General features: G+C 43.2%; 2 protein-coding genes across 5 annotated transcripts; one reads left to right on the top strand and one right to left on the bottom strand.

The window, feature by feature from the left end:
* Positions 1-28118: 28118 nt before the first annotated feature.
* st8sia3 (ST8 alpha-N-acetyl-neuraminide alpha-2,8-sialyltransferase 3) lies at positions 28119-63953 on the bottom strand. 4 transcript variants are annotated; one of them, XR_014570922.1, is made up of 7 exons: positions 63272-63953; positions 49892-49993; positions 47942-48064; positions 43912-44247; positions 42832-43053; positions 30616-32956; positions 28119-30580 (listed from the first exon to the last, which is right to left on the bottom strand). XR_014570922.1 is itself a non-coding variant. In XM_083793188.1 (6 exons), the coding sequence occupies exons 1-6, from the start codon at positions 63574-63576 to the stop codon at positions 32671-32673; spliced, it is 1302 nt and encodes a 433-aa protein (XP_083649314.1). In that variant the 5' UTR covers positions 63577-63953; the 3' UTR covers positions 28119-32670. The 4 variants fall into 4 exon arrangements, 3 of the variants coding, with proteins under 3 accessions (XP_083649314.1, XP_083649313.1, XP_083649315.1); XM_083793188.1 differs by lacking the exon at positions 49892-49993 and adding an exon at positions 50407-50436 and having other exon boundaries at positions 28119-32956; XM_083793187.1 differs by having other exon boundaries at positions 28119-32956.
* On the top strand, positions 36915-41819 carry LOC310879612 (thimet oligopeptidase-like; the record flags this gene model as incomplete). The annotated part of the gene is made up of 2 exons (XM_083794383.1): positions 36915-36940; positions 40037-41819. 2 exons carry the CDS (start codon positions 36915-36917, stop codon positions 41817-41819), a joined length of 1809 nt encoding a protein of 602 aa, XP_083650509.1.
* Positions 63954-72089: the final 8136 nt, after the last annotated feature.

The raw sequence follows: 72089 nt of genomic DNA, 5'->3' as shown, positions 1-72089 counted from the left end.
ACTTCAAAATTACCAGGAGACTTTGCCTGAGAGTGTCTGACTGATGGTGCAGTGGTCTAATCATCAGGCTTTCAGTACAGACATTCCATGTTCAAGTCCTGTTCCTCCTACAGCTCAATGCTGCAGTAATTTGAACTTTTCAAGGCTTGAATAAAAAATAAAAACTCAAAAGCACCAGGAGACATCTGCTGAATGCCCCAAGGTGCCTTGTGGGGCGGCAGTGGCTCAGGGGTAGAGTGCCTGGATGGTAACCGTAAGGTTGCCAGTTCAAACCCGGGCTCCCCCAGAGTTACTGTCAAAGTGTCCTTGAGCAAGACACTGAACCCCTAATTGCTCCCGATGTGCTAGTTGGTGCCTTGCATGGTTTCCGCTGCCATCGGTGTATGAATGGGTGAATGTAATGCACAATCTCTGTAAAGCACCTTGGATAAAGGCGCGTAGCGCCTTTATCCAAGGTGCTTTACAGAGATTGTGCATGCACCATTCACCATTTATGTTAAATTGGACATTTTCATGGTAAAAGGTTAGCTGGACAGGGTTCTTTCAGACATAAGCCCCTACCATTACATCTCAGGAAACAGGGGGAGAGAGCACCGTCTCCCGATGGTCCTCCAGCACCTTGATGTCATGACATGGGACTTGAACCTGCCAACTGTCTGTAGCAGAGGCAACGGGTCAAGCGCTCCACACCATTGAGCCAAGGCACCTTTGGGCAATCAGTAGATGTCTCCTGGTGCTTTTGAGTTTTTATTTTGTATTCAAGCCTTGAAAAGTTCAAATTACTGCAGCATTGAGCTGTAGGAGGAACAGGACTTGAACATGGAATGTCTGTACTGAAAGCCTGATGATTAGACCACTGCACCATCAGTCAGACACTCTCAGGCAAAGTCTCCTGGTAATTTTGAAGTGATCTTTTGTGCGTTAGCCTTCAGTAAAGTTTAAATAACACAGACTCATATTAATCAGATGTTTCTTAGCGCTGTTGTTGAGGTCTTCTTTTGTATGATAGTGTAACAGCCGGGAATCGAACCCTGGTCTCCCACGTGGAAAGCCAACATCTTAACCACTACGACAATTAGAGTTTTGAGGTAGGCAGGCTGAGGCTGTGAGCCACTGCTAGAATAGCAGTAAATGAAGCTCAATAACTAGCATTACACTTTAGGAAGTGTGGGATTTGAACAACTCTCTGTGCTGAATAGCCCCTACTACACCATCACTCAGTAACATCTGCCTCTTTGTACTGTTGAAGCGATCATTTGTATGTTAGCCTTCAGATAGTAAAGTTGAAAGAATCAAGAGTTGAACATAGACTCACGTTCATCAGAGTGTAACACCCAGTAATCGAACACAGGTCCCCTGCACTGAAGGCCAACATCTTAACCACTAAACCAAAGCAACTGCCTATGGCTGAGCCATAGGCAGTTGCTTTTTTCATTTTTTCATTTTTTTCAAATCCTCAAAAATGATGAAAAACGGCGTGCTATAGTATGCCGTACGATATGGGCTATAGCCCATTGTCCAAAATGATAAAAAACGAGGATACATTTTTTTTATCAAAAATTAAAAAAACGATGGGCTATAACCCATCGTTTTTTTCATTTTTTCACTTTTTTTCAAATCCTCAAAAATGATGAAAAACGCCGTGCTATAGTATGCTGTACGATGTGGGCTATAGCCCATGGTCCAAAATGATGAAAAACGAGGATAAAAAAATTAATTCAAAAATTCAAAAAACGATGGGCTATAACCCATCGTTTTTTTCATTTTTTCATTTTTTTCAAATCCTCAAAAATGATGAAAAACGGCGTGCTATCGTATGATCGTATGGGCTATAGCCCATGGTCCAAAATGATGACGTTCTCTCTACCGCAACATACTTAAAAGTATAGCGGTGTATGAGAATGGGTGTTGCGGAGGATGAGAAACATTAACATTGTGCTATAGGAGCAATGGGACTTGAACATAGAATGTCCGTACAGAGAGACTGATCATTAGACCATTGCACCATCAGTCAGACACACAGAGAACATCTCCTGGTAATTGTGTGTGTTAGCCCTCAGTTGGTAAAGTTGAAACACTCCAGCATTATAAAGCTATAGGAGAACAGGGATTTGAACATTTAGAGATGTATTAACTGAAGGCTCACAGCCTCAGCCTGATAACCTCAAAAGTCTCATATCTCCCCTGAGCCATAGGCAGTTGCTTTGGCTTAGTGGTTAAGATGTTGGCCTTCAGTGCAGGGGACCTGTGTTCGATTCCTGGGTGTTACACTCTGATGAACGTGAGTCTTTTTTCAACTTTACTATCTGAAGGCTAACATACAAAAGATCGCTTCAACAGTACAAAGAGGCAGATGTTACTGAGTGATGTTGTAGTAGGGGCTATTCAGCACAGAGAGTTCATGTTCAAATCCCACTCTTCCTAAAGTTTAATGCTAGTTATTGAGCTTCATTTACTGCTATTCTAGCAGTGGCTCACAGCCTCAGCCTGACTACCTCAAAACTCTAATTGTCGTAGTGGTTAAGATGTTGGCTTTCCACGTGGGAGACCAGGGTTCGATTCCCGGCTATTACACTATCATACAAAAGAAGACCTCAACAACAGCGCTAAGAAACATCTGATTAATATGAGTCTGTGTTATTTAAACTTTACTGAAGGCTAACGCACAAAAGATCACTTCAAAATTACCAGGAGACTTTGCCTGAGAGTGTCTGACTGATGGTGCAGTGGTCTAATCATCAGGCTTTCAGTACAGACATTCCATGTTCAAGTCCTGTTCCTCCTACAGCTCAATGCTGCAGTAATTTGAACTTTTCAAGGCTTGAATAAAAAATAAAAACTCAAAAGCACCAGGAGACATCTGCTGAATGCCCCAAGGTGCCTTGTGGGGCGGCAGTGGCTCAGGGGTAGAGTGCCTGGATGGTAACCGTAAGGTTGCCAGTTCAAACCCGGGCTCCCCCAGAGTTACTGTCAAAGTGTCCTTGAGCAAGACACTGAACCCCTAATTGCTCCCGATGTGCTAGTTGGTGCCTTGCATGGTTTCCGCTGCCATCGGTGTATGAATGGGTGAATGTAATGCACAATCTCTGTAAAGCACCTTGGATAAAGGCGCGTAGCGCCTTTATCCAAGGTGCTTTACAGAGATTGTGCATGCACCATTTACCATTTATGTTAAATTGGACATTTTCATGGTAAAAGGTTAGCTGGACAGGGTTCTTTCAGACATAAGCCCCAACCATTACATCTCAGGAAACAGGGGGAGAGAGCACCGTCTCCCGATGGTCCTCCAGCACCTTGATGTCATGACATGGGACTTGAACCTGCCAACTGTCTGTAGCAGAGGCAACGGGTCAAGCGCTCCACACCATTGAGCCAAGGCACCTTTGGGCAATCAGTAGATGTCTCCTGGTGCTTTTGAGTTTTTATTTTGTATTCAAGCCTTGAAAATTCAAATTACTGCAGCATTGAGCTGTAGGAGGAACAGGACTTGAACATGGAATGTCTGTACTGAAAGCCTGATGATTAGACCACTGCACCATCAGTCAGACACTCTCAGGCAAAGTCTCCTGGTAATTTTGAAGTGATCTTTTGTGCGTTAGCCTTCAGTAAAGTTTAAATAACACAGACTCATATTAATCAGATGTTTCTTAGCGCTGTTGTTGAGGTCTTCTTTTGTATGATAGTGTAACAGCCGGGAATCGAACCCTGGTCTCCCACGTGGAAAGCCAACATCTTAACCACTACGACAATTAGAGTTTTGAGGTAGGCAGGCTGAGGCTGTGAGCCACTGCTAGAATAGCAGTAAATGAAGCTCAATAACTAGCATTACACTTTAGGAAGTGTGGGATTTGAACAACTCTCTGTGCTGAATAGCCCCTACTACACCATCACTCAGTAACATCTGCCTCTTTGTACTGTTGAAGCGATCATTTGTATGTTAGCCTTCAGATAGTAAAGTTGAAAGAATCAAGAGTTGAACATAGACTCACGTTCATCAGAGTGTAACACCCAGTAATCGAACACAGGTCCCCTGCACTGAAGGCCAACATCTTAACCACTAAACCAAAGCAACTGCCTATGGCTGAGCCATAGGCAGTGCTATAGTATGCCGTACGATATGGGCTATAGCCCATTGTCCAAAATGATAAAAAACGAGGATACATTTTTTTTATCAAAAATAAAAAAAAACGATGGGCTATAACCCATCGTTTTTTTCATTTTTTCACTTTTTTTCAAATCCTCAAAAATGATGAAAAACGCCGTGCTATAGTATGCTGTACGATGTGGGCTATAGCCCATGGTCCAAAATGATGAAAAACGAGGATAAAAAAATTAATTCAAAAATTCAAAAAACGATGGGCTATAACCCATCGTTTTTTTCATTTTTTCATTTTTTTCAAATCCTCAAAAATGATGAAAAACGGCGTGCTATCGTATGATCGTATGGGCTATAGCCCATGGTCCAAAATGATGACGTTCTCTCTACCGCAACATACTTAAAAGTATAGCGGTGTATGAGAATGGGTGTTGCGGAGGATGAGAAACATTAACATTGTGCTATAGGAGCAATGGGACTTGAACATAGAATGTCCGTACAGAGAGACTGATCATTAGACCATTGCACCATCAGTCAGACACACAGTGAACATCTCCTGGTAATTGTGTGTGTTAGCCCTCAGTTGGTAAAGTTGAAACACTCCAGCATTATAAAGCTATAGGAGAACAGGGATTTGAACATTTAGAGATGTATTAACTGAAGGCTCACAGCCTCAGCCTGATAACCTCAAAAGTCTCATATCTCCCCTGAGCCATAGGCAGTTGCTTTGGCTTAGTGGTTAAGATGTTGGCCTTCAGTGCAGGGGACCTGTGTTCGATTCCTGGGTGTTACACTCTGATGAACGTGAGTCTTTTTTCAACTTTACTATCTGAAGGCTAACATACAAAAGATCGCTTCAACAGTACAAAGAGGCAGATGTTACTGAGTGATGTTGTAGTAGGGGCTATTCAGCACAGAGAGTTCATGTTCAAATCCCACTCTTCCTAAAGTTTAATGCTAGTTATTGAGCTTCATTTACTGCTATTCTAGCAGTGGCTCACAGCCTCAGCCTGACTACCTCAAAACTCTAATTGTCGTAGTGGTTAAGATGTTGGCTTTCCACGTGGGAGACCAGGGTTCGATTCCCGGCTATTACACTATCATACAAAAGAAGACCTCAACAACAGCGCTAAGAAACATCTGATTAATATGAGTCTGTGTTATTTAAACTTTACTGAAGGCTAACGCACAAAAGATCACTTCAAAATTACCAGGAGACTTTGCCTGAGAGTGTCTGACTGATGGTGCAGTGGTCTAATCATCAGGCTTTCAGTACAGACATTCCATGTTCAAGTCCTGTTCCTCCTACAGCTCAATGCTGCAGTAATTTGAACTTTTCAAGGCTTGAATAAAAAATAAAAACTCAAAAGCACCAGGAGACATCTGCTGAATGCCCCAAGGTGCCTTGTGGGGCGGCAGTGGCTCAGGGGTAGAGTGCCTGGATGGTAACCGTAAGGTTGCCAGTTCAAACCCGGGCTCCCCCAGAGTTACTGTCAAAGTGTCCTTGAGCAAGACACTGAACCCCTAATTGCTCCCGATGTGCTAGTTGGTGCCTTGCATGGTTTCCGCTGCCATCGGTGTATGAATGGGTGAATGTAATGCACAATCTCTGTAAAGCACCTTGGATAAAGGCGCGTAGCGCCTTTATCCAAGGTGCTTTACAGAGATTGTGCATGCACCATGCACCATGCACCATTTACCATTTATGTTAAATTGGACATTTTCATGGTAAAAGGTTAGCTGGACAGGGTTCTTTCAGACATAAGCCCCAACCATTACATCTCAGGAAACAGGGGGAGAGAGCACCGTCTCCCGATGGTCCTCCAGCACCTTGATGTCATGACATGGGACTTGAACCTGCCAACTGTCTGTAGCAGAGGCAACGGGTCAAGCGCTCCACACCATTGAGCCAAGGCACCTTTGGGCAATCAGTAGATGTCTCCTGGTGCTTTTGAGTTTTTATTTTGTATTCAAGCCTTGAAAATTCAAATTACTGCAGCATTGAGCTGTAGGAGGAACAGGACTTGAACATGGAATGTCTGTACTGAAAGCCTGATGATTAGACCACTGCACCATCAGTCAGACACTCTCAGGCAAAGTCTCCTGGTAATTTTGAAGTGATCTTTTGTGCGTTAGCCTTCAGTAAAGTTTAAATAACACAGACTCATATTAATCAGATGTTTCTTAGCGCTGTTGTTGAGGTCTTCTTTTGTATGATAGTGTAACAGCCGGGAATCGAACCCTGGTCTCCCACGTGGAAAGCCAACATCTTAACCACTACGACAATTAGAGTTTTGAGGTAGGCAGGCTGAGGCTGTGAGCCACTGCTAGAATAGCAGTAAATGAAGCTCAATAACTAGCATTACACTTTAGGAAGTGTGGGATTTGAACAACTCTCTGTGCTGAATAGCCCCTACTACACCATCACTCAGTAACATCTGCCTCTTTGTACTGTTGAAGCGATCATTTGTATGTTAGCCTTCAGATAGTAAAGTTGAAAGAATCAAGAGTTGAACATAGACTCACGTTCATCAGAGTGTAACACCCAGTAATCGAACACAGGTCCCCTGCACTGAAGGCCAACATCTTAACCACTAAACCAAAGCAACTGCCTATGGCTGAGCCATAGGCAGTGCTATAGTATGCCGTACGATATGGGCTATAGCCCATTGTCCAAAATGATAAAAAACGAGGATACATTTTTTTTATCAAAAATTAAAAAAAACGATGGGCTATAACCCATCGTTTTTTTCATTTTTTCACTTTTTTTCAAATCCTCAAAAATGATGAAAAACGCCGTGCTATAGTATGCTGTACGATGTGGGCTATAGCCCATGGTCCAAAATGATGAAAAACGAGGATAAAAAAATTAATTCAAAAATTCAAAAAACGATGGGCTATAACCCATCGTTTTTTTCATTTTTTCATTTTTTTCAAATCCTCAAAAATGATGAAAAACGGCGTGCTATCGTATGATCGTATGGGCTATAGCCCATGGTCCAAAATGATGACGTTCTCTCTACCGCAACATACTTAAAAGTATAGCGGTGTATGAGAATGGGTGTTGCGGAGGATGAGAAACATTAACATTGTGCTATAGGAGCAATGGGACTTGAACATAGAATGTCCGTACAGAGAGACTGATCATTAGACCATTGCACCATCAGTCAGACACACAGTGAACATCTCCTGGTAATTGTGTGTGTTAGCCCTCAGTTGGTAAAGTTGAAACACTCCAGCATTATAAAGCTATAGGAGAACAGGGATTTGAACATTTAGAGATGTATTAACTGAAGGCTCACAGCCTCAGCCTGATAACCTCAAAAGTCTCATATCTCCCCTGAGCCATAGGCAGTTGCTTTGGCTTAGTGGTTAAGATGTTGGCCTTCAGTGCAGGGGACCTGTGTTCGATTCCTGGGTGTTACACTCTGATGAACGTGAGTCTTTTTTCAACTTTACTATCTGAAGGCTAACATACAAAAGATCGCTTCAACAGTACAAAGAGGCAGATGTTACTGAGTGATGTTGTAGTAGGGGCTATTCAGCACAGAGAGTTCATGTTCAAATCCCACTCTTCCTAAAGTTTAATGCTAGTTATTGAGCTTCATTTACTGCTATTCTAGCAGTGGCTCACAGCCTCAGCCTGACTACCTCAAAACTCTAATTGTCGTAGTGGTTAAGATGTTGGCTTTCCACGTGGGAGACCAGGGTTCGATTCCCGGCTATTACACTATCATACAAAAGAAGACCTCAACAACAGCGCTAAGAAACATCTGATTAATATGAGTCTGTGTTATTTAAACTTTACTGAAGGCTAACGCACAAAAGATCACTTCAAAATTACCAGGAGACTTTGCCTGAGAGTGTCTGACTGATGGTGCAGTGGTCTAATCATCAGGCTTTCAGTACAGACATTCCATGTTCAAGTCCTGTTCCTCCTACAGCTCAATGCTGCAGTAATTTGAACTTTTCAAGGCTTGAATAAAAAATAAAAACTCAAAAGCACCAGGAGACATCTGCTGAATGCCCCAAGGTGCCTTGTGGGGCGGCAGTGGCTCAGGGGTAGAGTGCCTGGATGGTAACCGTAAGGTTGCCAGTTCAAACCCGGGCTCCCCCAGAGTTACTGTCAAAGTGTCCTTGAGCAAGACACTGAACCCCTAATTGCTCCCGATGTGCTAGTTGGTGCCTTGCATGGTTTCCGCTGCCATCGGTGTATGAATGGGTGAATGTAATGCACAATCTCTGTAAAGCACCTTGGATAAAGGCGCGTAGCGCCTTTATCCAAGGTGCTTTACAGAGATTGTGCATGCACCATTCACCATTTATGTTAAATTGGACATTTTCATGGTAAAAGGTTAGCTGGACAGGGTTCTTTCAGACATAAGCCCCTACCATTACATCTCAGGAAACAGGGGGAGAGAGCACCGTCTCCCGATGGTCCTCCAGCACCTTGATGTCATGACATGGGACTTGAACCTGCCAACTGTCTGTAGCAGAGGCAACGGGTCAAGCGCTCCACACCATTGAGCCAAGGCACCTTTGGGCAATCAGTAGATGTCTCCTGGTGCTTTTGAGTTTTTATTTTGTATTCAAGCCTTGAAAAGTTCAAATTACTGCAGCATTGAGCTGTAGGAGGAACAGGACTTGAACATGGAATGTCTGTACTGAAAGCCTGATGATTAGACCACTGCACCATCAGTCAGACACTCTCAGGCAAAGTCTCCTGGTAATTTTGAAGTGATCTTTTGTGCGTTAGCCTTCAGTAAAGTTTAAATAACACAGACTCATATTAATCAGATGTTTCTTAGCGCTGTTGTTGAGGTCTTCTTTTGTATGATAGTGTAACAGCCGGGAATCGAACCCTGGTCTCCCACGTGGAAAGCCAACATCTTAACCACTACGACAATTAGAGTTTTGAGGTAGGCAGGCTGAGGCTGTGAGCCACTGCTAGAATAGCAGTAAATGAAGCTCAATAACTAGCATTACACTTTAGGAAGTGTGGGATTTGAACAACTCTCTGTGCTGAATAGCCCCTACTACACCATCACTCAGTAACATCTGCCTCTTTGTACTGTTGAAGCGATCATTTGTATGTTAGCCTTCAGATAGTAAAGTTGAAAGAATCAAGAGTTGAACATAGACTCACGTTCATCAGAGTGTAACACCCAGTAATCGAACACAGGTCCCCTGCACTGAAGGCCAACATCTTAACCACTAAACCAAAGCAACTGCCTATGGCTGAGCCATAGGCAGTTGCTTTTTTAATTTTTTCATTTTTTTCAAATCCTCAAAAATGATGAAAAACGGCGTGCTATAGTATGCCGTACGATATGGGCTATAGCCCATTGTCCAAAATGATAAAAAACGAGGATACATTTTTTTTATCAAAAATTAAAAAAACGATGGGCTATAACCCATCGTTTTTTTCATTTTTTCACTTTTTTTCAAATCCTCAAAAATGATGAAAAACGCCGTGCTATAGTATGCTGTACGATGTGGGCTATAGCCCATGGTCCAAAATGATGAAAAACGAGGATAAAAAAATTAATTCAAAAATTCAAAAAACGATGGGCTATAACCCATCGTTTTTTTCATTTTTTCATTTTTTTCAAATCCTCAAAAATGATGAAAAACGGCGTGCTATCGTATGATCGTATGGGCTATAGCCCATGGTCCAAAATGATGACGTTCTCTCTACCGCAACATACTTAAAAGTATAGCGGTGTATGAGAATGGGTGTTGCGGAGGATGAGAAACATTAACATTGTGCTATAGGAGCAATGGGACTTGAACATAGAATGTCCGTACAGAGAGACTGATCATTAGACCATTGCACCATCAGTCAGACACACAGAGAACATCTCCTGGTAATTGTGTGTGTTAGCCCTCAGTTGGTAAAGTTGAAACACTCCAGCATTATAAAGCTATAGGAGAACAGGGATTTGAACATTTAGAGATGTATTAACTGAAGGCTCACAGCCTCAGCCTGATAACCTCAAAAGTCTCATATCTCCCCTGAGCCATAGGCAGTTGCTTTGGCTTAGTGGTTAAGATGTTGGCCTTCAGTGCAGGGGACCTGTGTTCGATTCCTGGGTGTTACACTCTGATGAACGTGAGTCTTTTTTCAACTTTACTATCTGAAGGCTAACATACAAAAGATCGCTTCAACAGTACAAAGAGGCAGATGTTACTGAGTGATGTTGTAGTAGGGGCTATTCAGCACAGAGAGTTCATGTTCAAATCCCACTCTTCCTAAAGTTTAATGCTAGTTATTGAGCTTCATTTACTGCTATTCTAGCAGTGGCTCACAGCCTCAGCCTGACTACCTCAAAACTCTAATTGTCGTAGTGGTTAAGATGTTGGCTTTCCACGTGGGAGACCAGGGTTCGATTCCCGGCTATTACACTATCATACAAAAGAAGACCTCAACAACAGCGCTAAGAAACATCTGATTAATATGAGTCTGTGTTATTTAAACTTTACTGAAGGCTAACGCACAAAAGATCACTTCAAAATTACCAGGAGACTTTGCCTGAGAGTGTCTGACTGATGGTGCAGTGGTCTAATCATCAGGCTTTCAGTACAGACATTCCATGTTCAAGTCCTGTTCCTCCTACAGCTCAATGCTGCAGTAATTTGAACTTTTCAAGGCTTGAATAAAAAATAAAAACTCAAAAGCACCAGGAGACATCTGCTGAATGCCCCAAGGTGCCTTGTGGGGCGGCAGTGGCTCAGGGGTAGAGTGCCTGGATGGTAACCGTAAGGTTGCCAGTTCAAACCCGGGCTCCCCCAGAGTTACTGTCAAAGTGTCCTTGAGCAAGACACTGAACCCCTAATTGCTCCCGATGTGCTAGTTGGTGCCTTGCATGGTTTCCGCTGCCATCGGTGTATGAATGGGTGAATGTAATGCACAATCTCTGTAAAGCACCTTGGATAAAGGCGCGTAGCGCCTTTATCCAAGGTGCTTTACAGAGATTGTGCATGCACCATTTACCATTTATGTTAAATTGGACATTTTCATGGTAAAAGGTTAGCTGGACAGGGTTCTTTCAGACATAAGCCCCAACCATTACATCTCAGGAAACAGGGGGAGAGAGCACCGTCTCCCGATGGTCCTCCAGCACCTTGATGTCATGACATGGGACTTGAACCTGCCAACTGTCTGTAGCAGAGGCAACGGGTCAAGCGCTCCACACCATTGAGCCAAGGCACCTTTGGGCAATCAGTAGATGTCTCCTGGTGCTTTTGAGTTTTTATTTTGTATTCAAGCCTTGAAAATTCAAATTACTGCAGCATTGAGCTGTAGGAGGAACAGGACTTGAACATGGAATGTCTGTACTGAAAGCCTGATGATTAGACCACTGCACCATCAGTCAGACACTCTCAGGCAAAGTCTCCTGGTAATTTTGAAGTGATCTTTTGTGCGTTAGCCTTCAGTAAAGTTTAAATAACACAGACTCATATTAATCAGATGTTTCTTAGCGCTGTTGTTGAGGTCTTCTTTTGTATGATAGTGTAACAGCCGGGAATCGAACCCTGGTCTCCCACGTGGAAAGCCAACATCTTAACCACTACGACAATTAGAGTTTTGAGGTAGGCAGGCTGAGGCTGTGAGCCACTGCTAGAATAGCAGTAAATGAAGCTCAATAACTAGCATTACACTTTAGGAAGTGTGGGATTTGAACAACTCTCTGTGCTGAATAGCCCCTACTACACCATCACTCAGTAACATCTGCCTCTTTGTACTGTTGAAGCGATCATTTGTATGTTAGCCTTCAGATAGTAAAGTTGAAAGAATCAAGAGTTGAACATAGACTCACGTTCATCAGAGTGTAACACCCAGTAATCGAACACAGGTCCCCTGCACTGAAGGCCAACATCTTAACCACTAAACCAAAGCAACTGCCTATGGCTGAGCCATAGGCAGTGCTATAGTATGCCGTACGATATGGGCTATAGCCCATTGTCCAAAATGATAAAAAACGAGGATACATTTTTTTTATCAAAAATTAAAAAAAACGATGGGCTATAACCCATCGTTTTTTTCATTTTTTCACTTTTTTTCAAATCCTCAAAAATGATGAAAAACGCCGTGCTATAGTATGCTGTACGATGTGGGCTATAGCCCATGGTCCAAAATGATGAAAAACGAGGATAAAAAAATTAATTCAAAAATTCAAAAAACGATGGGCTATAACCCATCGTTTTTTTCATTTTTTCATTTTTTTCAAATCCTCAAAAATGATGAAAAACGGCGTGCTATCGTATGATCGTATGGGCTATAGCCCATGGTCCAAAATGATGACGTTCTCTCTACCGCAACATACTTAAAAGTATAGCGGTGTATGAGAATGGGTGTTGCGAAACATTAACATTGTGCTATAGGAGCAATGGGACTTGAACATAGAATGTCCGTACAGAGAGACTGATCATTAGACCATTGCACCATCAGTCAGACACACAGTGAACATCTCCTGGTAATTGTGTGTGTTAGCCCTCAGTTGGTAAAGTTGAAACACTCCAGCATTATAAAGCTATAGGAGAACAGGGATTTGAACATTTAGAGATGTATTAACTGAAGGCTCACAGCCTCAGCCTGATAACCTCAAAAGTCTCATATCTCCCCTGAGCCATAGGCAGTTGCTTTGGCTTAGTGGTTAAGATGTTGGCCTTCAGTGCAGGGGACCTGTGTTCGATTCCTGGGTGTTACACTCTGATGAACGTGAGTCTTTTTTCAACTTTACTATCTGAAGGCTAACATACAAAAGATCGCTTCAACAGTACAAAGAGGCAGATGTTACTGAGTGATGTTGTAGTAGGGGCTATTCAGCACAGAGAGTTCATGTTCAAATCCCACTCTTCCTAAAGTTTAATGCTAGTTATTGAGCTTCATTTACTGCTATTCTAGCAGTGGCTCACAGCCTCAGCCTGACTACCTCAAAACTCTAATTGTCGTAGTGGTTAAGATGTTGGCTTTCCACGTGGGAGACCAGGGTTCGATTCCCGGCTATTACACTATCATACAAAAGAAGACCTCAACAACAGCGCTAAGAAACATCTGATTAATATGAGTCTGTGTTATTTAAACTTTACTGAAGGCTAACGCACAAAAGATCACTTCAAAATTACCAGGAGACTTTGCCTGAGAGTGTCTGACTGATGGTGCAGTGGTCTAATCATCAGGCTTTCAGTACAGACATTCCATGTTCAAGTCCTGTTCCTCCTACAGCTCAATGCTGCAGTAATTTGAACTTTTCAAGGCTTGAATAAAAAATAAAAACTCAAAAGCACCAGGAGACATCTGCTGAATGCCCCAAGGTGCCTTGTGGGGCGGCAGTGGCTCAGGGGTAGAGTGCCTGGATGGTAACCGTAAGGTTGCCAGTTCAAACCCGGGCTCCCCCAGAGTTACTGTCAAAGTGTCCTTGAGCAAGACACTGAACCCCTAATTGCTCCCGATGTGCTAGTTGGTGCCTTGCATGGTTTCCGCTGCCATCGGTGTATGAATGGGTGAATGTAATGCACAATCTCTGTAAAGCACCTTGGATAAAGGCGCGTAGCGCCTTTATCCAAGGTGCTTTACAGAGATTGTGCATGCACCATTCACCATTTATGTTAAATTGGACATTTTCATGGTAAAAGGTTAGCTGGACAGGGTTCTTTCAGACATAAGCCCCTACCATTACATCTCAGGAAACAGGGGGAGAGAGCACCGTCTCCCGATGGTCCTCCAGCACCTTGATGTCATGACATGGGACTTGAACCTGCCAACTGTCTGTAGCAGAGGCAACGGGTCAAGCGCTCCACACCATTGAGCCAAGGCACCTTTGGGCAATCAGTAGATGTCTCCTGGTGCTTTTGAGTTTTTATTTTGTATTCAAGCCTTGAAAAGTTCAAATTACTGCAGCATTGAGCTGTAGGAGGAACAGGACTTGAACATGGAATGTCTGTACTGAAAGCCTGATGATTAGACCACTGCACCATCAGTCAGACACTCTCAGGCAAAGTCTCCTGGTAATTTTGAAGTGATCTTTTGTGCGTTAGCCTTCAGTAAAGTTTAAATAACACAGACTCATATTAATCAGATGTTTCTTAGCGCTGTTGTTGAGGTCTTCTTTTGTATGATAGTGTAACAGCCGGGAATCGAACCCTGGTCTCCCACGTGGAAAGCCAACATCTTAACCACTACGACAATTAGAGTTTTGAGGTAGGCAGGCTGAGGCTGTGAGCCACTGCTAGAATAGCAGTAAATGAAGCTCAATAACTAGCATTACACTTTAGGAAGTGTGGGATTTGAACAACTCTCTGTGCTGAATAGCCCCTACTACACCATCACTCAGTAACATCTGCCTCTTTGTACTGTTGAAGCGATCATTTGTATGTTAGCCTTCAGATAGTAAAGTTGAAAGAATCAAGAGTTGAACATAGACTCACGTTCATCAGAGTGTAACACCCAGTAATCGAACACAGGTCCCCTGCACTGAAGGCCAACATCTTAACCACTAAACCAAAGCAACTGCCTATGGCTGAGCCATAGGCAGTTGCTTTTTTCATTTTTTCATTTTTTTCAAATCCTCAAAAATGATGAAAAACGGCGTGCTATAGTATGCCGTACGATATGGGCTATAGCCCATTGTCCAAAATGATAAAAAACGAGGATACATTTTTTTTATCAAAAATTAAAAAAACGATGGGCTATAACCCATCGTTTTTTTCATTTTTTCACTTTTTTTCAAATCCTCAAAAATGATGAAAAACGCCGTGCTATAGTATGCTGTACGATGTGGGCTATAGCCCATGGTCCAAAATGATGAAAAACGAGGATAAAAAAATTAATTCAAAAATTCAAAAAACGATGGGCTATAACCCATCGTTTTTTTCATTTTTTCATTTTTTTCAAATCCTCAAAAATGATGAAAAACGGCGTGCTATCGTATGATCGTATGGGCTATAGCCCATGGTCCAAAATGATGACGTTCTCTCTACCGCAACATACTTAAAAGTATAGCGGTGTATGAGAATGGGTGTTGCGGAGGATGAGAAACATTAACATTGTGCTATAGGAGCAATGGGACTTGAACATAGAATGTCCGTACAGAGAGACTGATCATTAGACCATTGCACCATCAGTCAGACACACAGTGAACATCTCCTGGTAATTGTGTGTGTTAGCCCTCAGTTGGTAAAGTTGAAACACTCCAGCATTATAAAGCTATAGGAGAACAGGGATTTGAACATTTAGAGATGTATTAACTGAAGGCTCACAGCCTCAGCCTGATAACCTCAAAAGTCTCATATCTCCCCTGAGCCATAGGCAGTTGCTTTGGCTTAGTGGTTAAGATGTTGGCCTTCAGTGCAGGGGACCTGTGTTCGATTCCTGGGTGTTACACTCTGATGAACGTGAGTCTTTTTTCAACTTTACTATCTGAAGGCTAACATACAAAAGATCGCTTCAACAGTACAAAGAGGCAGATGTTACTGAGTGATGTTGTAGTAGGGGCTATTCAGCACAGAGAGTTCATGTTCAAATCCCACTCTTCCTAAAGTTTAATGCTAGTTATTGAGCTTCATTTACTGCTATTCTAGCAGTGGCTCACAGCCTCAGCCTGACTACCTCAAAACTCTAATTGTCGTAGTGGTTAAGATGTTGGCTTTCCACGTGGGAGACCAGGGTTCGATTCCCGGCTATTACACTATCATACAAAAGAAGACCTCAACAACAGCGCTAAGAAACATCTGATTAATATGAGTCTGTGTTATTTAAACTTTACTGAAGGCTAACGCACAAAAGATCACTTCAAAATTACCAGGAGACTTTGCCTGAGAGTGTCTGACTGATGGTGCAGTGGTCTAATCATCAGGCTTTCAGTACAGACATTCCATGTTCAAGTCCTGTTCCTCCTACAGCTCAATGCTGCAGTAATTTGAACTTTTCAAGGCTTGAATAAAAAATAAAAACTCAAAAGCACCAGGAGACATCTGCTGAATGCCCCAAGGTGCCTTGTGGGGCGGCAGTGGCTCAGGGGTAGAGTGCCTGGATGGTAACCGTAAGGTTGCCAGTTCAAACCCGGGCTCCCCCAGAGTTACTGTCAAAGTGTCCTTGAGCAAGACACTGAACCCCTAATTGCTCCCGATGTGCTAGTTGGTGCCTTGCATGGTTTCCGCTGCCATCGGTGTATGAATGGGTGAATGTAATGCACAATCTCTGTAAAGCACCTTGGATAAAGGCGCGTAGCGCCTTTATCCAAGGTGCTTTACAGAGATTGTGCATGCACCATTTACCATTTATGTTAAATTGGACATTTTCATGGTAAAAGGTTAGCTGGACAGGGTTCTTTCAGACATAAGCCCCAACCATTACATCTCAGGAAACAGGGGGAGAGAGCACCGTCTCCCAATGGTCCTCCAGCACCTTGATGTCATGACATGGGACTTGAACCTGCCAACTGTCTGTAGCAGAGGCAACGGGTCAAGCGCTCCACACCATTGAGCCAAGGCACCTTTGGGCAATCAGTAGATGTCTCCTGGTGCTTTTGAGTTTTTATTTTTTATTCAAGCCTTGAAAAGTTCAAATTACTGCAGCATTGAGCTGTAGGAGGAACAGGACTTGAACATGGAATGTCTGTACTGAAAGCCTGATGATTAGACCACTGCACCATCAGTCAGACACTCTCAGGCAAAGTCTCCTGGTAATTTTGAAGTGATCTTTTGTGCGTTAGCCTTCAGTAAAGTTTAAATAACACAGACTCATATTAATCAGATGTTTCTTAGCGCTGTTGTTGAGGTCTTCTTTTGTATGATAGTGTAACAGCCGGGAATCGAACCCTGGTCTCCCACGTGGAAAGCCAACATCTTAACCACTACGACAATTAGAGTTTTGAGGTAGGCAGGCTGAGGCTGTGAGCCACTGCTAGAATAGCAGTAAATGAAGCTCAATAACTAGCATTAAACTTTAGGAAGAGTGGGATTTGAACAACTCTCTGTGCTGAATAGCCCCTACTACACCATCACTCAGTAACATCTGCCTCTTTGTACTGTTGAAGCGATCATTTGTATGTTAGCCTTCAGATAGTAAAGTTGAAAGAATCAAGAGTTGAACATAGACTCACGTTCATCAAGCTCGTAGCGTGCCACTCGGTGGCGCGCTATGAGCTTGTAGATCTGCTATTTTTCAATAGCTAAAGTATAACATAAATGCTTAGTTAAAACACCAAAAAGGGTTCCCGCCCAGAATGGGTTAAAGTTTATCTACCAAAAATAAAGTCGGGAAAATGCAATTCCCATTCAAGTCAATGGCAAAATAAAGTTCTTCTACCTCTAATAAATACATGAACACCCAAACACAGCTAGCCCCGCCCAAAAAAAACACTTAAAACCCCAGCATCCGGGGAGAGCTTTCGCAGAAAATAGCCGATCAACAGGCTCGCAACGCGTTGTGAGCTTGTCGGTCGGCTATTTTCTGCGGCTAGTCCCAGCGAAAGCTCTCACAATAACAGAAAGGACACTGGTATAGAGCCATGAGGGACTCCGCTTAATTACATGGGGTAATTTAAGTGGTTAATTTAAACGCAAACACATATGCACGCACGTGCGCACGCACACACGCACATGCACACACGCACACACACCACTATCTCTATCCTGGGCTTTACTTTCCAGATGTTGGGGTGCACCCCGATGATTCTACGACAGCCCAATCTTCTGGATGTCCTCCATGGCTTATATTATAACCTCAATTCACCTCAACTCAACTTCAAAAAACGATGGGCTATAACCCATGTTTTTTTTTGTTTGTTTTTTTCAAATCCTCAAAAATGATGAAAAACGGCGTGCTATAGTATGCCGTACGGTATGGGCTATAGCCCATGTTCAAAAATGATGAAAAACGAGGTCATTTTTTTTCCAAAATTTAAAAAAACGATGGGCTATAACCCATGTTTTTTTTCTTTTTTTTCAAATCCTCAAAAATGATGAAAAACGGCATGCTATAGTATGCTGTACGGTATGGGCTATAGCCCATGTTCAAAAATGATGAAAAACGAGGTAATTTTTTTTTCAAAATTTCAAAAAACGATGGGCTATAACCCATGTTATTTTTTTTCCCATTTTTTTCAAATCCTCAAAAATGATGAAAAACGGCATTCTATAGTATGCCGTACGGTATGGGCTATAGCCCATGTTCAAACATGATGAAAAACGAGGTAATCCTCAAAAAACCGTTTAACGTATTCGAATACGGTTTGAACCACGAAAAAGTCCAGAGTCGTGTGAGCTTTCTAAAGTTTAAATCACGTTTCTACGACAAAGTATGCCAGAGTAATGAGGCTGCAAATGTGAGGTTGATTTAGAGATAAATCCCATACATTGTCGATGGGAGGAAAAAACTATAAATAAAGTTAAATATTTTAAAAAGTATAAACTTTCTCAAAACAACTTTTTCACCAATGAAAGTTCAAAGATAGATGAACATTATAAAGTTTGAATGAAGTTTCAAAGTGAAAGTATGACGGAGTAATAAGAGCTCAAAAAAGTTAACTGTGAAAAATGGGACCTTTCTTCCATCGACTCTCACTATAAAGAATGTAAAAAAAAGTTACAAAGTTAAAAAGTATAAAAAGTATAACACTTTATAAACACAAATAAACACAAACAAATATAACACAAATATAGGCTGGCAATAACTATTGTGTGCTCGCTGTGGCGAGCCCACAAATATAGACTGGCAATAACTATTGTTCGAGCTGTTGCGAGCCCACAATAACTTAAAACATTTCTAAGTAAAACTTTCCAGCATGTGTCTCCACAGTAAGCTGAATAATAAAACGTTTGAATGGAGTTTCTAGGTGAAAGTGATTTTTGACGTGCCAATGTCTGCCATTGAGCCCCATTGTAAATTTGAAAGCACTATATATTTCTAAAACTATGAAACATTTCAAATATTCCTTTTCACATGTCCACCGTAAGATGAACCTAAGTAGACTAGAATGGGGTTGCTAGGTGTAAGTATGTAGGACTAGTAGGGTAATTCTCACAAAACCAATGAAATACCATGTTTCTCATCCTCCGCAACACCCATCTCATACACCGCTATACTTTTAAGTATGTTTCGGTAATGATAATTTAATAATGTCAGACTATATTTTTTAAATAAATCATGTTTATATTTAAATCAACTATTAATTTAAATATTATTCATTAACTAGATATTTTCTTTATTTCCAGTTTCATAAAAAAAAGCTTTAGAGCAACGACTAGGCTGTCAAAATTCAGAGAGAAATGCTGCTGCTAACGCTTTCTATGAAGCCCATGCATATAATACATTATAAAAACTATAATGCACTATAATCTATTCATAATATGGCATAATTGTATGACATGTCAAGTAACATTATAAAGTACTTCATTGTTGGACACTCACTGAATTTTTTAATTATAAAAACTATACTATATAGTATGTCGTTTATTCCCATGGCCTCGGACGGCATACTATAGCATGCTGGTTTTTTGAGTGGTGCAACCACTCCTACCAACGACGTAGAGTCTGTGGGGGCCACGGGGCCACAGCCCCCATGAAGACTCCCAGGGCCCCTTTAGGCCCCCATGAAGATTTTCATGGACATTTTACATTTACATTATATATTTTCTGGGAATTCCGAACATTTTGGACCTCTCCGCCGGCAATCTGAGAATCCCATCGTCAAATATTCGGGAAAACAGCGCCTCCCCTGTTGTTCCTCGAGGCAACAGTCTGTCTTGAGAGACACCGGCCGTCCAAGAGGTGTTAAAAAGTATTCAAATGCTAATCGGGTTTCTTTGTAGTTGTTCTTGAGTCGTGACATAATAACACTGATCAAGAATTCACCAAAGAGACCTAACCCTACACAGACTATAGTGAGACTACACACTGACTCGAGAAAAGACCCATATCGTCCAAAATAGGCTGATCAGTCGCTGTCTGTGTATAGGCTAATTAATTGGGCTGCGGGGGGGGGTGGGGGGGGGGGGGGGGGGGGGGGGGGGGGGGGGGGGGGCTTGAGGATTGATCAAAGTCTTCGGCTCTGACTCCTACAATCAGCAATGTATGTGGTCATGAGCACCAGTATATGACTATAGGGTACCAGTAGGGGGCGACAGAAACAGAGAGTGCTGCAATGTTGCCTGCTAATGAGAGAGAGAGAGAGAGAGAGACAGAGAGAGAGAGGTGGGGGGAGCTGCACCACTCAGTTCACACAGGTGTGATTTTTTTTTAGATAACTGGCATAGATTTACATTTATTACTAAATGATATTATCTATCATCGCAATGAATAGAAATCTTGTCTTAGTAACATTGTTTTAGGGCCAGACCGGGCCAAGCCCCCCACCCCGGGCTATCAGGAGCACTGAGTCCTCACTCTGGCTAGAGTGGGTGGGATGAGGGTCAGCGGGGGGAAGGTATAGAGCAGGGTTTTGGGCCATCGATGGGCCAGGGCATTCAGTCCCATATGCTCCCATGCTCATTGAGAAGAAGAGCGGGCACGTCGCGTTCTCTTCTGAGGCGAACAGGTGGGAGTCTGCATGGGAGTCCCGAACTTGCTCCAGATCTGGGTGTACTTCTGGGTGTAGAGACCAGTCTGCATAGCGAAGTGGATGCCTGTACAACAGGTTTGCTCCTGTGTTCAGGAGTACGGTGATGTGGCATGCTCTGATGGACAACAGGCATGTGTTGCCACATAGAGCTTGCGAGCCAACAGATGGAGGCGTGTGGACTTGAGCTCGCCCTGCCTGTTGGTGTAGCACATCGCTGTTGTGTTGTCTGTTCTCACCAGGACATGGCAACCTGGCTATGTTGTATTCAAACTCGCAGTGAGAGGAGAGACACTATATATAGGCCATATGGTTCTCAAACCTTTTCATGTCAAGGACTCTTATAAATTCATACTGTAGTATGACCCACATCTGAACATATGTTGTGCCTTACAAGATTTGTGTTGTTAAAATGTTTCAAAATGACTATTTACTTGTATTAGGGTTAAAGTGGTTGTACATTAGAGTGAAAGTGGTTAAATCGATTTTGATGCTATTAACTAATTTAGCTGGGGACCCCCTGGAACCCCCTCCTCAAGGACTCCTGGCTGGACTAGGCATCTCTAAGCATTCAGGGGGATGGGATGATAATAAAAGATAAAACCAGATATGCGTGGCGTAGACAAGATCACAAATAGTCAATTTGAACCTGAAGCAGGCTTTTTGCCATGTGAAAAGCCTTACGATGCAAAGTTATCTGTGAACTCAACTAGGAACTGCAATTATTTATTATTTTATTATAGTGATTATTCTATCAAGTATTATTAATTAATCAAAAAAGATATATCTGATCTACAAGATCCAGAGTTAGGTTTTGTGGGAGCTTGTAGAGCAGCTACTTTCGCCATTTAAAAAAAGGGGGGACACTTAAAATGTTCTCCCCCAAAAAACAGATACTCTTTTATTTAAAATGTAATATTTTTCAAAGTATGGATTAAGTCGATTAACTGTTGCACCCCTAAACTCTACTGGATGCTGTGGAGACCGACATGAGCTCATGTTGCCTCATCTTATCATTCTTTTATCAGATATGTGATATATGTGATATATCTCATTTTTATTCCATCATGAAATTGAATTGAAAATAGCAAAGGCCTTGTTTGCAGAATGCAACCCAATTTTGTTGTCCTAAACATAGAAAGACAGATGTAGGCTACTACGTATACAAAACATAATATATATCTAATGGCATTAAAGGGCCACTTCACCCCTTTTGCAACCAGATCTTATTTTAATGATGTTTGGGAGACAAAAAACACTTTCCTGGGGTTTTTATGTCAGTAATAATGTGGTTTTAGATATTTTAGTATTTCAAAGTGTCTGTGATGTCACGGACACTGGTCTCACTTCCTTCTTGGACTACATGGTGTCTCTTTAGAGTATATATATTAATAGAGACGGCACTGGATTTCTCCTCCCATCCACTTGCATAAAGTTGCTCAAAAGCACATGAGGCAATTTCACTCCTCCTTCTGGGTAGGAACAGAGTGCATTCTGGCATAGATTGGGCCAAACACATGAACACGCTGGCCGTTGACTATCATTGCACGCGTTCACGTATGAAACAGCGTCCACGTGTCATCATGAATGTGCGCAATGATAGTCAACGGACCAGCTTTGGCCCAGCGCTGCAATACCAAATTCGGCCACTATGTCCATTTCGCCTCAGGGTTTCCTCTGGGTGCCTTCTCTATTAATATATACTCTAAGGTTGTCTCAGTAAGACCATAGAGTTATAAAGGACTGCCCCGCCCCCTACTATTCATTTCGATAGAAGTTGCTCAGTGGCGTTTTGAAGCACCCGGAAGAATGGTCTACTTCCGTATTGACTCGATTTGGACACCAAAATTTGGTGTCCAAAATGCGGAATTGCTCAATGTTAAACCCGAGCTGCACAGGGTTTCTCATGCTAAATGCACGGGCCCGTCTGCATTCTCAGCTCTGACCAGCAGGGCTCAGCGCTTCAATGCTGGAGAGCCTCCCTGAGGGCTTGAGTAAGACAGCCCTCCCCCTAAGGTGGGTGAGAGCACCAAAGCATTATGGGCATTGTAGTAATCCAGCAATCCAGTCAAACACACAGACTTCATTTTTCTGGCCATAGGTTGCAAATTTAAATTTGTGCTACTGTTAGTGTTATCTACTACAAATATATACATTGAGTGACTGGAGTTTCTTGGAGTTTCTTAGTTGAAATGTTCCCTTTAAAGGCGAGGTCGTTGGTACCCACGTCTGCAAAACCACCAGTCAGACCCCACAGAGTACGTATTCCCTTCAAGTGTTTAACTGTAGCCCCACTCTACTTTCTGTCTCTCCCTCTCAGCTTTAATGTCACTTTTGAGTGGCTGTATGTGAAACGGGTGCTAATACAGTATATGTCGTACATCTCACATCAGCTCACTGGTTGCAACAAATTGATATGATGAGCAAACCAAATCTGTAGCGACCAGATGCTAAATAATATGGTTATGAGAAGACAATAACATACAGAAGAGCATGTATAGCAACACACCCGTAAAGACGACAGTCTAGTCTAGTCATGGCTGTTACCAACGACATATAACCATTTATTTATTCATGAATAAAATAAGATTATGTTTGAGCTGATAATTAACTAATGCTTTGATCTAATGTATTTTTGACGTATGATTAGTAAATATATAGTAATAATAATCACTAAAATAGTAGTAGGCCTATAGTAGTAAAATAAATTGCTAATATCATTGTAATGTACCGTATTTTGAGTCTTACTTACATCCAATATATATTTGTTTTTCATTAGTGACATATTGTTTTCGAATGGTGTCTACCTCACTTGCTATGCTATAACTGAATTTCCGTTGCAAATACGGTCTATCTGTCTATATATCTATCCACACATCCATCTTCTCCTTCATATATGGTTGTCAGTCCATCACGCCTCATGACACGCTCCATATGTGGCCACCTCCAAATATGAAGATCACGACACTGACCTCATCAAACCCTGCGGATAGTCATACATGGGTGTAAAGTTGCCCGAACGGCCAAGGCTCCAAGAACAGTCAGGAATGGTAGTTAAGGGCGTTTATTCTCCCCAAACTCCTCCACCAAAAGTCCAGTCGTCCAGAACTGTTCAGTGCAATAATTTTCAATAGCAAACTGTAATACTGGCAACGAAATAAAGGCCAAAAAGATAAATAAATACTTAGGCAACACTCCTTAACAAAACCAAAACAGGATGAGAGCTCTCTTCAGGCTGTACCCTGATCACACAAGGCCCTGTAGCTCTCCCTCAGGGATGTTATTTGTGTCAATGCCCACATCCAACTAACTTGTCTGTCCCTGCAGCCTCCTTTAAATAGGAGTGGATCCTACCACTGGGCACAGACTCAATTAGCACATTTCTTCTCACATACTTCACCAATATAAATACTTCCATCAACCACCTTGAATAAACAGTAACCTAAACATTCTAAATAATGTGTTACAATTAAACAAGTATAAAACAGAATGAACACTCAATGACAATTACTCAAAGCATCAAGAGGAACACCCCTCTCCTGCATAGCACTTGGCCCCTTCCTCATCAAGGGAAATGCCACCAGCAGTGCAGGAGAGACAACTAACCAATCAGTGATTACAATTTCAATAAAGGTTAAAACAATAGTCCTTGCCTGTTATAGGAAACAGTTTCATGTGTATATATATATATATATATAGGGCACGGGTTGCCCCATGACAATGGGGAAGACTAGATCATCACCTAGATCTGCATATGGAGCCGGCCAGCAACTCTACATCTGACCTTAAAACCTCAAACCCTTAGATAAGATATCCATATATGGAGCTGACCTGTTCTGACATTCCATACTGTATGTTGATCCTGCCCCACCCGTCCTTCCTCTTCGATGTCTCTCTTTTGACTGATACCTGTCCATTACAAATCTAGACGGCCCCGCCTCAAAGTTATTAGTGCAGCCACGCCCGGTAGCACTAGTAGTTCTCAACAGACCTGAAAATTAAGGCCCAACCCCACCTGGGCCCTATTCAAACCCTGACTCAAGACACTGCCCCCGATATATCTCTATATATGGAGCTGACACCTGTTCTGACATTCCATATATGGTGATCTGACCTCATCAAACCCTGTACACTCAAGACACGCTCCACATGGCCAGACCTCATAAAACCCTGTACACTCAAACCCCCCCCCCCCCCCCCCCATACGCCAGTGTCTCACTGGCAGATTATACTATGCAGATGTATGCTGGTTACTTGTTCAGATAAGTTATGTTATTTAGATATATCCTACTGTTTGCTTGGTTCGCATGCTATTCAGAGAATACAGGATTTGATGTTTGCCTGTGTGCTCAGAGATAATGAGAACAAGAATGGGGAGATAGGCTTGTCATCAGGTGATTAAAACGCCGCTGCATGCAGTGCATACAGTACTACCAAACATTGAATCCTGAACCTCATAATCGGTGTTGACGAATCAAGCATGAACCAGTGGTAACAAAAGTAAGTAGGCCTACATTTACTTTTGAGGTAGGCCTACTTTACCTTAGTATTTCCAATTTCCAATACGTTTACTTCTACTCCACTACATCTCGGATCCAAATTGTACTTTTACATTTATATGAAAACGTATAATTAATAATTATAATAAAAAAAACATACATACACCACTTCAGCCCTATATTTCCGCCATTTGAAAATAGCTGATCTACAAGCTCACAATGCGCCGTGATTCGACACATTGTAAGCTTGTAGATCTGCTATTCTCAAAAGATTTATACATTTGAAATTGGACATTTTTACTTAAGTAAAGTAAAAGTAAAAAATAATTCCCATGCACCAACTGATGTTGATGAATCAAGCAGTGACCATGTGATTGCATGGCTAGAGATGAACGTGTTGTCAATTGTCTTCCAACATGTCTCTGGGTGAACTCTGTCAATTGACACTGTAAACCCGAGGCTGAATTGAGACAAGACAAATTGTTTAAACTTTATATCCGATTTTTAGATCTGAGCTTATAAGTATAGCATTCACTCTGGTTGGGGTCTTCTGGCACATACTGTACTGTACATCAATCTGTTGAGCTCCTCTGTGATTTACTCCGTATAATAAAGAAAAATCTGCTGGGTTTTTCTATGGATGTTTGGTTCATTTGGTTACATTTGTACACTCTGAGTAAAACAAAAATGGGTAAATATTAAACATTTCTCTTTTGCCTTTTATTTTCATCAAGTACTTAACAAAGAAAGATAACTATTATGTTTAAGGTTTTTATAAATCTTCTAACATGTTCCTGTATATGCAGCCCACACACACACAAACACACACACACACACACACACACACACACACACACACTTAGCCCCGCTAGCACACTTCCATTTAATGAAAACAATCACAGGTTTTCGTTCAACTACAAATAAACACGTACTTACACACAGTCACATACTGTAAATTCCCGTTTCCATTTCACATAGTCACATTAGATATCCATTTCATTGTATGCTGTAAGTAATGCTCTGATAACCACTTCACTGAGACACTAGAGGTTTGTATTAAAACGATATCATTTGGTTCTGCTGGGTTACATTCAAGATAAGAAAGAAATAAAACAAATGTCTGCAGTGTAGATGCAGTAAAATGCAAGGAGGAATGTTGCACTTGTCCTTTATGGTGTTTAACCACAATAACCCTGGCATCCTTTTGGAAGAATTTCATACATTTCCGTTTTTCAAAAGATTTCTAGAGATTATTCCCTTCCATTTTTCACAATAATAACATCTACAATATATAGGGCTTAAAGGAGTAGTTCACCCAAAAATTACTTATGGTATCTTCTATCAATTACGCACCCAATGAAGCCGGATTTCCTTTTCCTTTTTTATTTTCTTTCTTTGTCGCATTCCTGAGTCAATCATTTGATTATTGGCTTAGGAATGTGACAAAAACAAACCAAAAAATACATGTAATTGATCAAATGCTAAATTGTGCAATTTTATAGCGCTTTTATCCAAAGTGCTTTACATAGATTGTGTATTACATTCACCCATGCACACACACACACACACACACACACACACACACACACACATTGATACACCGATGGCGGAGGAAACCATGCAAGGCACCAGCCTGCAAATCAGGAGCAATTATGGGTTCAGAGTCTTGCTCAAGGACACTTCAACACGAACTCTGAACTCTGGGAACCTTGCGGTTCCCATCCGACCGCTCTACCGGCCACACTACCCCTGAGCCACTGCCGCCCCAGTCAAAAGATTCTTTATTTATTTTTATTTTGTGATTAACTACTCCTTTAAGAGACACAAAAGGTCAACTACTGCACATTGCATAGGCCGAGACCAGGCCTACTTCCTTCTTTCCCCCTATACTAAATCTAGCTATTGACGATGTTCACCTGCATGTGAGTGATGCTAGGGGTTTATGTGGTTAATGTAACCCGTCTACTCCAAGTCCAACCTTTCACACAAGTCTGAAGTGATTTTACTGAGGGAAAAAAAAGGAAAATCCCTGAAATATGGTTACAGCAATATACCTGGACCGAAAGAGAAACGGAAGATGTGGAGATTATTTGTAACCATTTGAACCCCAACAACATCCCTATTTCGGGGTGAACATTCACAAAAAATCTTCATGTTCATCAGGTCCGATGACGTTTTGCTTAATAAATTCTCTGCTGGGATACAGTGTGCGCAATTCACTTCTTTCTTTTCCAATGCACACAGTGTTGTTCAGCACCTGGGAAAAAATGTGTCGGGATGTGAGTGTTTCCCTTTCGACTTTCGAAGTCAAAAAGTTTCCAGTTCAAAATATAACGCACTATCATGGCAGGGCAGTTTCTCACTGTGTGCAGAAGATAAGTTGCCAAAAAAAAAAACGTGTGACGGTTAACCCATTAAAACCGAGAACGCATCTGTGTCATTTTAGATTTTTGTGTTGGCTATTCAAAGATAGCACTAGCCCTGTAAACATGACTCTCGTATTCATACGAGAGTCATGACGCAACTTCACCCTGGTTTTTGCAGACGCTACATTTACAAATAATTATAATATATAAACATTCGCATTTCAAATATAAAGTACTCACAAAGTGTCCCACGGGTGTTAGTTCGTAGCAGCGCCAGCGATTAGAATTTTTGCATCCCGCGTTGTTTAATAAAAAGCATTTTTATCCGAGGTGTTATTTTGCCATTGGCTTTCAACTACGCGCCCCTATCGGTCAGGAGGAGGGTGGCACTCGGTGTGTTCGATATAGTTACTCTGACCGCCCTGCCAATACAGACTAATAGGCGAGTGCGCTCCCGGTGTGCAACTGTGGATTTCCCAAACGAACCCCGTTTGAAAAAAGTAGCCGGAGAGCTCGGACAAAAATGCTTTTTATTAAAGAACGCGGGACGCAGCAATTCTAATCGCTCGCGCTGCTACTAACGAACACCCGTGGGACACTTTGTGAGTACTTTATATTTGAAATCTGAATGTTTATATATACGGAAATCTTGTAAATGCAGCGACTGCAAAAAACAGGGCAAAGTTACTGCATGACTGTCATGATAATTATCATGGCAGTCATGTTCCAGGGCTAAGATAGCACAAGCTTGTACATCTGCTATTTTTGATCATTTTGGAAAAATCTTGAAAGTGTGAGAACTGCATGCTGATTTAGAAGGCATTTTGTAGAATTGGCCGCAGGTCTTAATGGGTTAAAACACGTTCACAGGGCTATGTGTTAGTCCAGCTAACCAAAGGTTCAAATGCTTCTGAAAAATAAAATGAAAAAAAGTGAGTGGAAGGATCAAAAGGTTCTAGCAGTAGTAGAGTAGAGTAGTACTGTAGTAGATGCAGTAGTAGAGTTCTAGAATGCACTTAAGTCTAGCATGGATTCAACATGAAACACAACCAGAGGGAAGAACTAAAGGGCACGGTTACACCTGTGCTTCTTACACGTCAGAAGCGTGAGCTTGCCCGTTCATTTCCATGGGAGCAAAGGGGTGGAGCTAGCGTCCTATTGTGGCGTCCAACACATCACATGTGAAGCTTGAAGTTCAACATTATTGAACTTGGACCAGACCGTCAACCAAAGATGTGCCGTTATTGATCCCACTTGGCAGCCATTTCACTTGTAGTTTTCTTTCAGTGAGCCAACCACTCTCCGACGCAAGTCAAACTAACTACACCCCAGAAAAGAAGCTTGCATTGGCTACGACACTATGAAGTTTATGACCGTGTGACCGTGCCCTAATGCAGTGGTTCTCAACCGGTGGGTCGGGACCCTCAGGGAGTCCCCAGATTTTGGTGAGTTGACAGTGAAGTGACAATTTAAGTAGCCTAACGTTTTTAATATCTTAGAAAAAATAAAGACATAAAAGCAAAGGAGAAGTCCATTACTGCATCAAAAGCAATCAACAAACTAAAATGTCAAATAATACAAGAAAAAGGCCATTATTTCGAGGCGTTGTGAGCTCTTAGATAGGCTATTTTCACAATATTTTAAATCAATAAATAAACTGAATAACTCATTGAATGCCTCATCTCCTACATTCAAGTGTTTGTCAGGGTGTGGGGGTCACCAGTTCAAATATGATTATTTGAGGGGGGTTGCGGCCTGAAAACGTTGAGAACCACTGCCCTAATGGACTTAGCTTAAGGTTGCTGGGCAGCTGGAAATGACAGGGCTGGAATAGAATGGACTGGACTGGAGCAGGCAGAGCTGAAATGCAGTCTTCTAATTCAGTTTTGCTGAATTGTTTGCAGGTCCATAATCTAACATGGTCCACAAATGACCACCGCCGTTGTAGTCTCATCCACAATATAGTCAAGTGCCTCACAATTCCTCACTCTGACTATTATACAGCTGGTGTAACACTCCAATTTACTTTTGTCCACCTAAAAATAATCTCTGTGCACCTGGCTTCTTATACTTTGCTTTTTATCCCCATAGCAAACACATTACTGTGCTATTTTCCTGCCATTCCTCAGAGTGATATCAAAAGTGGAAGCCTAGTGCTTAATGTGTATGGTTCTAGACAGTGTGTCAGAGGGTGCATTTGGGCAGTCCCTCCATGTCCATCATGTTGAGCGGTTTAAGCTCGGCAGGGACTACTTCTGCCATTTCGTGAATATCTTGGTGTACTTCTCGTCATAGTGGTTGGCCATGTTGGGGTCCCAGCCGAATGGCCAGAAGCCATAGAGGTCAATCTGTAGCATAGATTGAGTCCAAGTCCTGAATACAAACATGTCCATCGAACCGCCACCGTCCTTTACTCATGTACCTCGTAATTCCTCCACGTAGCTGGTGTGTATTTCTGTACACCTAAAGAAAGCATCCCTGCATTGAAATGCGACAGTAGTCCCCAAGTGCTGTGATGCCTCGATGCACTGCTATCACATTGAAACACTACTGTTGTTCCCTATTAGCGCTGCGAAGCCTCGATGCACTGCCGTCGCTCTGAAACACTACTGTTGTTCCTTATAACGCTGTGAAGCCTTGCTGCCAGGTTACACTGCTTTATACAATGAATGCCAATCCAACTCCATATCTATACTCACTGAGAGGTGCCCTTGTTACACAGCGAAACCCTGAGTGTTAATGTGACTCTTGAGTCAAATTTAATAATAATTTTCACGTTTTCTTTTTCCTCCCAGACCAATGTTTGAAAAACTAAACCGGTCGCAGGCTGTGTTTTCTGTGGAGTTCCACTGAAACATGCGACCTGGGTTGTCCCGGTTCGTTTAAACATTGTAGTATACTGTGTATCTCAGAACCAGAGAAGATGCAGGGAAGCAAATGCAAGCCCTGTCCAGTTTGGTCCTTGAGTGGATCCCAGGCTGACTCGATTGATCTCCCCTCTTCTCCCTATTAGTTAGAAGGACCCTAAATGGACTGGATGTTTACTTCTAGTGAGTCCTAGCTGTGCTGAAGATACTTAAAGACGGGGTGACATGGTTAATTTGGGCGTTTTATTTTGAAGTTTCAGCTTGAAACGCTGGCTCTGAAGTTTCTGAACCAATCAGAGCGTCGTATGCCCTCAGGCAATGGGACGGTAGCTATGCTAAACGCAGGACGCATGAGTGTGTTTGTTTACAAGTCAGATAGTCGGCCAGCGGTACCATATTACTGCTATGTGGCTTATTTATACCCTATAATGTTTTCAGATACATATTTTAGCGTGATAATTAAGTATAAACCGACTAATACACTGTCTGGATGTCATCTTGAATGAAAAACGGAGAAGTTTGCAATCAAAAGCACCTGTGTTTGGACGATACAGCAATGGGAATCAAAAGGGTGAGCTTCATTTTTATTGGCTTTTATTGATGTGGGCCTCGACACGTCATCACGCAGGACGTTTTCGTTTTCAGGAAGTAATTCAAATTAGATTTTTATGGACCTTTTATATAAAAATACACAACATTTTTTTACATCCATTGTTAGGTATGCCCATATGATGACCACGGATGTGGTCTAAAAGTGTGAAAAATGTGTTTTTCATTTCACTGGGTCTTTAAGCTCCAGTATCGTCATAATGTTTCTGAGCACATATCAAACTCTGCTCTTGTGTTTCTGCAGCTATGAGTTGGCACCCTCCAAAGAAAAAAGAATCCCTGTCCTCGCCATCCGCACTCTGCAACCACTTTGCACTTTTCCACTTTCCAATGTCATAGCAATAGTAGGCCATATCCATATATACTGTATATCAATGGGTTGACCTGACACGGCAGATCCTCAGCTAAACAATAGGAGAATCCATGCCTCATCACCCTGCCACATCCTCTGTTCCGCAGTTCATGGACACGTTTCAATCGGTGGCTTGGGGACCGTGAATTACGTCAACCTTGCAATTACAAGAGGCTTGCAACTTGAATCTTGAAGGCCATATTGGCCAGAAAATAAAATATAAAAAGGTAGAATCACCCCATTTTATCACACGTTTTATTTTACTCCATGGGTATGGTGGATTTACTTTCTAGAATGATGAATCACACCATTACTTTGAGAAGAGCTGCAGATAGTTTTCTAGTAGCCCTATTTATTTTGATTCAAGATTGTCCTTGTTTTTCACCGTGTTTAAAAATGTATAACACACCCACACACACACGGCCGGGCCACGTCGCCTTTGGCCGCCAATGGCCGGGTAAAATGGAATCTAGCGTGGCGGGTTCCTTCAGGAACATGTCCTTTAGCGCCCGCTCTTCTCGCTCAGGCTGCTATAGCAGCCAGTCACTTCCCTGTGATTCATTACTGTGCCGATGGAGACCTAATCCAAAAGAACAGATGAACCATGCCTGGCTTCTGCCTTCTCACTTGCATCGGAGCCAATTACAAGCACATTACTGTGTGTCTGTGTGACGGCCAAGTTGTGCTCTCAGCACTTTATTTGTCAACGTCTGGGAGAGAACCCAACGTTTCAGACAGCAGTAGTTATGATATTAACAGTTAGGGCTGTGGGCAATAGATTGATATTATACTGTACACTGCACAGCGATATCATGATACTACGGTATGAGGCTAGAAAATACCGTCTGGGATTTGGGATATTGTAATATCGCGATATGGTATGAGTGTTGTCTTTTCCTGGTTTTAAATCACTTAAGCACTATTTGTTCAAAACAATATTAATAGTAATCAAAAATAGTGCATATACCCGATCTGCACGTTTACAAGGTGTTTTATCATGATGCGTTGTGAGCAAGTAGACCTGCAATCTTTGCTATTTATGAACAGTAAAAAAAGGAAAAAAATAAATTGATCATCACAAAACAATATTGTTGTCACACTACGATATCAGCAATATTCATCGACACAATACGTTATGAATAATATTCATCGTCACAATGCGATATTATCATCACAATGCAATTATTACCATCACAATATCGATATTGAGGAGGTATTTGTTCAAAACACACGGTGACGTTTGATTAGCCCATATTAGCCCAGCCCTATCAGCAGTAAAAGAAGCGCAGCGCTTTGCAGGGGGGGTGGGGGGGGAGACCCTAGAGGGCACAGTGCGAGAGGCTGAGTTTGAGCAGTCCCTCCGTGTGCATCTTGTAGAGCAGCTTGAACTCGGCGGGGAGCTGGTGCGACTCCTGCCACTTGGTAGTGAACTTGGTGCCCTTCTTGTCGTAGTAGTGGTAGGGCAGCTCCTTGCCCGTGTTGGGGTCCCAGCCGAACGGCCAGAAGCCATACAGGTGGATCTGGTCGCACATGGAGGACGCCAGCGTGTACATCAGGATGCCGGTGCTCAGACGCTTCGGAGACAGCTGTTTGGTCTTCCAGTATCTGGCAGGGAGGGGGGGCGGGAGGGAGAGACAAATCATTATAGGATGTCAGGACAACTCAATTTTGAGCACCAAAGTCCTGACGTAACTCGCTCATCCCTTCGATTCCCCTGGTTTGCGGAAGTAATTTCTCTATGGAGAATAACATGGGGTGATCTTAATATCGTCTACTATAAGCGTTGTGGTCCAAAAATAAACAAGCTGTCTCAGCGTTATTGTCAGGGAGGTGTCTCTGTATCATTTGCAACAGTGAGTCACTCATAATATGATATGCGAAAATGTAACTAATTCAGTAGCAGTAACATTAGCGTTTTCTCTCAGTCAGTTGATTCTTCATATCCATATGAGTCAAGCGGCCGGGATGACCGGATTATTTTTCAAACACAGTTCTTATGAGGCGATCTAAAATCCCCCTATGGGGATTATAATGCGAGTACACAAACCTGTGGATTTGCGCCGTCTACCGATATTGACGTCAGACTTCGGTGCTCTATTGAATATAAAATGACCTACAAACATCCTTTTTCACCATTGTTAGAGTAGAAGAGGCAGTGTTTGTCATCTGTTTCACTTGACTTTTATGATGGTTCATACCTGATGTCATGTCATGTGTTCCAGTTGACTGGTTAATTAATCATGTTTTTAAAGAAAATGGGTGTATCACTTATTTGTTGTCTCCACCAGGCCGAAGGCATGTGGGGAGAGTATGTTTTGCACTCCGTCCGTCCGCGTGTCCGTCCGTGTGTCCGTCCGTGTGTCCGTGAACAGCTAATCTCGGCCACCGTTAACCCGGTCGATGCCATATTTTGCACACACACTCCCTGGATGCCAACCATGAACCTCTGCCCCAAACTTTCCAGAACGGCCTGTTATAGCGCCACCAGGAGGCCACTTTGTGCAAAACAAGTTTTTCAATGCCATATTTTGCACACACACTCCCTGGATGCCAACCATGAACCTCTGCCCCAAACTTTCCAGAACGGCCTGTTATAGCGCCACCAGGAGGCCGCTTTGTGCAAAACAAGTTTTTGCACAGTACACCTACAGATTTTGTCCAAACATCACGCAAATTGGTACACAGTCTCTCTAGAGCCATTCAACGAAACGGGTCTTTCAGATTTATCAGACTCCATCCTGATTGGTTAAGATTGGCTTCCAAAGTTCACAGGAGTGCTCAGTTTCAAACAAAATGCTGCAAATCATGAACACATCGCGTGATTTCCGTGAAATTGTGCACCCACATTCCCACTAGGCCGAGGACAAAATGCCACATGAACAATTTCAACTCAGCCTCAAGGTGGCGCTATAACTGGCCGAAAAGTGTTTTTACCTCTAACTGCACGGATCTGTGGATAACCTGGTGGAGACCTGTGCCCGGAAGGGCACTTTTTCTAGTTTATTATGATCTCCCTGTGATATATGAATATTGGGTCTTTCTGTCATTTCCATTGTCACATCGTGATGATCGGATGATCTTTGCATGTTTGCATCCTTGATTAATGATTGAATTACTGGTCAGCTGACACAGCCGTGACAGGTTTGTGAATCTCATTGTCTGATGAAGAGCCATGCAACGTCATGTCCACTATGGTGTAAATTGACTCCCATTCACAAGTTAAAAGATAAAGATCTCCTTCCATCCTGAGCACGAGTTACACGAGTTGTGTTTTATTTGTTTAATCGGCCATTTTTTTAATAACGTTTAAAACATACAATGTTTTCCTCAGACACTCTAGGATACGTCACATCACGTAATCGAGGCACAATGCAAAATCTATGGAGCGTAATTGCTGTTCCCCATTGTTGTTGTTGGTCAGGACCGTGGGTGCGCAATTGGGTGATTCTTCAAAGGTTAGTGAAAAACTTCAGCAGTGAAACTATTTTGAGTATTTTAAGCTTTGGAGCTTATTCTAGTGTTTCTTCCAAAAATAGGCCAACTAATAACTCATAGAAACATGATTTCTTCTCAGTCAGGGATATTTGTAACGTTAATGTACTTATGCCTACAGAAACTGTCTATAGGAAATCTCCCTCTCCCTCTCCCGCACACATGCACACGCACGCGCACGCACACGCACACGCACACGCACACGCACACGCACACGCACACGCACACGCACACGCACACGCACACGCACACGCACACGCACACGCACACGCACACGCACACGCACACGCACACACACACACACACACACACACACACACACACACACACACACACACACACACACACTTGGACACATCACTGGACACATCACTAGCAATTCTACTTAACGATTGAAACTGTAAACATAAAATGATAGTGTGCTGTTGCCGGGCAGAATTAAAACCCTATCTTAACCTTAACTAATGGCATGTCTGCTACAATAACTAACTACAAGGCCATGCTGAGAGAATGGCTTCTCCAGCCACGATAACGGCGTGTGCTTCCAGACATACTGGCTCCAGCCCCACTGCCAAGACAAAGCCTTATTTAACATTAAATGTAACACTGCCCAATATGTCACCAGTTTAATTACTCTGCCTTCAGATAACAATGCAACAGGCAACACGTCACTTTCAATGGAAGTCAGTCGGTGTCATTAACCACTTAAAAGGAGGATGGAAACCTAGGCTGATTGCACAATGTTGTTCGTTTTCAGGTTCAGGTTAAGAACTAAAGCAGGATAAAAACATGGCAGGCTACATAACACTTATCGTACACTGTGATGTACTGTAAGCCGGTGGTTCACTAAACTTTCCCAAGTCAAGGATCCCCAAATTCGTATGTATTTGTCTGCGGAACCCCATCTGAAATTATTAAACATATTGGAAGACTTTCTTTTGGCAAATACAGTAGTAGAGCTTGGTTAAAAGTGCTTACGCTGACTTTGATGATATATTACGTTGCTGGGGACCCCCCTGGAACCCCCTCAAGGACCCCTGAGGGTCCCTGCCAGACCTCACTCGAGAGCCAGTGATGTAAGCATTAGCAACAGCTGCAGCTAATAAAAATTAACAACGGGGCGTGCTATGGCCCTGAAACACTGAAAGCATCAAACGCACAGTGTTTACAGCGGCTGTAGCCACACTGGAGGCGTCAAGTGGGTCAGTGACGCTCACGTCCAATGACGCTTTCACTGTGTCAGGGGCCAGGCCCCTTAGATTCATAGACAGATTCATAAATAGGCAGAAAGTGGTACTACAAATTTGAGGTATTAGTATGTCGGACCAAAGATATGCACCCCCTTTTGCCAACCCCACCTAGGGTATAGGCGCTGATGACGCAGAGGAGAGAACACGCCCGCAACGTCCCCGGTAGGAACGCAACTCGGACCTTTTAGCTGTGAGGCGACTGCCTGTGCCACCGTGACCTATGAAGTCGTTTCATAAAGAAAGGTGGGGGAAGCCAGTTCAAGCCACTCAAATGTACACACAGTAAAATCCTCAGTGTCTTCTTATCCCTTTAAAATGTAGAATTTAAATAGCAGAAATCTCACAACGAGCCTTGCGTCGCTCGTAGTGCGCGGCGACGGAAAGGTAATAGTATAAACGAAGCGTTAGTGAGGAAAAGCCTTCCAAACTGGCCTGAACAAAAGCCACTCTGGGACGTCCTTAAGGTTTTCTATCCACCCTGAGCTGCTTACAACCCGGTAATGCTTCCCAGAGCAGGTAGATATAATGGGATTGGTCCAGATTACTGTACCACCTGTCTATTCACAATGCCACAATGTTAAACCACTAGGCATAAATCCCTCTTTACACACACAGACACACACATGAGGACAAACGTGCACACGTTTCAGTTACCCACACTGCACTGAGACAGCCACACGCATGCACACGCACACACACACACGCAGTCACGCACACACACACTCCATTACAACTCTGTGCCATACCTTTCATAAAATAGCCCTTTCTCTATAAGCCGGCTTTGGGGTCTAAATCCTCTGTACCGTACTGGTCTCTACCCCATGGCTCAGTACAATACAGCCACATGGTACACATGGGGTTATCCCCAAAACCGGGGCTCTGGCACTACTGCTGCTGACACGCACGCGCACACGCACACACACACACACACACACACACACACACACACACACACACACACACACACCTTGTGAGGACATGAAGATTTTCGGATTTCGTGACTGCCATTTTTGCAACGTTTTGCCATGTTTAAACCCTAATCCCAAAGCAGAAAATTGATGCCCTAGATCGGCTATTTTTTGATGCACAACACTGTGTGCCAAGTATTAGTCAGACATAACTTCAATCTCCACCCCCATTCTTATTCGCTAACAAGTTCATTCATACTAACGTCTAATTTCTGTTTGGGGGTCTCGAGCTAAAAGGTTTGGGAACCACTGCTGTATACTGTATGTGTTGATGATGTTTTATTGGAGCGTAAAGCTGCTGGCCTGGATTAACACCGTGTGCTGCCCTGGGGTGACCACGCTAGTGCACCCACCCCCCCACCGCCCGCCCACTACACACGTTAAAGAAAAAGAGAAATTTACTATGGCTATAAAGGCTGTAGATTTACATGAGCCCCCAACAGCTAAAAGGGTAGGCACAAATGCAGTAGTACACTATGACATCATGGATGGGATAGGCATGGCCCTACTGATGCCATACTGGACCCGTACACGCCGCCGCTCAAACCTCCACGCATCTCACATCCATCCCAGTGTGACACGTCGTGCTTAAATATCATTATTCACGCTTAAATAGTTTTATTCAAAATCATAAATGGTCTGTGTGTGGGGACTACACGTGCAAAACCATTACATGGTATTTATGCACACGGGGCATGCATGGGTCCAATGAAACTAGTGATTCTCAAACTTTTTCATTTCAAGGACCCCCGGTTTACTGTGTGCGTTACTGCGTTATAGGCCATGGACCCCCATAACTCTTGAGTGTACAGATGAATCCAAAAGGACCAGTACAGGGTACTTTTTCCCTTTCATTTTGAAAGAAAGTCCAGCTGAAGTCCATGTCATGTCTGTCTATCAGTCCCACCTGGTCCACACAACACCACTGACCGGAAACTTGAAACCGAAATTAAAAAGTACCAGAAGGTTTTTTTTAATGTTTTCATTTACATTTTGAGGCCTCAACAAAGCCTCAAAAAGCCTCCTATGTCCAGCTTTCGGTGTGTGTGCTAACACAAACTTTGTCCTACACAAACTTTACATCCCATTGACAATTTTGACGTAACACAAAACACTGCGTAACACAAACATTGAAGACAAAGGTGGGGACGCAAATTCTGATTGGCATTGGAATGAGATGATTTATGATGACGTACGATGATAAGATCGTCCCTCACTTCACACAGGTGATTTATTTAAACTTGACTGAGGGGGCTAGATGGTGTGTCTCTTGTTATAATTTAGTTTTTTTTTTTTTAAACTTGAAAATATTTATTAAAAAAAAGAAAAGGAAACCACCTAACTTTTTTAGGGCCGCCAGCCCCAGTCCTATGTCCTATGTCCTAACCCCAGTCCTATGTCCTATGTCCTAACCACAGTCCTATGTCCTATGTCCTAACCCCAGTCCTATGTCCTATGTCCTAACCCCAGTCCTATGTCCTATGTCCTATGTCCTAACCCCAGTCCTATGTCCTATGTCCTAACCCCAGTCTTATGTCCTATGTCCTAACCCCAGTCCTATGTCCTATGTCCTATGTCCTAACCCCAGTCCTATGTCCTATGTCCTAACCCCAGTCCTATGTCCTATGTCCTATGTCCTAACCCCAGTCCTATGTCCTATGTCCTAACCCCAGTCCTATGTCCTATGTCCTAACCCCAGTCCTATGTCCTAACCCCAGTCCTATGTCCTATGTCCTAACCCGAGTCCTATGTCCTATGTCCTAACCCCAGTCCTATGTCCTATGTCCTATGTCCTAACCCCAGTCCTATGTCCTATGTCCTAGCCCCAGTCCTATGTCCTATGTCCTAACCCCAGTCCTATGTCCTATGTCCTATGTCCTAACCCCAGTCCTATGTCCTATGTCCTAACCCCAGTCCTATGTCCTATGTCCTAACCCCAGTCCTATGTCCTATGTCCTATGTCCTAACCCCAGTCCTATGTCCTATGTCCTAACCCCAGTCATATGTCCTATGTCCTAGCCCCAGTCCTATGTCCTATGTCCTAACCCCAGTCCTATGTCCTATGTCCTAACCCCAGTCCTATGTCCTAACCCCAGTCCTATGTCCTATGTCCTAACCCCAGTCCTATGTCCTATGTCCTAACCCCAGTCCTATGTCCTATGTCCTAACCCCAGTCCTATGTCCTATGTCCTAACCCCAGTCCTATGTCCTATGTCCTATGTCCTAACCCCAGTTCTATGTCCTATGTCCTATGTCCTAACCCCAGTCCTATGTCCTATGTCCTATGTCCTAGCCCCAGTCCTATGTCCTATGTCCTAGCCCCAGTCCTATGTCCTATGTCCTAACCCCAGTCCTATGTCCTATGTCCTAGCCCCAGCCCTATGTCCTATGTCCTAACCCCAGTCCTATGTCCTATGTCCTAGCCCCAGTCCTATGTCCTATGTCCTAACCCCAGTCCTATGTCCTATGTCCTAACCCCAGTCCTATGTCCTATGTCCTAACCCCAGTCCTATGTCCTATGTCCTAACCCCAGTCCTATGTCCTATGTCCTAGCCCCAGCCCCAGTCCTATGTCCTATGTCCTAACCACAGTCCTATGTCCTATGTCCTAGCCCCAGCCCCAGTCCTATGTCCAGCTTTGAGGGTTTGTGTAAACACAAACATTGAAGACAAAAGTGAGGACGCAAATTGTGATTGGCCAGAATGGAATGATGTATGATGACGTCACGTGTGATGATGACGTTTAACTGTCAAGCTGTCATTGATGTCACAGACTGTCCAAAGTGAATCTCTGAACTGCATTCCTTTATTTAGCATTGATACACTGAAGTCCTCGCTGCCACACCTTTTGATCCAAACACAGAGGGAAATCCCTTCATACTACAATATGCAACTGTGCCAAACGTGCAAGATCCAAACAGAAGCACAGAGCTCAGACTACACTGTGATTGAATTTCACTAACATGGAATCTACAGCCCTGCTCAGGCTTGCACTGAGGACTACCTGCACTGGGATCTGAGCCCTGAACAGATCCGGCTGAAGTCTGATGAGGTCATTGCCAAGCACAAGAATGTGTGGGATGCCATGGGCTCCCTGGACCTGGACGGTGTTACCTTCAACAAAACCGTGAAGGCCCTGGCTGACATGGAAACTGAGTGCGATTCCCAGAGCGGGTTCTTGAACTTCCTACGGAGCGTTTCTCCCAGTAAGGAGGTGAGGACCGCCAGCTGGGATGCAAATAAGATGCAAGAAGAGTTTATAGACGTGAGCACGAGAAAGGATGTCTACCAGAGGATTCTTGCTCTGGCGATGAAGGTGGACGAAGACAGTCTTACTGCAGAGGATAAGAGATACATACATATGCGGCTTGGGGAGAGCATACAAGACATACAAGACAAGATGAAATTCTGTAGTAAGTATATAAATAATCTACGTAGTCATATCACAAAGACTGGGACGTACGAGGGTAGTCCCGGTGGCTTATGGATCGAAGCTCTGGGGATGAAGGTGGATGCAAGAAGTCTTACAGAGGTATACATGGAGACATGCATGCAGGAAAACATCACCCATAGGAATGGATTGCATCTCCCAAAAGATAAACTAAACAAGCTACATGACATTGAGAAGAAGTTAATAAATGAATGCAATTTAGCCAACAAGGAGGTGTTGAAGCTACGTGCTCAGAAGAGAACTTTGCTGGGTTTCAAAACCAAAGCTGACTTTTCCCTGAGGAGCAACATGGTGCGGTCTGCCAACAAGGTCTCCATCTTCCTGGACGAGCTGACCCATAAGCTGAAGACACTGGGAGATGAGGAGAGTCCAAAGGCCAAGCGTACATGCCAGTTGAAGAAGTATTTTCCCTTGGAGGTTGTGACCCATGGTCTGCTGGACATCTTCCAGGACCTGCTGGGTCTGTCGTTCAGCCTGGTGCACGGCGCCCCCGTATGGCATCCTGATGTCACTCTGTACTGCGTCACTGACCGCTCCTGTGGGCAGATCATCGGACAGTTCTACCTCGACCTGCTCACCAGAAAGGGAAAGAACATGGACAGGTATGTCAGTGGATATTGCGTCTTGCTGCAGCCCGGCTGTCTGCTGTCTGATGGGAGTAGACAGAAGGCTGTTGCTGCCTTAGTCACCAAATTCTATAAACCCATAGCCAACCCCTTCCTCCTGACGCATCAAGAAGTGACCACATTCTTCCATGAGTTTGGTCACGTCATGCACCTCCTCTGTGCTCAGGTTGACTACGCTGCATTCAACGCATTCCACATGGAGAAGGACTTTATAGAAGCTCCGTCCCAGATGTTGGAAAACTGGGTTTGGGAGAAGGAACCACTACAGAGAATTTCTAAACACTACAAGACGGGAGCTCCAATTCCTGACAACCTGCTGGACAAACTCATCAAGTCTCATCCCGCAATCGCCCGTAGGAAATTCCTGGCTAAGATAGAAGAAGCTAAATTGGACCAACGTCTTCACATCCATCAGTACGTATGGTATGACTACCTGTGGAGTGAGGTGTTGGCCATGGACATGTTCTACAGCCGTTTCAAACGGGAAGGCATCATGAACCAGGTGGGTTTGGACTACAGAAATTGCATCCTGAAGCCTGGTGGTTCTAAGAATGCCAAGGAAATGCTGAGGAACTTCTTGGGTCGAGAACCCAATCAGGATGCGTTCCTCCAGAGCAAAGGACTACAAGTTTCAACGTGTTCAGATCGGAGGTCCCGTTCCAGATGCTGGAGAAAGGACTAACGGTTTCAACATCAACATTCAACAAAAGAAAGACATGTCCCCCCACCCCCCAGGGTCCACATGTTCAAATCACCAATTGTTAAGGCAACAGTTTCAGTTGTGGTCTGACATCAGTGCAATTTACATTTGTGACATCCATCCGCCATCCACCTGATGATTTGAATACAGCCCCCACCAAAAACAACAATACAGGGCACCCGCTGGCCTAGTGGTCCAGGCGCATGCCACATATAGGCTCTGGCCTGACAGCACGTCACGTCACGTGTTCAAGACAAGTCCCATTCATAATAATAATAATAATAATAATAATACAACTTTATTTGTATAGCACCTTTCATGACATGAAATGCAGCTCAAAGTGCTTTACAGAACAATGGAGAATAAAAAAGAAAAGCAAGGCCGAGGACATGAATAACAAAAAATAAAAGATCAATTAAAAGCAATGTTGTAGAAGTGGGTCTTGAGCTGTGTTTTAAAAATGTCTACAGAGGCTGCCTGACGAAGGTACAGTGGGAGCTTGTTCCATGCCGACGCCCCGTAGAAGCAAAAAGCTGCTTCCCGTAATTTTTTGTTGCCATTCACGATACATGGTTGACGATACGATACAATGATTTGTAATCGATATAGTAACTAGCAAGTTACATATGTGTGAAACTTGTGGATAGTGCTGTTTTTTTAAGGGTAAGATTTATTATTATGGATATAAATAAGTAAACACAGCGATTCTCTGGTAAATAGATGGACATTGTAACACATAATGGACAAACCCACGCCTTGACATGAACACAGAGAATATACACATTTATCGATAGACCAAGTGTAGCTATATGGAATGGAAAAGTAATTACATTTTATATTTTCTTGGTAAAAAACAATGCATTATTGATACAATTGATTATATCCATTGCAAAACTATTCGATACCGATTATTTCTATTGCAAAACGATACGATACAAAGTCAAACGATACGCACACACCCCTCTCTCTCTCTCTCTCTCTCTGGACTACTTACTTGTTGATGTAGCGCATGATGTTGCCCGGCCAGGCTAGCTGCACCTTCAGCTGTCCCCGGTGCTCCACGAAGAAGTCGACGAGCGTGCGCGTGACGGTGGCCGACGTGTGGAAGAAGAAGGCGGGGATCCACAGGATGGCGCCGTCCAGCTTCTTCAGGCTCAGGAAGAAGTTGTTGCGGTCCTGCACCGTCAGCAGGTTGTTGTAGTACTTCTCCAGGATGCTGTGTGCATGGGGGGGGGGGGGGGGGGTGGCACCATAGGACATAGAAACATTGTTTTTTCAGAAAACTGATTTCTGATTTAGAAGCGTAAAAAAATCGGCCTCAGGTCTAAAAGGGTTAATGGGTTAATAATGGGTTAGATACGGAAATGCCCCCCTACCTCAAGGAATTAGTCTCCCTGAAACCCTCGACCCTCACCCTCCGCTCCTCAAACAGATACTGCCTCAACCCCGTCACGGCCAAACCTGCGCACGATGGGTGACAGGGCCTTCTGCGTTCAGGGGCAGTTGCCCCTGAACTCCCCACACAATTGAGAGTGCCACAGCAATTGACTCCTTCAAGAGAGGACTAAAGACCTACCTTTTTAACAAGGCTTTCTTCTAAATTCACAGATTTTATTCCGTGACCCATGCCCTCATGTTTAAAACCGTTTTGTTTCCTTGATGCTTAATTGTGTGTTTTTAATCGTGTGAGGTTATTTTATGCTTTTGCCTACTGTTTTACGCTTTTGTCTACTTTGAGATTCTGAGGAATGTACTGTAAAGTGCATTATAAATAAAATCCATTATTATTGCGAACGCAGTGAGCCACTTACTATGACAGCAAGGGCTGAATGTCTGTGTGTGTGTGTGTGTGTGTGTGTCACGCTGTTACACCACCCGCCCGCCACCAGAGGGCGCAGCTGTAGCACACACACACACACAGGGCGCAGCTGTAGCACACACACACACACACACACACACACACACAACCACACACACACGAGCTGCGTTCGCTTCCCGCGTTTGCGCGTCTTACTTGTTATTATTAGTATTATGTATTATTATTATAATGGGTTAATAATGTGTCAATACTAACCTTGGGTTGAAGGTGGTCATGTTGGTGCGTCGGCCCACGTCCCTCTTGAAGATTTCGGTCGGTGCGAAGTTGCAGCGGAACACAAAGTCGAACTTCTCGATCTCGGCGCCGCAGCGCGATCCCGTCAGGATGCCGCTGTTGCCGACCACGGCGCAGACGTTGTAGTGCCGGCCGAGGATGGGCGAGGCCTCGGGCAGCAGCGAGCGGAAGTTCTCGCCAATGGAGAACACGTACTTGTGGCTGGAGTAGTCGTAGTGCATGAGCTGGCCGAGGCGCACCGCCCCGCGCGTCAGCGAGAAGTTGTGTGGGATGTCGATGTACCGCGAGATCTCCTTCCTGGAGGAGGAGGAGAGATGGTTACAGCATGATGCGTTAGAACAGTGGTTCTCACACTTTTTTGAGAGTGTACAAATTGAACCAAATGGACCCGTACACTCTCTGAGTTACAGACGCATAAGGATCCATTTGGTTCCTAACTATCATTTAGCTGGGGACCCCGTGGAACTCCCTCAAGGACCCCTTAGAATTGCTAGTCGGGACCCATTTGTGGGTCACGTACACTAAAAAAACATTCAGAAGAAAGCAAAATGAAGATTATTTAATTCAATTAAATTCTACAAATTGCCTTCTAAATCCTTCTTTTTCTGAAGAACTTGTGTTGCTATATCAGTGGTGCTCAAAACATTTTCATGTCAAGGCCGCCAGCTTTGAGTTAAAAATATTCGCTTTTAAAGATATATCTATTCAAAGATTTGCTATTTTTTTTCCAAAACTAAATAAATAAAAAATAAATAAAAAGGAAATCTACAAGCTCATGGCACAACGTGAGCTAAGTACATCTGCAATTTTTTAATAGTCAAACCATAAAAGAACGGTTAAAATGACACGTACGCTTCCCCTGTTTAACCCATTTTGACCTGAGATCAGATTCTACAAATGCCTTCTAAAACAGTTTTCTGAAAAAGCTATGTTTCTATATCAGTCGTTCTTCGATTAAAAAAAAATAACAGACGTACAAGCTCGTGAGCTTGTAGATCTGCTATTTTTCAATAGCTAAAGCATAGCATAATGCTAACACCAAAAGGGGTTCCCGCCCCAAAATGGGTTAAACAGGTTAAAACAAAGGATCAGCGAAAGGACGCATAGCGACCTGACCCGTTTCTACCGGGTCAGAAACAATTATCATTATGATTCAGATGTCAGTGTACTGCGGTGGGGGGGGCTTATGAAGGGCTTCATTTACATTTAATTTAATTACATATGATGGAACAGTAGATAGTATTAGATAAACATACATACAGTTTAGCGGTAATATAGTATGCATATTAGCAATATGCATATTAATGTAATATGTGCATATATATCAGCACAACCCTTGTCTCCTCTACTGTTTGTATAAAGTGTAATACTAGTCTAGAGCAGTGGGAAACCGTTTCATATCGAGGCCCTTTATGTATTCGGCTTTTGAGCCACGGAACACTATTTGATGAGATTTGTGATTTGATGTGGTACCATAAAAGTGATAACAGGCTAATGTTGATCAAAATAACAATTCTTCTACATTCTCAAATTGTGTAGACTTCTTGTAAATTAAGTAATGCAGATGTTTAGCAATAATTTAACTCTTGAGAGCATAAAATGAAACTAATACCAACACTCCAGCTGGGGACCACCTGGAAACCCCTCAGGTTACCAACTCTCCATCATTTAGCTGGGGACCACCTGGAAACCCCTCAGGTTACCAACTCTCCATCATTTAGCTGGAGACCACCTGGAAACCCCTCAGGTTACCAACTCTCCATCATTTAGCTGGAGACCACCTGGAAACCCCTCAGGTTACCAACTCTCCATCATTTAGCTGGGGACCACCTGGAAACCTCAGGTTACCAACTCTCCCCTCAAGGACCACTGGTTGAAAACCACTGCTCTAGAGACAACAACCAAGAGAAGACTAGACAACTGTGGAACAAACACAATACACTTAACCCATTAAGTTCCTTTATCGGTATCACAATGAAAACCGATTCTCTCTTTTTTCTTTCTTACATTAGTTAGTTAAGGTTACAAATTATTATCACTAACTTATATTGCCAGCCAGGTATGTGCTGGCCTGCTTGCAGTAGCCTCACAGCCCACAGGTTTGTATAGACCGATTCCGTACCGGTTTCATGGTCGCAGCCTACGTATTTCCTGTAGGCGGACTCGACATAGCTGCGGGAGTAAAACCCTCACCAGGCGCACCTCTTCCACTACAGTGAACGGCAGAGTGACTGATGTTAGTTTGCCTCAAACTTTACTCCTTTACCTGCTTTTTTACTAACACTAACATTACAAAGATGCCCAGAACATTGAGATGAACCTGTGTAGTTTATGGCTGCTCCAACAGTAGTGGCAACATAAAAAAAAAAAAAAACGGAATGTCTAATATCCACCGCTGTGGCGGAGACCAGAGCCATTGAGTAATGGTTGAGACAAAGCAGTGAAAGATACATAACGCAAGTCTTACCCAATACCAAATCTTTCTGTTTATTAACACAAGGCTGCTGTACTTTATACCTCATACTTTAAATGCTTAGTATGAGGTATAAAATACAGCAGCCTTGTGTTCATAAAACAGAAAGATTGGGTATTGGGAAATTACGTATCTTTCAGGACCCTTCACTGCTTTGTCTCAAGTTTCTCAACCATTACTCAATGGCTCTGGTCTCCGCCACCGAGGTGGATATTAGACATTCCGTTTTTTTTTTTTTTTTTTATGTTGCCACTACTGTTGGAGCAGCCATAAACTACACAGGTTCATCTCGATGTTCTGGGCATTTTTGTAATGTTAGTGTTAGTAAAAAAGCAGGTAAAGGAGTAAAGTTTGAGGCAAACTAACATCAGTCACTCTGCCGTTCACTGTAGTGGAAGAGGTGCGCCTGGTGAGGGTTTTACTCCCGCAGCTATGTCGAGTCCGCCTACAGGAAATACGTAGGCTGCAACCATGAAACCGGTACGGAATCGGTCTATAGGCTCTCCTCTGTCCTCTCCTAACCTGGCTGGCTCCCACAGCCTTTCATTCAGTCTCTCTTTATCTCCAGCCACAGTCTGACAACCCGCCTGTTCAGAAAGAACCCACCTAATTTCTTGCTCTGTGTGTGCTGTGTGTGTGCATGCGTGTGTGTGTGTGTGTGCGTGCGTGCGTGCGTGCGTGCGCGGAACTAGATGTCAGTAGGCCCCCATGCAGGCTGGTCAGCGGGTGCCCTCCCCCCAAACATGCGATAGCAGAATATAACGATTCACTCAACTCACAATACGATACTAGATACGATCTTTTTTTTTTTTTTGTCCAGACAAATGGCCGAAAAATATATATTCTTATTTCTCTTACACCAGTGATTCTCAACATGTGGTCCGGGGACCACGAGTCGTCCTTGAGGGGGTTCCAGGTGGTCCCAAGCTAAATGATGGAGAGTTGGTAACCAAATGGACCCTGGGGTTGCAAATTATAGCCCTGGCTATAAACCCTATGTATGTACAACGCAACGGTTTCATGTTTTTACAACTTAATACATAGTTTTTTGTATTGACCCTGTTAAATAAACGTATAGATCTTTAACTCTTGAGAGTTCAATTATTGTTAAACATCTGCATTACTTGAGTTAATTTACAAGAAGTCTATACGTAGAAGAATTGTTATTTTGATCAACCTTTGCCTGTTATCTCTCCTATGGTACATACAGCATGGCAATGTTGTGGACCTATTCTTTAGTTTTGCAACTGCGAGGCTAAATCTCATCAAATGCAGACTAAATATGAAAAGGCTTGAAAACCACTGTCTCACACAAATCCAGTATATCCTTTTCTTTTCATTTTATTCTCTTTGTTTGTCTCTTTGTGTTCAAGAATTTCTAAATCAACTTCAACACACACTGTGTGTGTGTGTGTGTGTGTGTGTGTGTGTGTGTGTGTGTGTGTGTGTGTGTGTGTGTGTGTGTGTGTGTGCGAGTGCGTGTGTGCGCACGTACGTGCGTGCATGCAAAAAACCCACTTCTGTCGTACGAAGGCGGTCCTGTTGTACTTCCACTTGGCAGAGCTTTCCTGCAGGCCCTCGTTCAGAGCTTGGGTCAGAGGCGTGAACGCCGGGTCCAGGTACTTCATCGCCAACTGAGAGCTACATGGACCCAGAGAGAAGGACCTTAGACAACACGACCAGGATGCTCTGAGCTCAATTTATACTTCGCTATGCGAGTGCCCATGACATGCACCGGAAATAGGCTATACTAGCTCACAAATGCAACGCGCTACCTACGGCACGCTGTGAGCATGTATTGTACATGGGCAATTTTTTAAAGGATTAAATACAACTATATATATATATATAGTATATATATATTTTAATTTTTTATATTTTTATATACATGATTTAAACCAGTTCTGCAGGCAATCAGAGCAACAGCTGTGTTATTTATTCTAGCAGCCTCTGGAACATCCTGGTAACAACAGCAGTATTTAGCCAAGGGTGGGGTGGTAAGACATTTGGAACAGCATAGTAGTAGTTTACAGAAACACTCCAGAAACATACAGTAGCCTATACGCAGATTAGTCCATAATAATACTTTTATATTATTTAGCCAGCAAAATAGCTTGTGTTAGTGGGTTTTAATACATTTGTGATACCGAGGAAGCTTAACCAAATTGCTAATAAAACTTTGTAAAAGGAAGCCCTTTAATTATATGAATGCAGCTATCAGGGTAGACTACCATCTTTATCTTGTAACTTCAAAACTTTAAAAAACAAAGGGCATCGTGTCAAAATCACGGATTATTAGCAATCTGGTTGTTTTGCTCATGTAAGCAAGCAAGTTAACATCAAGCAAGATTAATGTTTATTGCATTATTGTTGGCTAATGTGTAGCAAGCTAGCCTATTTCTGGACTTTTTCCCAAACTAAGCCATATTTCATGCCGTTCTAAATTAAACCTCCGCGCCAGCAAAGTGCAATGTAGAATCATCAGCTCCATAAATTGAACATACTCTACGATGCTTTGTGTCAAATTTTTGACACAAAGGTGAGCTAGGCTCTGTTGTCAGTTGCTTGCTTGGCCAGTATAGCTGATAGGGGTGCAACAGTTAATCCAACTAATCAATTTAATATAGTTAAAAAACTAAATGGATTAAAAATATATATATATATATTTAAACCATAGCAAAAATAGCCAACCTTGTAGGTCAGCTATTACCGCACGACACTGTTGTACAACAAAGTGAGGAATCACATTCGTTGATGTATAAAAAAAATACATGACCATAGGTGAGAGTAGGAACGAAGATTGCTTGGTAGACAGAGAGTTTTGGCTTCTGGTTCAACTCTCTTTTTGTCACTACGTGCGGTACAACGACTGGAATACCGCCCCTTACCTGCCGCTCCGATTCTCCGGCTGATGCAGAAGGTAAGGCTCTCTGTCTACCGAGCAATCTCCGTTCCTACTCTCACCTATGGTCATGAAGTGTGGATCATGACCGAAAGAATAAGGTCGCGAATACAAGCGGCCGAAATTAGTTTTCTTCGACGGGTGGCTGGCATCTCCCTTAGGGCCGATTCATACTCCTATTTTACCGCTGTAGTGACGAAATGATTTCGGCTGGTCAGAAATTTTCAGTAGCACTGAAGAGCCGACTTTAGGACGGTACCCGCCCCCCCCCCGAACCTCAAATGACGTCACATTGTAGGCTCTACAGAGCCGAACCGACTTTTATTCGGCTCTAAAATAGGAGTATGAATCGCGCCTTAGAGATAGGGTGAGAAGTTCAGTCACACGAGAAAGACTCGTAGTATAGTCGCTGCTTCTTCGCCTGGAAAGGAGCCGGCTTAGGTGGTTCGGGCAACTGGTTAGGATAGCTCTCGGGTGCCTCCCTAGGGAGGTCCTCGAAGCACGTCCCACTGGGAGGAGACCCCGGGGCAGACCAAGGCGCAGTTGGAGGAAACACATCGACTCACTGGCCTTGGAACGTCTCGGGATCCTCCAGGAGGAAGTCAATAATGTTGCTCTGGAGAGGGAAGTCTGGAACACTCTGGCGGAGCTGTTGCCCCGCGGCCCGACTACGGATAAGCGGTTGAAGATGGATGGATAGATACAAAAATACAAATATTAAACAAAACGAGCTGATCGATTATTCAATTATATAAAAAAGTGCCAAATAGAATAGAAATTGTGGAGGAAACCGCTGGTTGCCGCCCTAATAGCTGAAGCATAAGCTGGCTGATGCTGTTTCATTTTCAGAAAGAAAAGGTGTTACTGCTCAAAAATTGAGCAGCGGGACAGCAGCGGGAAAGCTCTAGACCTTTTGCCCATCGTAAGAAGCGCATTGATAAATAAATAGATCATATTGTTGCATGATGCTGCAACAGGGAAAGAAGATAAACAGAAGAATGTAAGGGGTAGAAGGGAAGGAAGCACATTCCCTTGAGTTCTAGCGTTCGAGAGGAAAGGGAAATCAGCACACTTTATTCACCTCAGGTCTGGTTTGCGAGGGGGCCTCTCGCTGCACGTCGGCATGGGGAATATGACACAAAACAAAAACTCAAAAGAAAAAACACTTGTATGTATTGTTATACTGTAAACATTTTGTATTTGAAATGCTTAAATATGCTTAAATAAAATTGTGAATTGTAAAGTGAAGACTCTGTTCTGGAAGAACACTTCCAGTTGATTTCTCCGACGCACCTGTCTCCCCGTAGGTGTGCATAAGGACATAAGGACATCTTCTGTATTTGAAAAGCTTCCCATTTTATGCTTGTACTATAAGATCACAGACACTGATGGCATGTTTATAAAGGTATCATCGCGTGAAAGATGAACCTTTTCTAAAATAAATAAAATATTTAAGGTGTTTTATTTATTTATTTATTTATTTAACATTTGTGTTATAGAGGGCAATTATGCTTATTAGCCAGGGATCCTTTCAATGGGTTAAATGTACTGGATTATATTCTTAAACACGATATCCCCCAAAGCTGAACACATTCAGAGCCAGCTGACATTATGGACGTGTCCCTAAGTGGTTTTCTTCAAAATGTCAACCCTTCCCCCACACACCCTGCGGTCTTCTCTCACTCACAAGAAACACACGTGTGTCTGTGCATACACGTAATGTGCTCAAAGAACACACAGTAAAATCCTCAGTGTTCATTTATCCCTCCGTAACTCAGAGAGCATACCATTTACAATTTACCATTATACAACAGGTCGTTTCGAGGGAAGCAATCTGATTGGTTGAAATAGCCATCTAGCCGTGCTTAAACAAGCACAGCCTGCCCCAGCCTGTGTGATTTCTGGTCTGAGGGGCGGGTGCGCCAAAACAGCCGGTGGATCCTATTGGTTCACCGATCTGAGCTTGACGTGAGTTGAAGTGTTTTTTAAGGGTAACTGTTGTATAATCGTAATATTATACTCAAAGGTGTGCTTTACTTTACTTTACTTTACACTTCTGTGCTGCTTACAGAACTCGCCAATGGGTTCGTCCCTGCAGCAACGCAGGCGTGCCATTAATGACGGTAAAGCACACCCTTTAAATTCAAGTACTTAGCAGACGCTCTTATCCAGAGGGACATACAGTACAATAAGCAAGGTAGGTAGGTAAATAACCCCATGCATAGAATGCAGAGAGAACTGCGTTAGTGCCTCAAGAAACTAGGATGCCAGGTGAACCATGGAACTAGCATCTGCCTAAGCAATATGTCATCTACTGTAAATAACAATCTGTTTACCTGACATCCTAGTTTCAATGTACAATGAAGTGAATGAACCTGTCATCTCTCTAAGCATGTCATCGGAATAACAATCTGCACATTGAATCGGGTAAACAAACCTATAATGAGCACAAAACACGAGAACTACATAATACAAATGTAACCAAATGGGACCCGTCGCGTATCCATTTGTATAACTCTGAGCAAGCGAGTGTCCACTTGCGAGGGTCCATTTGCTTTCATTTGTACGTCGCTCGGTTATACACCGACACCCAGGGCTTCACATTGTAACCTTGGGCTGCTTCATGCCACCAACAGCGACGACAGCTGTAAATGATTCCAGGCTAGCAGCAGAATGAATGGACGTGGTGCTGCTGTTGTAAATCAGTACCAAGGACATCTCCCTCGAGCTCGCCATTAACACACTCTCTGGATTCTGCTCTAGGTACCGAGAGCTGCTTTCACACTATGGACACTACGAGCAGAGTTACACATGGGGGCGTGCATTCCGTTTGTGTCCGAGCATAGGCATGGCTGAGGTATGGTAAGTTTTATTTTTGTAGAAGAGGCAAAGTTATTGTTTATGCCGTTTGCTTTGATAGTGTTGATTGTCGTGTATTAATCTAATTATAGTAAACTAATACTATTACACTAAAAAGGATAAAGATGAAGGGAAAATAACCTTTTTATAGTACAATAATGTTTCAAGTTTACACAACACAAACACTTGATTTTAGAACACACCCAAATCAAATCATATTATGGCGTGCATGTTCAATCAATTATTCCATCAAAGCAAACGGAATAAACAATATTATTAGTTTGCCTCTTCTACAAAAATAAAACGTATAAGTTAGCGTTCTCTTGTATCATACCATACTACTTTTCCCACCACGGAGTAACCTCGCATCAGACTATCCAGGCATCATGATCCAGCATATCCACGTCGGAGGACAGTGTCGGTAGACCAATCACAGGCAGGCGGGGCGTTACGACGCCTATGCTCGGACACAAACGGAATTCACGCCACATGGCGTGGTCAATATACCGCCAAAACACACACACACACACACACACACACACACACACACACACACACACACACACGGCGAAGATATCAGCTCTTCAAGCTCACAAAGTGTTGCATTTTCAGCAAAGATACTTAAAGGACCACTTCACCACTTTTTTACCTATCTTCATATAACTGGTCCTCACTAATGTTCATGATAAAATAGCACATTTTATTTCTACTCAGTCTGTGTCTCATAGAAGGGCTGTGGGCAGTTCAGAAACCCGTCCACCAGTGACATCATCGTTGGGGAATCCAAGCTAATAGAAACTGCAGGCTTTCTATTCCTGAAAAGTTGCAATGCGAAAATGGAAGCCATCGTTCTCATGATAATACAAATCTAAATATATTTAAAAATAAATCTTGTTTAAAACATAATCTGCCTAACGATGATGTCACTGGTGGACGTGTTTCTGAACTGCCCACAGCCCTCCTATGAGACACAGACTGAGTAGGGGAAAAACTTTTGGTATTTAATCATGAACATTAGTGAGGACCAATTATATGAAGATAAGTTGAAAAGTGGTGAAGTGGTTCTTTAATTGGCAACGGCATACAGTATAAAGGGAGTGAGGGACAAAAGGAGGGGGCCTAGGATAGAGCCCTGGGGAGGCCTGATAAACTAAGTACGGTATGTTAAGAGTCCGAATTCAAAAAATGTCCTAACAGCTTTCTCTTGTTATATAAATGGTGCTCAAACATTTTCATGTCAATTGGCCCCAACATTATATGTATTGTGAGATGACCCCCATCTCAAACATATTTAGTTCCAATGACACGCAAAGAGCTGAATAAAAAAGTGGATAAAATAAAAAATAAAATTACAGATGCTTTCCATATTTTAAAGGGTTAAGTGGTTAAATGTCACAATGTTGATTGCAGAGAGGCAGCAATATGGCTATTCAACTGTAACAATCTCATTCATTTTCATCAATTCATCAATGCCCCCCACCCACCAGCCATCCTGTTATCTCTGCCATTTTGTAGTCTGGGGTTGTTGGATAAAAACAATTTGAGCAGATGTCTCAGTAACACAGAGAGAGAGACAACTAGAAAAAGTGCCCTTCTGGGCACAGGTCTCCACCAGGTTATCCACAGATCCGTGCAGTTAGAGGTAAAAACACTTTTGGGCCAGTTATAGCGCCACCTTGAGGCTGAGTTGAAATTGTTCATGTGGCATTTCGTCCTCGGCCTAGTGGGAATGTGGGTGCACAATTTCACGGAAATCACGCGATGTGTTCATGATTTGCAGCATTTTGTTTGAAACTGAGCACTCCTGTGAACTTTGGAAGCCAATCTTAACCAATCAGGATGGAGTCTGATAAATCTGAAAGACCCGTTTCGTTGAATGGCTCTAGAGAGACTGTGTACCAATTTGCGTGATGTTTGGACAAAATCTGTAGGTGTACTGTGCAAAAACTTGTTTTGCACAAAGCGGCCTCCTGGTGGCGCTATAACAGGCCGTTCTGGAAAGTTTGGGGCAGAGGTTCATGGTTGGCATCCAGGGAGTGTGTGTGCAAAATATGGCATTGAAAAACTTGTTTTGCACAAAGCGGCCTCCTGGTGGCGCTATAACAGGCCGTTCTGGAAAGTTTGGGGCAGAGGTTCATGGTTGGCATCCAGGGAGTGTGTGTGCAAAATATGGCATCGACCGGGTTAACGGTGGCCGAGATTAGCTGTTCACGGACACACGGACACACACACACGCGGACGGACGGAGTGCAAAACATACTCTCCCCACATGCCTTCGGCCTGGTGGAGACAATGAGGGACACATGAGCAAAAAGAGAGATGCACAAATAGAGACCAAAAAGGAGAGAGACAAATATAGACACAGAGAGAACAGTGGAGGGTTCAAACACAGACAAAACAGGCAGAGAGTATGGGAGGGAGGGAGGGAGGGAGAGAGAGGGACATCGAGAGACCCCAGTAAGGAATGAGAATGTGTACTGTGCTAGTTGATGACTGTTGGATTAAGTGACAGATGCCCTCTTGTCCCCAGGCTTGAATGGGCCGGTATTAGTCACAACAACACTGCTACTGTCACTATGACTTTAGCCACCACCACTACTGCTGCTACCACAGTATGACGACTGCCATCATGACAACACAAACTACAATTACTATGGCTAGAGTATATGCAAAAGATTAAGTTCCACCGCTGTACATATCGCACACAAGAGTATAATTTTGCACCCGTTTTGGTTCCTCAACATTGTAGCATCAATAATAAACAGTAACAAAGAACTAATAAAATAATAACCAATTGTAAGAAGAAAAATAAAGTATGTACATTGGTCTTAGCACACTTTGGGGTGCTTGAAGGTGCAGACTGTAAAGGCCTATTCATAGTCTGGATTTTCGGTGGTGAGGTGACCACCGCTCCGGTGGTGAGCTGACCACCGGAGCTGAAATAACGCTGAGCGGTGGTGAGTAAAAACAGAGAGAAGGGCTGGAGCGGTGGCGGTGGTTTGCTCTTCACCGCGGCTCGTGACGTCATGTTGTAGTTCGGTGGTCACCCCACCACCGAAAGTCCAGACTATGTATGAGCCTTAACAGTCCATGGTTGGGATGACTATTAAGGTCTTGTGAGCTTTCCTCCAATGATGTGCTGGGCTGTCAGCACAACCCTCTGCAAACATTTGCATTTGGGGACTGTACAGTTCCCATACCAGGCAGTAACCAGCCATCCTCACCACCCGGTGTCCAAAACAACAAGTCCAGGATTGAGGTGCATGCATGCACGCTAGGGGGTTGAGTCCGTACAGTAGGCACCCGAGTCTGGAGGGGACCATGGCGTTGAATGCTGAATTGTCCTCTATAAACAACATTCTCACTATAGGAGCTCCTCTCCTCCAGGTGGGAGAGAGCAGTGTGCAGTGCCTGTGACTATGGCATCATCTGCGGATCTGTTTTGCTGGTATGTGAATTGGTGGGGGTTCCGGTGCGGGCGGCAGCCTGCTATTGATCAGCTGTTTTGAAAGCCTCTGCTCACTATGGGGGTGAGGGCTATGGTATACGACAGACAGTTAAACCAGTTCCCCTGCTTTTGTCCGGCACTGGAATTGCTGTAGCCGATTGGAAACAGGAGGAGACCCTCGGAGAAGCATGATTGATTGTAAATGTCTGTGAAAACTCCCAAAAGCTGCGTGGTGCACGCTCTGAACACCCGCCCCCCACCCCCGCCTTGGAATGCCATCTGCATGGCCCTGCTGCTCACCTCTGATTCAGCAGAGATAGAGCGGCGAGGTGACGTCATCATCCATTCTAATGAGAGCAGCATGTTTTTATTGTCTCACCTCTTAATTCCCCTTTTGGGAGACATTATATCATAATCGTTGATGTCGGGCAGAAACCTCTTATCTCCGTATTGTTTTGTAAATTAACCTACTTGATCATAGTAGTACAGAGCCACACAAAAGCATCCAAAGTAGCAGAACCGACACATTTTGAGCTTGTCGATCTGGTACTTTTGAATTTGAATCCTTAAAAGTAACAGTTTGACATATGAGGTTTCCACCCGACAAGAGACGATATTCTGTACACTGCCCTGCGCTGCACTGCACTGGACGCGCACGCACGCACGCATGCACGCACGCACGCACGCACCCATGCACGCACGCACACACGTTAGAATTGCTTCTTGTACAGTATGCATGTCTATTTTTGATCTACCATTGTTTTAAAGGCTGAGAGCCAAGACACACAATGGATAGTGTACTGTGTGAGAGTGCATTATGACGATAAACTTGGTCACTAATGAAAAACAACAGGCCCATAATGTCCCTTCAAATGCATGAGCTAATTGTAAAACAAGAAATTAATACAAATATATATACCGGTATATATATATACACACCGGTGTATATATATATATATATATATATATATATATATATATATATATATATATATATTCACCCATTTCAACCGGGAAGGCATCCGTGTCATTTTAGATTTGAACCATATTCACTATTATTTTATAGGCAACTTTGTTTGGCTATTCAAAACAAAAAAGAGGAAAATGTGTGCAAAAATCTATCTATTTTTAAAGCAAACATTTTTAACTCTTTGAAATATTTGTACTACAGCCTGCATGCACTTTATAGATACAAGGGGCATCTGTTGGATGTCGCCAGTGAGGTCAGCATTGTCATTATCATGTCACGTTTCTACAGTATGCGTCGTATCTTGTTGTCACGTCACTATCCAGCACTATATGTATTCGCTGTAATAAACTTTGTGAACCTATAGCGTGATACTGTCTCCATGTTGCGTTATTGTTCTCCCGGGCCCGCCGCCCGGAATCAAAGGAATACCTCAACTGAATTGTCACACACCACCCAGCCTGTTAGAGCCAGACTGAGGTTTTTCTACAAAATCACACTTAACATGAACAAGTTTGAAAACCACTGACACGGCAACACAGGTTTTATTTCTTTTTAGAATCGGCCTCAGGTCTTAATGGGTTAATAATCCTGCGTGATTTTTTGTTTGTTTGTGTTTTCATCGGTGCTGTGATGATGTGGACCATATGGGCCATGAAACCCGTACAAGCCCCACAATGGAATCTCAAACCTGCATGACTGTGAGACTGAAACAAGGGCTGCTTCTTATTTGTGAGGCCTGTGGTGAAAGGTTAGCTTTCGTTGCGCTGATGACCCGCTAACGACCCTCACACATAAACAAACAGTGTGTGGGTGAATAGGGATTTATGAATAGAGAGAGTAGTGCTTCGCTCAACGTGTGGTCCGGGGACCACGAGGGGTCCAACATGGACCTTTACAGGGTCTGAGAGTGTACAAAGTCTCTGAGTGTACAAATGGAACCAATTTCTATTGTGTGCTGTACACTCAAGAGAGTAATATTGAAGATTTGACAGTGTAGATTAGGGTCCCAGAGATAGGGATGGGACGATATGGAGGTTACACGTCAGGATTACTGTGGGAAAAATAATAGCGATTAACGATATCACGATAATAAAAAAAAAATGCTTAAAACTTGAAATGCCACTTTTGTTAACCACTTGAACCACCAGCTACCCCAGCATCCCTATTCTATATATCTAACAAAAATAGCCGATCTACAAGCTCGAGTACTTGCGAAAGTTGCGAGCTTGATGATCTTCTATTTTTGTAAGTATAGAGGGTTTAAGTGGCACTGAATTTGCAGCCCAACAACAGCTAATTCACCCTAGTGTATGACGGAGGACAATTTCATGGTAAATTAAAATCTCTGCAATACAATTATTGTGAACGTTATCTTTACAACAATAAATGATTATAACGACGATTATCATCCCATCCCTACTTTAAAAAAAGGATAAAGAAAGCTAGTGGTTCTCATTCCGTCTCAAGCCGCGATCCCCCAAAATAATCATATTTGAACTTAGGACCCCCAACATAATCATATTTGAACTTAGGACCCCTCCAAAATAATCATATTTGAACTATTATTTGACAATTTGGTCAATGTTTGACCAGTTTTTATAGTACATTTTGCTGATTACTTTTGCTGTAGTAGTAATTGTCTTTTTTCCCATTATTTAATTTGTTTGTTTTTTAGATATAAATAAATGGCCACTTCACTGTCATCTGACCCCCCACAACTCAAGTGGGGACTCCCTTGGGGGTCCTGACCCACAGGTTGGGAACCGCTGAGCTAGAGGGACAGGAGATGAAGCAATAAGACAGGTCAGAGATGGAGTGGGCGGCTGCCTGGGGGAAACCAACATCCTCTGCTCAATACAGCTGTCTTTATTGGCACTGATCGACAAAGAGGTGCGCTGAGACAGCCAATAAACAGCCATCTTTATCTACATTCCAATGGTGGGAAGAATACATTTACTACAATTTTACTTTTTTTTTTAGGAAACAAAGTCTTGTGCACACCGGATAAGCTCAAAGACGGGTGTAGACTGTAGAATGCATTAAAATGACTTGCACACCGTCAGCACTTGCACAATAAGGACAACTTTATTTACTCAACGTTTCTGTCAATAACCACCTCCAGGCATTAAATAATATGTAAATCTGTACGAGTAACAAAGTGTATTTCAATGAAATTGCAAAAAGGAAAACTCTGCCGAGTCATAAAGAGACATGGCCTATGGGGGAAGTTACATCACAAATCACGATCCAAGGAATCCAGGGAAAGAAAACATTGCGAGTCTCCGACCTATGGTTCAACAGCAAAAGGCCAAAACGGGGGCTTTGTGGGCTTGTATAGCGCCACCATGAGGCCCGGATGATCTCCGGCCCTGGCCTTTGGCCTGCCGAAGATAGAACTTAAACAGTCTGCTGTAATAGACATAAAGACAGCTCCCTAATAGCAATCTTTAGGCAGGTTTAGACAGACATCAGAGTACTATACATGTATGTACTAGGCTACAATCAAGACAGATTTCCTGGCAAAACAGTGTCATATGGCAGTGGTTCTCGACCTGTTTAAGGCCATGAATAATCATATTTGAACTGGTGACGCCATCCTCCCCGCCCTGAAAAGCACTAGCATTCAATTGTGTTTGACTTGGTACCACAGATAAATATGAGGGGCATATCCAGCTTTTAGTGTACTGTGTGTAAACACAAACATTAAATGCCATGGACAATGAATGGAAGGTTTTGATTGTTTGTGTAAACACAAACATTGAAGATGAAGGTGAGGACGCAAATTCTCATTGGCTGGAATGAGATGATGTATTAATTATGATGATGAGAGTGCCCCTCACTTCACACGGGTGTGATTTTTAAGTATTATAAAGGTCTTAAGTCATTCACAGATTGAGAACCACTGGTCTAAAGTACAGGCACCGCTCCCTGAAGGCAGCTAGACTGTATATATGCTGAACAGAGCACAGTAAAGACAGGTCACCCATCACCCATTGAGTGTGATGGGGAATTACTGTTGCGGTAAATGAGCCACTGCTACTGTAGCTACTGTAGGCTAGCAGGTCCCCCTTGGCTACTATTAGTAGCCTTTCTGTGTCCAGACTGTGGACTCAAGAGAAAGTGTTTCTTTCATGGCAGAGAGCGTTGGATATCAGAATGATTCAGGATGATGAATGCCTGAGCGTTTCCAAGGTGCATGGGACGCTTGGTTTTGAAGCGCTTGGTTTGATCACAGTGTAATCAGTGCTATTTGTACAAATAACCTACATCGGCCAACCGTTTGTGGATCAAGGCTGAGTTGAAAATCTTGAAAATGCCTGTACAGCCGACCCATGGGTAGGCCGCGGTCCATTGCATTTTAACCCATTAAGACATGAGGCCGATTCTATGAATGCCTTCTAAATCAAAGAGTTCTCACACTTTCAAGATTTTTCAAAAATGTTCAAAAACAGCAGTTGTACTGAGTACAAGCTTACAGCGAGGCACAAAGTGAAGCGCTGTGAGTATACCGGTACTTTAATTTTCTAACTTTGAATGAATTTGTTGCCAATCATTTCCCTATAGCAGCAGTCATCAGCCACTGGTAGTGTGGTGGTGTTTACCTGCAGAAACACACTGCTGTATTTTGGTGGTTTGGTTTGGTACATAGGGAGTTTTTGGGGGGCTACCAAAAAACCACAGTGAAAACATCAAAATACAGCGAGAGAGCCATCTGTCTCTGCAGGTAAACACCACCACACTATATACTCCAGTGGCTGATAGACGGAAATAAAGGTCCATAGACTTGGCTAGCAAACAAATTACATCCTAAGTGCCATAAACAAACATTAAAGTCCATAGACTTGGCTGGCAAACGAAAAACATAATTTAAGTGCTCTAAGCAAACATTAAAATGACATAGACTTGCCATACGACACATATTAGAGGGGGTCAAACTGTTTTCTACTTAACACACCCAGGGCGCTCTGCTTAAAAATGCCACCTGCTGAGAGCACCGAAACACAAGGCACATTGATGGGAAGAAGAGTGCTCTTAGCGAGTTTTACCTTAGAAATGCATGGCAGAATGGAGCTGGTAGCTAAAAACAAACCTTATTTTGTGGACAGAGCCCCTCAGGCGACAATACAAACTAAGGCCTTCTTTGGATATATATGTCAGTCAAATCATCACAGCAAAAGGCTAGCTAGCAGAATGCTCGCTATTTGTCCTAAGCCTATATGTTCTCTATTTCTTTCTTATTTAACCATTATAAATAAAATACAGGAAGCATAAAGAGGTGAGGTCATATAATTAGGTATTCTGTAAAGAAAGGAGCAGTGATTGTTACAAAAAAAGGTATTACAAAGAGAGTGATTCTGAGAGTTACAAGTGGAACCAAATGTATATAACCAAATTACTATTTCTTTCTTATTCTGTTTTGTTTGTACCTGTTGAGAACTGCTTTGGCTAGGTCTCTATATAGCTTGTCAAGGTTTATCATCAATGTTACATCCAGGTTAAATAACCATAAGGGTCCATTTAATAGTTGCATGTTGCAAGGAGTTGCATGGCGACTTGTTGGTGTGGAGTGGGCTCAGGGGTCCATTTTGGTTCCTAACGATCCATAATTGATCTGAGGACCCCCTGGAACCCCCTCAATTAAGGATCAGCTGAGGACCCCCTGGAACCCCCTCAATTAAGGATCAGCAGACCCCACATTGAAAACCACCGCTGCCTGTAACCAGTCCAGTAGAGCTACAGTACAGGTTGTACACACACACACACGCACACACACGCACACACACACACACACTTGTGTGCAACTACTAAAAGGAAACTTTTTTTAACCAGTAGGATGATAAACACAGTTGCCGGTGCCAGATGTCCCTATAGTGCAGTGGTTCTCAAACATTTTTGGCTCAGGTCTCCCCCGTAAACAACTTTTTCCATCCACGGCACCCTGGCCTGAATGACATTAGCACCTTTTCTCATATTAACGGTATGTAAATATATAAATCCCCAAAAGATACAGTGTGTTACGATGAAAACTGGAGAGAATATTTGTTTCCATTAGGACAGGCAGAAAATAACGTGTGATGTATAGGCTGAAATAGCCCTCCAAGCAGAACCCAATGGTACTGAAGTTTCTTTTTTTTTTTTATATATTTTTTATCCCACGATTAACCCATTTTTCACCCCTGTGTCAATCATCTAATGTGATCCTGGGCTCTAGTACAAACCCTCCGCCAACCTGGGGAGAGCAACGGACTTAACTCATGCTTCCTTCATGCTTGAGTGTCCAAGTTGCTCCTTTACACCTGACAGGGGGGAGTTTCCCTGGTTGGACGTAGCGCGTGGAAGGAACACGTTATTCCAACCAGTTCCTTTCCCCTCCATCAGGCATTCCCGGCTGGCCAGGGGGAGGCAGTTTAGAGACCAGGATTACTGCATGTTTTTGTGAGGGTATCTACCCTAGGGGACACGGGGAGAACATGCAAACTCCACACAGAAAGGCCCTTTCGCCAACCCCGCCTTCGGGTATGGGCACTGATGACACGGAGGAGGAAACACGCCGCCAGCACCCACAGCGCCCCGAGCGGGAATCGAACCTAGGACCTTCTAGCTGTGAGGCGACAGCACTACCAACTGTGCCACCGTGCCCCCGGTACTGAAGTTTCTGAAATTTTTTAGACCCAGATCATGGGGTCCTGTTCCAGCAGTATCCTGCCACCTGGTACGCGGACATACATAAAACATAAACAACGTGGATAACGCCTGTCTGCGCTCTTTGACGACTTTTTTTCGTGTGAGGGCTTCTGAATCTGTGAAGTATAAGTACCCATACATGCCGCTGCGAATATCTCCTGTGGCGCGGAAGCCGTTAAGTATTTTTAATCTTTATTTGACCGATTTGGTCGCTTTGATTCTTCTCTTCCTTCCTTGTTTATTGACACCTCATTGTACCGCCTATCTGGCTAGCTAGTGGCGCTATAGCTATGACAGAGCAGATCAGAGGCAGGGACGTAGCCGGCACAAGCCAACCGCACACCGGGAGGCGGTACAATAAACGGTAAACAAACAAGAAGAAATAAAGCGACCAAATCGGTCAAACAAAGATTAAAAATACTTAACGGCTTCCGCGCCACAGGAGATATTCGCAGCGGTTTGTATAGGTACTTATAGTTCATGAATTCAGAATAACTCAAACAAAAAAAGGCCGTCAAACGCCGCAGATACGATGTTACGGAGCATATTTATGTCCGCGTTCCAAAATTCCCATACGAGAATATAGTTATGAACAGGGACCCTACAATAAAGCGACATCCAAATTTCAGAAAAGCTTTATGGAGGGTTCCGAGAGGGGCTAAGGCTGAAAAAGATCACACCAAGTGCAATTCAACTCAGGTCAGTTTTACCAAGTATAGGCCTATAGGGTTTAAGTGGTTAAAATGAAGTGACACTGATGAATTCCAAATATTATCAAAGTATTCTGAGGCACCCTCTGACCCACTCTGAGAAGCCCTGCCCTGCATGGTACCGGGTACCCCCACCTATATGTTTCCTTCCTAATCCATAATTTATCTGGGGACCCCCTGGAACCCCCAGTCAAGACAAATAGACCTACAGTAAACCAAAAGGCACAGAATGCATCAATCAAACACACACACAAACTTCGTCCAATCCACCTACCGGAACCCCGCGTGGAACATGTACATCCTGGGGCCCCCGCCAGCTCCGGCATACCTAGGCGACGTGCTGAAGAGGAAATCCTTCTTGATGGACACGTAGCTGATGAGCGACAGAATGAGCAGAGCCACGCTGAACATGACGAGCCCCAGGGCGCTGGCGAGACGCACCATTCTGCCGGAGGACGAGCCAGCCGAGCTGCAGCCCTGCACAGCCGGGCCGAGCCGCTGACATCCCCGGCGTGTGAATGCGAGGAGCGCGGAGGACGTGGAGGAGGCAGAGGACAGCACCGAGGACAGGAACCGCATCCAAAAAGAGAAGGCGAGAAGGATACGATATGGTGACGGACGATCAGGACACAGCGGGACCGAGTTGCAAGCAGCAGCACTGTACACCCGGCGGCCGACCGACCGCGTTTATTAAAAGACCGTGAGAGGCGAGCTGAGAGAGAGAGACAGACGCCGGGTGGAAATAAAAGACAGATGGAGGAGAGAGGGGGGATGGACACAAAATGACTACATGAGGGGAGGACGTACGCCGGAGGAAGGACGACGAGATTCGAGAAAATGCGCAAAAAAAACGCATTTGACTTACGGAGTTTACGTAGCGGATGTTATCAAGCGGTGGGAGAGAGAGAGAGAGAGAGAGAGAGAGAGAGAGACTCAGATTTTACAGTCAGTGACTCAGACAGCAGAGATTCCCTATGTATATAACTATTTTTCGTAAGATAGTCTTTCATCAAAGTTGCAATGTAGCCTAACAACACGGCTTTTAATGCCCTTTCATTTTATTCACATTCACATGCAAGATTTATTGTAATGTACACACTACACACAAATTGATTCTTCCAATTTTGCTTTGGCACATTGGCAATGTAAACGTTTTTTTCCCCATATGCCAATAAAGCTCATTTGAATTGGGGAGAGAGAGAGAGAGAGAGAGAGAGAGAGAGAGAGATTGGCAGGAGCCAGCAGAAACAGAAAGTTGTTAAGTGGCGTCTATTTTTGATAGTTTATCTGTGTCAAGACTCAAGAGCTGCTATATTTAAAAGGTTATTATATTACACTCCGTGACAGTGTGGAGAGACTGGAGACAGGCCCCGCCCCCTTTGAGCAGCCATCAGTCGCATCAGTAAAGAGAGAGAGAGACAGACAGACAGACAGACAGGTTCTGGAGAGAACAGACAATGTTGTAATGTAACTAGTAGTAGGCTACTGTAGACCTGACCTGAGGCCAGTGGGGGGGGGGGGGGTCAATGCAGGTCATCAATATGTCTGTAGTGTACACAGACATGCATGTGTAGATTTTTTAAACACATTATAATGTCCTTATTTTTATCACAAGACCCCCATTGTCAGTCTCTAGGTTTTCTTCAGACTGATTCAGCTATTTTCAGACAAATTGTTAAATTGCAGTACAGTAAGTATATTTTTATACCAATACGTTTACTCAAGTAAAGTTCTGAATACAGTAGCCTACTTTTACTTGCAACAGTATTTTGTGGTATGATACTTTTACTTATCCTACTGTAAGATCGTCTTGATAAGTAACCTACTGGTGATTATAAGTTGATCACATTCGAAGCGGGTGGTTATTTAACCCATTAAGACCCGAAGCCGATTAGGTATACAAATGCCTTCTAAATCAGTAGTTCTCAAACTTTGTTGTGCCAAGGATTTCTAACTGATATATATTTGGCCATGGACCCCCAACTGAAAATCTTTTGTGCCAGGGACCCCCGGAAGACAAGATTTATGTTAAAATAATTCAAAATTAGCCTATATTAAAAAGAAAACACTTTCACTTTTGGAACCCCCTAAAGGACCCCACATTGAGAACGATCCTCCCACAAGTTCAGAGGAAGGCTGCAAACAATGCACGTAGAAAATAGGCCAATACCCATGAATTATTAAAATTCAAAAGAGGGCAAAGCCATTTTAGAATCACCTGCTCAGTAACAGACACCCGGTACAGCCATTAAAAAGCCCCGCAGAGCCAATTCATGCCAAGAACACAATCCCCTACTGAACTGCTCCTGACACTCAACTCACACACATAATCCCACTAACCACTAACACTGAAGCACCGTGATCAAGAATAGCCTTAGCTATTACTTGTAAAGGAGCAACTTGGACATGCAGGCATGAAGGAAGCATGAGTTCAAGTCCGTTGCTCTCCCCATGTCCCCAATATATGGGGACTAGGTTGGCGGAGGGTGTGTAGACTAGAGCCCAGGATCACATTAGGATAATTGACACAGGGGTGAAAAAATGGGTTACAAACTTGTGAGATAAAAAATATTAAAAAAATAAAATACGAGAACCATGCGTGCTGCGGCATTCTGGATCATTTGGTGGGGCTTATGTGCACATGCCTGGAGGCCAGTACGGAGGGAGTTACAGTAGTCAAGTTTTCATATGACTGAGGTCTGGATATAATAATATGAGCTGGGCTGATTCCTGGTTGAGAAACGGTCTCACACGCACGTGCACACACACACACACACACACACACACACACACACACACACACACGCAATATAACTGTTCTATGCTCTGTTACATAATTGTCTATGCATGTATTTCTACAGTGTGTGTGTGTGTGTGTGTGTGTGTGTGTGTGTGTGTGTGTGTGTGTGTGTGTGTGTGTGTGTGTGCGTGTGTGTGCGTGCGTGCATGCCCGACTGCCCGTGCGTGTGTGCCCGTGCGTGTATGTGAGAGGGTGATGCATAAGTTTCAACTATAACATGAAATATTGAATGCCAACGTCTCTCACATCTACAGTGCATTGAGGTTGCAAGGGTGTGATGTAGAGGGAGAGAATCGACACTGGCGTATGATGGAGTATAACAAATCTGAATGACTATGAGATACTGTGTACAGATGTGCCTCCTGGTGCACAGGCCCATCTGAAATAAATTAATTGGGGCAGAGGTTCTACTCTGGCATCCAGGGAGTGTGCGTGTGAATAGTTTCCATCAAGCCAACGGTGTCAGAGATTAGCTGTACACAGACAGAATGACGGATGACGGACACACAGACGGACGGGCGGACAGCGTGCAAAACATAGTCTCGGCCAATGCCTTACAGCCTGGCGGAGACAATTGAGAGAGAGGGAGAGAGAGTATGATATGATATAGTACCATGGCTACTACAACTCCTGATTAAGCCTCAAAGTCGACTGGTGGACAAAGGACCGTAGTCTGACCTTATTGTATGCTGGGACACAATATCTCCTTCCTGAAGGTAAAGCAACCTATATCCTTCATACAACACATGGCTAGTGTTTGAGGTGATATTCCTTGCTAACCTTAGGATGCTGTTATCATACATGGATGTATAAAGTTTCTGAAGTGGTTGTCAGTTGCAGCAGTTGTGACTTTAGGGCTGCAGACAAACATCCATACCACTCATAATAACAGAAGTGAGGAACAAAAGAAGAATCTGTCTACTACTGTATAGCACTAAAGGATCTTAGACGGCGAAGGAAGTAGATTCTTTGCTTTAATCTCTTCTGTCTTTTTTGTGTTAATGATGAGAGAGAGAGGACACAGAGAGGTCATGTTTACATCCGGTGTGTTTCGTAAGCCCGATATGTAGGACAGGCAGACTGCAGTAGCAGCAGTGTTTATGTAAAGGTGTTGGTCGGTGCTGCTAGTGTGACAGATGGATGGTTCACAGAGGAACCCACGGTATGAATGGACCTTTTACATTCAGAGTTACATTCACACTCAAGATGTGTTGCCTGCTGGACAGCAATCATAACGGGATTGCTCACTTTTATCCTTCAAATTTCCCCTCTCTCTCTCTCTCTCTCTCTCTCTCTCTCGCCTGCACGCACGCACGCACACACACATGCATGCATGCACGCATGCACGTACAGAGCAGTTTGGGACAATGCTGTTCACCACAACATGATGTGGATAACCTCACCTACTGACACAAAAATGTTTCCAAAGCTTTGTAGCAAATGGAGAGTATACAGTGCAGTATGCACTATAGTGTGATGATACAGTTTAAACGTTGTGTTTTTCACCCCGCCTTGGTAAATAAAGTTTTTGGGGAGCTTTCAAAACGGTGTGCAGACTTATTCTTTCGTTTGGCCAAAAGCCATGGAACTTGTTTACACAAGTGCCTTGACTCATGCAGAACACATCTGTCTGAGTATATTCAATACGTACAATAAGCTGGTCTTTTTGCGGTCTGTTTGGGGTATGGACAGCTGTAATACCACTAGACAACCTAAAGTGGCACTGTTGAGCAGCCTAAACGGGCCATTCAAAATGAGCACTATATAACTATAACTGCAGGCAGCCAGCAGTGTTATTGAGCAGCCTGCATCACTCAGTTCACACGGGTGTGATTTTTCTTATTGCTTTGCCCCGTCTTATCGCTGCTTGCAGCTATATTTTCTTCTTAAAATTGCTAAATACAACGCACAAGTACTAAATATTGATACTATTATTTGCATTGCAAAATTATACGATACGATACAAAGTCAATGTTGCTGTTTACATTTCGATATTTTACGATGCAGTTACTATATCGTTACATGTATGTACTGTTCTGCAGAAACTGTGTCAAATGTGGTCTACCAGTCTAGTTAGTTAGTAGAACGCAGCCAGATGCTTCTCCACCAGGCAGTGGCGGCGCTAGGGGGGGCACTTGGAGGTGTTCAAAGAAGCCTGTAGCACCCCCAAGAAATGCTCAACCAAACATATTATTATTAATGACGCATAGCTGTGCATTTATTGCTTGTTTACTGGGGTGTGAAATTGCTATAACAGAGCTGAAAAAGCCCTAGGCGTGTTTTTTTGGAGAATGTTGGCGATTGACAACATCAATAGGTGGTGGTAGGTGATATTGTCATCACCAGACTCATACAGTGTAGGCATATATAGGTGATGTCATCAGACTCATCATAGACCCATACAGTGAAATGATAGTTTGGAACCACTATCTATAACTCAGAACTATAACTCTGAGAGTGTACAAATGGAACCAAATGGTTCCATTTGTACACTCAGAGTTAAATTAACATTGATTTTACAATATGAATTGGGGTCTCAGAGATAGAAATGCCATTAAAGGGGGATCCCTCGAGCCTATATGCATGTCAAACTGGGGGTCCTTGAAATTGAACGGGTTGAGAATCACTGCTAAGGCTGTAAAAATCCTCTCTCATGGGGGTCCCTTGCATATCCTTTCAGGGTCCGCGGGCTAATTAGTGTCAATTTTTGGGGGTCCTTGACATGAGAAAGTTTGGGAACCACTGGTGTAGTTGATGGATGTATATCCTGATTATCACCGGACCCACACGGTGCAGGTGATGGATGTGTTCTGATCCTTGCAAACGGCCCCCTGTTCAATGTATTGACCTGTATAATTAGCTGATTAACGGGCAGGTTGTGAGCCTATAAATCATTGGACACTTAATGGAGTTGGAACAATGCATGTTCAGGAGGGAAGACCATCTGCTATTTTCACTACTTCTTAAATTTTTTCCCTAATTCATGCAATTTATTGGGAATTTAAAAAAAACATTCATGTAATGTATTTTTGTAATTGAATTTAAAAAAATGAAAAGAAAAAATAGGAAAACAAATAAGGGGATATTTACTTGACCCCAACCCAAACTTGGATCCCTACCCACTGATTGCAAAATGTGTTAAATATTTTTGAGTGGTGCAACCACTCCAGCTATGTGTGTCTCTGGCTGGCTGGATGTGTCCGAGCCTGAAAATAGTGTTTGCTTGTGTCACTGTTGCGCAGCCTAACATACATGCACACGCACGCGCACGCGCACGCACACACACACACACACACACACACACACACACACACACACACACACACACACACACACACACAAACTGTATATGTGATGATTTCGGGTGTGACAGTGCAGTACAGTGACAGTACAGTACAGTAGAGGGACCCCCTGGGGGGACTCCCCACACGGTAACTCTGTCATTTCTCAACCATTTCGGACACAGGGCGGCTCACCGGAACCGGGCTGGGCCCCTGGGCGTGTTCCTGGGGGTCTGGATGTTCCGAGGACCTCCCGAGGACCCCCACACGGTAACTCTGTCATTTCTCGACTGTTTCGGACGCGGGGCGGCTCGCCGGAACCGGCCCGGTACCCTGGACGCATTCCTGTGGGTCTGGAACTTCTGGGGACCACCCGGGGACCCCCACATGGAGTTGCACCACTCACTTCACACGGGTGTGATTTCTTTTTAACAAATTGATCCCTGGACAACATACATTTACAGCACTGCACAGTGCACTCACACACACACTCATACATTCACACCGTTATTCTTTTTTACACTGAAATAACTGCTGATAATAAAACATAAGTGGGTGATTTGCTCTGATGGCCTCCATGTAATATGGTTGTGTGTCATATTTAATTACATTTTTTACGATTGTCTTTTATTAGAATATTAAATAATGTGTACTATAACTCAGTGGGTATAGTTAGGTATATTTATATGGGTAGTAATTTTTGGATGGAGACACATTACCTGAGACTTGTCGGGAGCAATCTGTAAAAATAATAAACTGTTGGGCCGAAAAGGTCAAGGTCGCAATCAAGGTCACGGTCAAAACGACACAATGAATAATATCTCTCAAGCTTGCAAATATGCTATGTATGCTATGTTCAAAAACTGTTAAAGAGACAGTCTCAAATGAATGAATGATTTGTTTATTTCGGACACTATTAAAAGACAAAAGATTATGTAAAATAAACATAATACACTTAAAATAAGAAATGTGAAAATAATGAAAAAGACAGCTTTTATAGTTCACAAACTACTTCGTCCAGGACCACCAAATTGATATGTATTTGGCCACAGACCCACATCTGAAAATGTTTCGTGTCAGGGACCCCGAGGAGAAGATTTGTGTGTACAGAATATATATACCTGATACCTTTCAAAAGATTCAATAACAAATAGCAATGTACAATGTGAGTTTGTATATGCTATTTTATTTTTGAATAGCAAACATTGAAATAGATAAAATGAATGTAATGCTATATTGACTACTTTTCCTGGGGACCCCCTTGTAGATTGTCTATTTTCAAAATATTTTGTATACATTTTTAACTTATGATTCTGCATAATGAGCACTTTCTACTTTTGGTACTTTAAGTACAATTTGATACCAATACTTTTGTACTTTTACTCAAGGAAAATTTGAACTCTACTCGTACTATTAGCTGTATAATAATAATAACATTTCTACGTTGCAGTATTAATATACGTTTACTTGTAAGTAAAACATGTGAGTTCTTCTCCGTGTCCCTGGAAGCTGCAGTCTCCTTTACACTGGCTGTAATGACCGCTGGCATTTCATCATCACTGACCTTTATACTGCCATCAGTCCCTCAACACACACGCACGCACGCACACACACACACACGCACGCACACACACACGCACATGAAATATTATAGTGTACACACATGCCAGCACACACACAAACATGCTGGAACACACATACATAAGAAAAAGGACAGAGGTTTTAAGACATGGCGTGTCTGTCAAACATATACTGTATACATGTAAAGTTAATTCAATTTGACAGTTGATTTAACAAAAATGTATGATGGTGTTGATGGTGTCATAATGCTTGATGTTTACACTTGGTTGCATGCTGAAAATAGCAGATCAAACGCGTCGCATTTTGAGCTTGTAGATCTGCTACTTTCAGAGCACAACACCTGAGCGCAAACGAACACAAAATGACGTGTCTTTTAGTTCTACTGGATCTCTCCTCCAGTGACTAAATTGTCAGTAATAGCCATAGTTTTAGTCATCATACAGTAGCTTATTATTTTTTCGCCGTAGTTTTAGTCGACGGAATCAACACTGGACTACAGTGAACATGTTCATATAGTCCCACTAAGCTGCTCAGCTATGCTGTGCTGTGCTCACCTTGGACGCGTGTCAGCATATGGTCTGACCTTCATGTCCACGCTCCTCGCTGCCATAACTCCCCGGCTCCCCCTGGTTTTGACACCTGGGCATCTCTCACCTGCTCTTTGTTGTCAGACAAATCAGTGCCGCGCGGCAAGAGAGGCGAATGGCGGGGTGTTGGAGGCTCAGCCGGTTCCCAAGCAGTGGGCCGGGACCCATGTTTTGGGGCGGCGAGTAAATATTCTTTCCATTTCCTACATTAAAAATAGTAGGCCTATTTAAAAACAAATAAATAAACAAATAAATGTTTAAGAAGTAGTGAAAATAGCAGATCCACAAGCTCACAAAGCGGCATTAAGCGACGTCTTGTGAGCTTGTAGATCGTCTCTTTTCACTATAGTTTGGGTCCCGGGCAAATGCCTTAATGTCTCTTTTGGGTCTTGAGCTCTGTGTACTGTACACAGAGCTGCAGGCAGACCTTGTGAGCACAAGGACAAGGTTACAATCAGGGGTCAGACTCATCAATATGTCCGTAGGCCTACATGGACAAAATGTGTCCGTGGCAAATGTTTGATTTTATTTTTAACACACCATTATAATGTCCTTATATTTTTTATCATAAGACCCAATTAGTGTCACAGTGCAAAGGCAGGAGCTTTAGGACCTACTAGCAGACAGACAGGCGCAGGCAGATGTGCTTCAATGCAAGGTTTTTATTTAAAAAAAACCCTTGCCAACTTGAAGTACATACAGTGCACTAGGAGTTAAATCATGGATACACGAGGAGAACACTACTGACATAAAGCGACGAACTAGCAAGGAACTGAACAAACAGGGGAGTATAAATAGACACAGACTATAGGCACAGGTGAAACAAAACTCAAAATGAAGACC

The sequence above is a fragment of the Protomyctophum parallelum genome (genome assembly GCF_964188405.1).
Source record: "Protomyctophum parallelum genome assembly, chromosome: 21".
In the NCBI taxonomy this organism is placed as follows: Eukaryota; Metazoa; Chordata; class Actinopteri; order Myctophiformes; family Myctophidae; genus Protomyctophum; species Protomyctophum parallelum.
This window is presented reverse-complemented; position numbering and strand designations above follow the sequence as displayed.

What these genes read in the sequence shown, in the direction of transcription:
- st8sia3 (XM_083793187.1), bottom strand. Translation starts at nt 63,576, where the DNA reads ATGCGGTTCCTGTCCTCGGTGCTGTCCTCTGCCTCCTCCACGTCCTCC. An exon ending in ATGTTCCACGCGGGGTTCCG is followed by an intron (nt 49,994 to 63,271) that starts GTAGGTGGATTG and finishes GCTTATCCGTAG; the next exon opens with TCGGGCCGCGGGGCAACAGC. An exon ending in ATGACCACCTTCAACCCAAG is followed by an intron (nt 43,054 to 43,911) that starts GTTAGTATTGAC and finishes CCATGCACACAG; the next exon opens with CATCCTGGAGAAGTACTACA.